The sequence below is a fragment of the Juglans regia genome, chromosome 11 (assembly GCF_001411555.2).
Source record: "Juglans regia cultivar Chandler chromosome 11, Walnut 2.0, whole genome shotgun sequence".
NCBI classification, from domain to species: Eukaryota; Viridiplantae; Streptophyta; class Magnoliopsida; order Fagales; family Juglandaceae; genus Juglans; species Juglans regia.
This window is the reverse complement of record NC_049911.1, coordinates 21095764-21167852: the sequence shown is the minus strand read 5'-3', so window position 1 is coordinate 21167852 and position 72089 is coordinate 21095764. Positions and strand designations below refer to the sequence as shown.

The 72089-nt window shown below is 36.3% G+C and overlaps 5 protein-coding genes across 8 annotated transcripts; 4 read left to right on the top strand and 1 right to left on the bottom strand.

Moving 5' to 3' along the window:
- Window positions 1-17080: 17080 nt before the first annotated feature.
- LOC109018599 (serine/threonine-protein kinase Nek2) lies at window positions 17081-24406 on the top strand. Of its 2 annotated transcripts, none has more exons than XM_019000753.2 (15): window positions 17081-17297; window positions 18651-18785; window positions 18868-18934; window positions 19278-19343; window positions 19753-19799; window positions 19918-19963; window positions 20056-20136; window positions 20230-20272; window positions 20355-20404; window positions 20505-20586; window positions 20687-20736; window positions 21604-21677; window positions 21875-21926; window positions 22508-22969; window positions 23516-24406. In XM_019000753.2, the coding sequence occupies exons 2-15, from the start codon at window positions 18700-18702 to the stop codon at window positions 24149-24151; spliced, it is 1842 nt and encodes a 613-aa protein (XP_018856298.1). In that variant the 5' UTR covers window positions 17081-17297; window positions 18651-18699; the 3' UTR covers window positions 24152-24406. The 2 variants fall into 2 exon arrangements, with proteins under 2 accessions (XP_018856298.1, XP_018856306.1); XM_019000761.2 differs by lacking the exon at window positions 17081-17297 and adding an exon at window positions 17496-17512.
- A 3792-nt stretch (window positions 24407-28198) lies between these two features.
- On the top strand, window positions 28199-31591 carry LOC109018617. 3 transcript variants are annotated; one of them, XM_019000777.2, is made up of 3 exons: window positions 28199-28605; window positions 29990-30479; window positions 30597-31591. In XM_019000777.2, the coding sequence occupies exons 1-3, from the start codon at window positions 28201-28203 to the stop codon at window positions 31079-31081; spliced, it is 1380 nt and encodes a 459-aa protein (XP_018856322.1). In that variant the 5' UTR covers window positions 28199-28200; the 3' UTR covers window positions 31082-31591. The 3 variants fall into 3 exon arrangements, with proteins under 3 accessions (XP_018856322.1, XP_018856317.1, XP_018856311.1); XM_019000772.2 differs by having other exon boundaries at window positions 28200-28605; window positions 29990-30542; window positions 30624-31591; XM_019000766.2 differs by having other exon boundaries at window positions 28200-28605; window positions 29990-31591.
- A 22739-nt stretch (window positions 31592-54330) lies between these two features.
- Window positions 54331-54687, top strand: LOC109017907. Its single transcript, XM_019000085.1, has one exon. It carries the CDS (start codon window positions 54331-54333, stop codon window positions 54685-54687), a length of 357 nt encoding a protein of 118 aa, XP_018855630.1.
- A 9099-nt stretch (window positions 54688-63786) lies between these two features.
- Window positions 63787-64615, bottom strand: LOC109017912. Its single transcript, XM_019000096.1, has 3 exons — window positions 64562-64615; window positions 63937-64444; window positions 63787-63815 (listed from the first exon to the last, which is right to left on the bottom strand). Exons 1-3 carry the CDS (start codon window positions 64613-64615, stop codon window positions 63787-63789), a joined length of 591 nt encoding a protein of 196 aa, XP_018855641.1.
- A 1145-nt stretch (window positions 64616-65760) lies between these two features.
- Window positions 65761-67847, top strand: LOC109018640 (protein LIFEGUARD 2). The gene is made up of 4 exons (XM_019000784.2): window positions 65761-66173; window positions 66298-66411; window positions 67140-67297; window positions 67446-67847. Exons 1-4 carry the CDS (start codon window positions 65921-65923, stop codon window positions 67647-67649), a joined length of 729 nt encoding a protein of 242 aa, XP_018856329.1. The 5' UTR covers window positions 65761-65920; the 3' UTR covers window positions 67650-67847.
- The last annotated feature ends 4242 nt before the right edge of the window (window positions 67848-72089 follow it).

Genomic DNA, 72089 nt, shown 5'->3' with positions numbered 1-72089 from the left:
GGATGCACGAAAGAGGAGGGAGCTCTTGACCTATTTATAGGTCAAGCCACCTTGTCACGGGCAATACAAAGAGGGGCTCAGACTGGTGGGATGTATGGCGGTCAGAAGCGACAGAGGGAGGTTTGTGCGCAAGACGCACGACAACGATTCATGGGGAGAGAGAGAGAGGGCACGAGATGGGGGAGAAATGACGATGACCAGAGGTAGCAGAGGGGAGGCCGAGCATCTTGACGCATGGCTACGAGTTGGTTGCGGCATGGGTGGCGGTGTAGAGCTAATGGGTTGTAGAGGAAGAGAGAGAGCCATGGGGGTGGAGAGAGAGAGAGAGAGAGAGAGAGAGAAGAAGAAGAAGAAGAAGAAGAAGAAGAAGAAGAAGAAGAAGAAGAAGAAGAAGAAAGATTTAAGGTTTTTAACCCTTAGAGTCCAAAACGACGCCGTATAGGGGTAAGGGGTTGGGCTTTTGTTCATGGTTTGGGCTTTTACACGAACCAGGCTCACAATAAAAGAAAACTAGGCTTCACATCCTCCCCCCCTTGAAAAATAATTTTGTCCTCGAAATTACTAAGCTTCATTTATTAAGAACTTAAATATTCCAACTTACAAGATACAGCTTCACACTTGCTTGATACAATTACACAATTACCAATACCCAAACAAGTATGAGTGTTTCTATCTCATATCTACTTCTCTCTCCTAGTTATGATCTTGAGTTCCTGGATCTCCCCACAAAACCTTCACCATAGGCATTGTCTTGGACCCCAATTTTTGTTCCTTCCAATCCAAAATCTGCATCGAAGCTTCCTCATACTTAAGGTTAAGTTGTAGTTGGATGCTACCGGGATCGACTATCTAAGGTTCCTGTTGCCCAAAGTTCTTCCTTAAAGTGGAGACGTGGAACACATCATCCAGTTCTCCCAAATATTTTGGTAATGCAGTCATGTGTGCCAATAGGCCGATCTTTTCCATTATTTGAAAAGGTCCAACATATCTCCAACTGAGCTTTCCTTTCTTTCCAATACTTTGAGGTATACCTAGTCACCTTCTTCAAATGACAAGTTTCTTCTCCTTGTATCAGCATAACTCTTCTGACGGCTTTGAGCTACTACCATTTTGTCTCGTATGACTTCGACCTGCTCTTTCATCACCTGAATTATCTCTGATCCAATGAGCTTGCTTTCAACAACTTCATCCCAATATAGATGTGATCTATACTCCCTTCCATACAAAACCTCATAGGATGCCATCTGAATAGAAGTTTTGAAGCTATCATTGTAGGCAAACTCTATTACCCTTGGACTCCAGAGCGCATGCTCTCAACATATATTCAAGAGTCTGAATAGTTTGCTCCGATTAGTTGTCCGTTTGTGGGTGATACGCATTACTTAACTTTAATATTTTGCCTATCATAACTTGTAAGCTCTTTCAAAAATGTGATGTAAACCTTGGATTTCGGTTTGATACGATGGTTTTGGGTATTTCGTGCAATCTGACTATTTTCTTCACGTATACATGGGTCAACTTTCCCAAAGTGTTCGTATTGGTGACAGTTAGAAAATAGGCACTCTTGGTTAAACGATCAATAATCACCCAAACATAATTTTTTTCACTCGAGGTTCTTGGCAAATCCATTACAAAGTCCATTGCTATGTCATCCCACTTCCATTCAGGGATTGGTAGAGGCTACAGGTTCCCAACAGGTCTCTGCTTCTCTACCTTTACTTGCCGACAGGTAGGGCACCTTTCAATGAGCATCGCTATATCTATCTTCATTCCTTCCCACCAAAAACCTTTATTTAGATCTCGATATATTTTTATATTCCCTGGGTGTACTGTGTAGGGTGCAGCATGGGCCTATGCAATAAGGTACCATTTCTACCTAGATTCTAATGCATGGGCCCTCTCAATCTCCTAACCCTTTGTCGAATATCCAACAGCTTCGGGTCTCTCCTCTTGTGGGTCCAACTCTTTAAAGTCTACGACTCTAGCTTCCTGCATAAAGGCGATGACCTCATCCTATTGTGAACTCTCTATTAATAGTCTCCTCATTCCACAAAGTAAAGAATCTACCTTTGACACTTCAGTTACATTCATGATCTAAGATTTTCAAATCAGTGCATCTGCAACCAAGTTAGCCTTCCCTGGATGATACTTGATCTCACACTAATAGTGGCTAGATAGCTCTAGCCACCTCCTTTGTCTCATGTTGAGATTCTTCTGAGTGAAGAAATGGTTCGGGCTCTTGTGGTCCATATAAATCTCACAAGCTTTTCTAAACAGATAAGGCCACCAGATGTTTAGGGCAAAGAGCACTGCAGCTAGATCCAAATCATGCGTAGGATAATTTCATTCATGATCCTTCAGTTGGCATGATGTGTATGCCAGAACTCGCCTTTCTTGCATCAAGACACACCCCAGACCGGATTTGGACGCATCACTGAAAACTACCATTGGTTTGTGTGGCTCTAGCTGTGCCAATACACGTGGGATGGTCAATTTTCTCTTTAGCTCATGAAAGCTCTTTTCACACCTTTCGGACCAAATGAACTCAGCATTCTTCTTAGTCAAAGCTGTAAGTGCTCCAGAAAGTCTAGAGAAACCTTCCACAAATCTCCTATAATAACATGCAAGTTCGAAAAAGCTTCTGATTTCATGCACTGTTGTGGGACGCAGCCAAGCTATCGTCACTTCAATTTTACTAGGAGGCCCACTCTTTCTTGGGAGATTACATGCTCGAGCAAATTAACTTCACTAAGCCAAAACTCACACTTACTGTGTTTTGCATACAACTAGTGCTCCCATAACTTCCCCAGTCCTAGTCATGGGTGGTTTGCATGGGCTTTCAAATCTTGTGAATAGATCAGAATGTCGTCAATGAAGACTACCACAAAAGAATCCATGAATATCTTATTCATCATGTCCATAAACACTGTAAGTGTGTTGGCCAAACCAAAAGATGTTACTCTAAACTCGTAGTGCCTATATCTCAAACTGAAAGTAGTCTTGGGCACATCATTATCCCTTATTTTTAGCTAGTAATACCCTGATCTCAAGTCAGCCTTGGAAAATAAAGTTGCTCCCTGGAGTTGATCGAACAAGTTATCAATTTTGGGCAAATGGTACTTATTCTTTTATAGTCACATTGTTCAGCTCCCAGTAATCTATACACATTCTAAATGCCTTTTCCTTCTTAACGAACAATACAGGTGCTCCTCATGATGATGAACTTGGTTGAATAAACCCCCTGTTCGCAAGTTCTTCCATTTGTGCCTTCAGCTCCTTCAGTTTTGATGGCGTCATTCGGTAGGGAGCCTTAAGCACAAGAGCTGCTCCCGATTCTATGTCAATCGTGAACTTAGCTTCTTGAACAGGAGGCAGTCCTAGAAGATCATGTACAAAAACATCTGGAAACTCCTCGATGACTAGATCTCCCATCACCAACTTCTTTTCCATTGGCTTCATCACCACTTACACTAGATATGCTTCTGCCCCACTGGCCAAGTCTCTCTTCGCTTGAATTGCTGATATTATAGTGGGCATCACCTTTAATTTACTACCTGTGAACTCCATGTATTCCTTTCCTGGTAGTTGGAAACTGACAACTCAACTTCGACAGTTGGTGCTCGCGTAATGTTGGAGCATCCAATCCCTTCCTAGGATAATGTCAAACCCAAGAAGGTTGAAGTTGAACACTATTAGATCAACTTCCAACACTGTCCCTCCTAAGTCCAAAGGGCAGCCTAAGGCAACCTTCAAACATACTACCACTTCTCTAGTTGAAAGTGCTACTACCACAGACTATTGTAGTGGTTCTGTACTTAGACTATACATCCAAGCGAGAGTATTATATACGAATGACTAAGATGCTCCCGAGTCAAGCAAAGTACAAACGTAATATTCATACAGTTGAACACACCCTGATAAGGTATCAATATCAATCAAGATACTATGCTACATAAATGCATTAACTTATAAAAATTTAAAGCGATTTCATACCTGTAATGACTCCCACATCTTAGGTCTTCGGGGCTTCATCATCCACTTTTCTAGGCGTCAAAGCATAAATATGTGCCTACACTGATTGCCTTTAGCCCAATCTTCCTCCATGCTAGCCTGATCGAAGTCCCTGGGCAGCAGTGGGACATTCTCTAGCGAGGTGCCCCACCTAGCCGCATCTAAAACAATTTACACTGCTCAGGCGACATTCTCCTTCATGAGACCTGTTGCTCCAGCTGCAAACAACTATTCTGCCCCCCATGCAAACACTTGTAGTTACTTGAGGTCGCGCTCTGGTTCTCAATATAAACTTTTGGGGCGACCTCGAACTGCTATTTTCTCCAGTGTAGGTCCTTCTTTTTTTACCAGTTCGAGAGGCCACCCAGCTGCATGCCATGTTTTGCTAGAGAGGCCACTTTTACTAGCCTCTAAAAATCTTGAATATGAAGACAGGAAACCTCTGCATGAATTCACTGTTGTAGCCATTCCTAAAAGCGTTCAGGTCGCATCTCCTTAGTGGCTATGTGATGCATAACGAATCTCCCAAGTTCCATAAACTTCTTGGCATACTGCTCCATGATCATATTACCTTGGACAATACTAGCAAGTTTCCTAGCCTTTTGTCGTTTCCCAATGTTTGGGAAAAAGTGGTCATCAAATTCTTACCTAAACTGCTCCAAGTCACAGCTACTATGGATCCTAGTTCCATTTCAAAAAGCTCCCTCTTTGTCTCCCACCATATTACTACTTCTCCTTGAAACTAATAACCCACGTATATCACTCTCTAATATTCAGTGTAGCCATAGATCTCAAAGCTCCATTCTAGATTTGTGATCCATCTCTCCGCTCTAATTGGCTCTTCATCATAAGAAAATTCTGGAGTCTTATAGGCTAGGAAACGCTCATATGAACATCCTCTTTGCTCGTTTTGCTGGTGTTGCTGAAAATTTTGTTGGAAAAACTCGATCATGCAGTTAAATTCTCTCGCCATGGCATAACTTTCATCGCCACATGGCAATTCATCTTCAGGAGCTTGGTTAAAGGGTTCATCTGGAGGAAATCTTGGTCACACCATTTTGCCTTACCTGCCAAAAACCCAATCTCAATACTCTCGTAAACTTCCTTAATCTCCACGCTTCAAATATTAACACCTCAAGATTGAAGCCTAAAATTCTAGTACTGTACGTAGGTGACTTATGGATTTACCCAGAGCCGTAAAAGCTTTGATACCACCTATGGCACCTTCGACCCCTACTTGTATTTTGGCGGAAGTCGTGATGTTGGGATATTGGCCCCTGCATTGTGATAGCAAGTGTGTGCATGCATGCAATACAAGAGAGTGTGCAGTTAATTCGAAACAGAAAAATAAATAGGGTATTCTCATTAATTCTAACAATACCAGAAAATTAAAATTAAATCACCAAGCTAATGTCCATGAGCCATCAATTTTCCCAACCTAGACAAAAAAAATAATACAGTCATCCATGGATAACAAAGAGCCAAAAATGACCCCTTAAATACATAGAGGAAAAATCCTCGGGATCTTCACTTCTCAAGTGGAGCCGGTCCTCCATACTCCTTCTTATCCTCTGCATCAGAATTTACAGTTCCTTAGAGTGAAACAACAAGTGGGGACACCACAGTAAGATTTCAAAAAGTAACAATAAGTGAAATTAAGCCTACATTCAAAATAACATGCAACAATATACATACATTTAATACTTAAAAAGGGAACAATGATTTATGTGACACAATTTACAAAATTGAACCTTAATAAAAAAAGATCTCGTAGCCATCTCTCACAACCAACCATCTGAAAATGTCTAACCTCCACCAATCAAGAGGCACACACTGGGCTCGAGACATTTATACCATCCGAGTCTGAATATTTTTCTCGGCTCAAGACACTTATATCATTTAAGTCCGAACATTTTACTTGGCCAGAGATATTTATACCCTCTGGACCCATTTCAACACACACATACACCAGACTTGAGACATTCATATCCTTCGAGTCTGAAGATTTAGTTGGCCCGAGACATTTGTACCCTCTAGTTTGGAATCGGATCGGGAGATGTGCCAACATAGATTCTTAGTACAATATTATGAAATTTCGGCAAATAGTTTATGATAAAGAACACAGAACAAGATATTTAATAAACAAACACATGTAAACATCAAAAGAGCACTTCATATGGTATGGTACAACCATACATTTACCTCATCACTTCATAGTGCACACAAACACTTCAAATTTCATCCCGACACTTCGTACTGCATACTATCACATCACAACTACACAGATATTCCAAACACTTCATAGATTACATGCCATAACCACTATAACGCCCCGTACTCGGAGGGGTCGGAGAGTTAGATCCTGTCACCTACAATCAATCTCTCAAACATAAATATAATTTTCAAAGACTCAGAAACACGAAACCATAAATTCATCTACTTCAACTTAAAGCATAAATTTATCCACAAGATCATCAATATGATAAATCCAAGAAACACAAATTAGCGTTTCCACAATCTCTAGTAACCCCAATCATAACATTCAATTAATTACATAAATCTCAATATTTCATAACAAATTTAAAACTCATCTACCAAATAAAACTTCTCTAATCATCAATAGTACTCTTGGGTACTCAATCTTCCTATCTTTAGCTAGTCTTGCTCACAATCACTATTCTTGGTCCCCAGCTGAACCGTCAACATCATCTGAAAATATCGTAGAGATAAGGGGTGAGTTATCAACAACTCAGTAAGTAGAGAACATATATTAGTATGTAAATATAAAGCCTTTTAAGAGAGTTCAGTATGCAGAAATAAAATATTTCAGTTTCAATATGTAGATCTCAAATATGTTTAAGAATATCAGAGCGACACTTTAATCTATTCATATTCAAAAATCAACTGGTCATATTCAAAGACCCTTTGGCATAACATGACTAAATATCTTCATCTTATCATATCATTTCATATTATATCGTATCGTATCGTATCACCATATATCATATACCATGTTTAGCCCCTGTAGTAGGGTTGTGCTATACCAAGTGGCCAAACTAGGCAATATCAGAATGTGAAACTTTCCTTTATTTATTATTGGAGTCCCGAGTGTGAACACAGGAAAGAACACTAAAAAAAAACTATTTTATTTCCAAAGTGGAGGTACTCATATTAGAGATGTTGGTACCAATATATAATAGAATCAAAGTCACCTTATTAGAACCAGAAACGAAATCAGATACAGAATTAGAATATAATCAGAAAGTCATACCAAAAGTTTTTCATATGCATATCATATCAAACAGAGTACTGAACATTTTCATATTACTTTCACATAATCAAAACAGATTCAGAGCATCTTCATATAACATGTACGAAATTCATAGATCTCATATTTAGTCTCTTGCACATTTTAGAGACAGCATGTTAACATATTGCTCATGCCAGAACCAATTATATCAGAAAACACTTTCTCTTTTATTCCGATTTTATGAGTAATGCAGAACACATAACTGAGGTTGTTTTCAAATTTCATTTCAAAACATATCATGTACATTTTTCATAAAATCAATATCGATTCATTTTTTTTATGCAAAATCTAGCATAGGAACCTTGCTTACTTGACTCTTGCAGCGTATTATCTAAGTCTTGAGTCTAACCTCTAATAATCTTGTCCTTTAAATCATAAAATAATCATTAAGTGTTAATAACCAAACAAGCATCACACTAACTTTACCGACAAATCTCAAACAAGAATAAATTTAACTTTTACTAGTGAAAAACCCATAGCCCGAACGACAATTTCAGCATGTAACAATTACTCGCAACATCTAATGAAAGTTTTACCACTTCACGAAGATTTGACCATTCACCTCAAATTTATTTAACCATTTACCACCCACTTAACATTTATTTATAAACACATTATATTTATTTCTAAACTCATTCCGACATATTATACAAGCAGTCCACATACTCAAACAAATTACCCTCGACTTATCAAACAATAACATAACCACATTTAGTCCCCTACATGTCTAATCAATTTGCTCATTTATGTTACAACCACTATTAACTCTTCTCCTTCCATAACACTGCAACCTGAGACTCCCTATGTGCCAACACACCACCCAAACAATTACTCAATCATTCACAAATTTTCACATGTCCAACACAAACAACTAAGGGTATAATCGGTCCGATTTTGGACATATTTTAGAACTGAATCGGTATATACCGGTTTTGAGATTTGAAGATCCGATACCACACCGGTTACATTTCTAAACTGGTACTTCCAGTTTTACTGGTTCTGGTCCAGTTCAGTCCATTTTTTTTCAGTATATTATATAATATATATTATAGTATATAATAATATAGTGATAATATTTTGTAGTATATTATAATATATATTATAATTATATTATAGACTATAGTGATATATTATAATATATAATATATTGATATATTATACTATATTATAATATATAGTGATATAGTATTAGTATAACTGCTAATACAATAGACAATAGTGATAATATATAGTTATTTATATAGGATTTTAAAATTTAGTATTATATTAATTAGTAATTATCATATAATACAAAATTATTTTATATATAATTATATATATTATAAATAAAAATTATATATGATACAAAAAATCATATAAAAATTATTTTATACAATATAAAAAATTAAAATATATATATATGAAACAGTTCGGTCCAATGTTAGAAAAAGAAAAATCGAAACCGGACCAATTTTGACCGGTTTTGAGAAAAATGAAATCGGTACTGGACCGGACTAAACTCAGTGCAGGACCAAACCCACCGATTCCGCTCAGTCCGATCAAGTTTACTGGTTCACTAGTTGTTTTTCACCCCTACAAACAGCCCGCATGCAACATCCCGTGCAACACCACCTCCAACCACATGTTATCCACACTTCAGTTCAACTAAGAAATCACAATTACACAATTCTCAATACACAACAAAGTCAGCAACATCTTCCAATAGGTACCAATATACAGACCACTTTAAATAAAAATACAAAGGCGGTACTAATGCTCTTATTATCTTACCAAAATTTGTGTGTTTAATTTGATAAAATTCAATGACAAGGAGACGCTATCGACCACTTATTTTAGTGCCTGACGCAACGAGGAAAAATCAATGATGGCATTGGACAACGGTGATCTACCACGAGGAAGTAAATGCTCTAAAATGATAAATTGTGAATAAGAATTTGTGAGGCACAAAGAAAGGAAATAGAGAATGAAAGAGAAGTGCACAAAACTTACCTTCGGTGGGTACAACAATTGTGATGTTGGCAGTGGCGATAGGGCTTGCAAACAAAAAGTACCTGAGAATGAGCCAATGGGCTCACAACAACTAACGATGCACGGTGGAGGGGTGGTGGAGATGTTTTGTGAGATCAGAAATCTGTAAGGTGCAAGGTGAAATACAGAACCAAAGAGAATTGGGTGAGTGAGAGAGAGATGGGAAATTCCCTCACCATCGTTTGATGATGCCCCGGTGAGGATGCTCGACTAGGGAGAGAGAGAGAGAGAGAGAGATAGGTGTACCTGCAGGAAGATGAGCACAGAGAGGGAGTAAAAAAAAAAAGAGAGAAGAAATCTGTTGAGGAATTAGTCTTTGAGGGGAGGGGAGAAACCGATTGAAGAAACTAATAGGAGAGTGGGGAGTGTGAATAAGGGAAAAGGGGTAATGGGACGGAAGGAGTTCCGGAAAGAAGAAACTAAAAGGGAGAAAGGGGACTCACCGAGAACAATGTCGTGTGGCCCCATGCTCCTCGTGAGCTGGGCCGGGTCTTGGGCTTGAGCCCTCGGTCTCAGATTTTACAACCACAACTATGAAAATATTCCACAATATCAAATGAATCATTATATACCATAGTACATTGTCCATAATTCATGATTTCGTTGACATTATTTTAAAGTTGGGCCAATGACCACTTACTGTGCGGATAAGAAATTTTAGATGATCAAAGTGCATTAAGCCCTAATCTACTGGTCGTGGTTGTTCCTCTTGGATTGAGAGAGAAACAATGTGTGTGTGTGTACGTGTTGCTGCACATATGAATAGCGTTAGAAAATCAAAACTTGGACGCGAGATAGAAAAATAAAATGGCAACCCGAGAGGTGGAGGAGCTTACTGTAGCAGCGTTTGGAGGCGTGGCTTGGGGAGAAATGACGATGGCCAAAGGTGGTAGAGGGGAGGCCGAGCATCTCGACGTGTGGCTATGAGTTGGTGGCGGCATAGGTGGCAGTGTAGAGATCACATGTTGCAGAGGAATATAGAGAGCCATGAGGGAGGGCTGCAGCGTGCAGGAGAAGAAAGAAGGATGAGAGAGAGAAGAAGAAGAAGAAGAGAAGAAAGAGTTAAGATCTTTAGCCCTCATAGTCCAAAACAACATCATATAGGAGTGATGAGATGGGCTTTTTGGTAATGGTTTGGGCTTCTACACAAGCCCGACTCACAATAATGGGATGAGCTTTTTACTCTTAGGTAGCTTCCCTAGCCAATCTCATCTTCCTTTACATCTACTCCTTTTACAATCCTGATCGTTGCCCAATCTGATTCCCTATTTCTCACGTCATACATGTCAGTGGCAGATTGTTCAAGTGTACCTAGAATTCCTCATAGTCGAAACTCATTTTCTAAGGAGGGGTAAGTCCATCAAATGGCTTCAAGACCAACAACTGATTATTGAATAATCACGGCTTGCCTTCCAATACTCTCTGTCTATCCTTTTGATTCTCAAAAGTTACTAAAAACATATTTGGAATTATGAACATACACGAATGCTACTTAAAATGTAGGAAGATCTTCAATCTTGTTGTTGTACACAAAGAAAGGAGAAAGAGATTCTATTAACCAAAAGTCTATTCGGCTCCCCGTGATTATGAGATGTATATGTGATTCTCATGTTCTCTTAATATCCTTATTAATGAAAAATATATTTATTAACACATTTAGTATATTAACTTATGTAAAAGAAACATCAAAACATTCAAGGAAAAAAAAAAGGATATCGTCTTGTAAATTTGGGTTCTGACTTGGGTCTAACCAGGGCTAACCCGATATGGATTCCATCTCGAGTTTGAAACCCAGATTCCGATCTGGATATACACGGGTTTCCAGGCCGGAACTCGGATGAACCGACATGCGGGAGAGAGAGAGAGAGAGAGAGAGAGAGAGAGAGAGAAGAAGAAGAAGAAGAAGAAGAAGAAAGAGTTCAAAACAACGCCGTATAAGAGTAATGGGATAGGCTTTTTGTTCATGGTTTAGGCTTCTATATAGGCCCAACTCACAGAAAAAGAAAACTGGGCATCGCATCGCCATTCTAAATTTTTACTTGGTTATATTTATATAGAGATACTTTATCATTCACAATCATTTTCACTCATGCGTTACAATTTAAACGACCTTATATAATAAAACTATTTAAAATATATCATATTGGCCGGTATGATTCAAGATGATAATATCCAATATGAAAACCAAAATTATTCTTTTTTTTTTTTTTTTTTTATCAAATTTCGATGATAAGATTCAAGATGATTCACAATCACTTCCAACATGTCTGCTTATTTCTATAAGACATGTTGTATTATTATCAAATTTTGTTTAGGGCAGCTTTAGAAGAATAATTATAGTGATATATGCTGCAGGTAAGTGGATTCTGTTGTTGGGGTCAAGCTAATTAAAAATAAGAACTTTACTATTATATTTTTTCCAGTCCAATTTAATCAATCAGGATTGCAAGTCTCTATTGCTTAGATGGACGTATTAACCAGTTTTACTTTTTCAATAATTGATAACGAGAAGCCAGCAAACAGCTTTGACAAAAGAGGTTTGGTCTGCATGCTTTTCGGACACCATATTTTGTCTCACCTTAAAGTTGCCCTGTGCTTATCATGTGATTTGATGTTTAGGGTATTCATTCTATTTATTTATTTAGTTTTATTTTATTATATATAACATTAGATATCTTCTATATTTTTTATAATTATTAGATAGTACTATTGATATTAATGCATAGAAACATTTTCTTATATGTCATTATTTATTATCTTACACTTCATATTTTATAAAAAAAAATTATAAGTATAAATTATGAAAATGAATAATGATAGATGCATAATATTTCTCTAATGCATCTCATCAGATAATACATTTTATTCTCTTTATAAATATTAAAAAAATTACATTGATTCGACAATATTTTTTATCGTTATTTGAGAGATTTATTATAAAGAAAATAGGACTAATGAGAAAGGATGGCTCGTGTGAAAATATAAATAATGATGTGGAAATATAAATAAATTTAATTATCTAAAAATTAATTATTCTAACACTTGCATAGACCATAGAGTACTAATTTGGACCTAACATGCAAAACTTTCATTGTAAATGGAAAGGTGAAAGGGAATGGTTTTATTTTTTTTCACTGAATATTATTATATAATAATTAATATTCTAACAGTCTTCGGTCGGACCAAAAATTTGTACCCTAAAATATGCAATTTTAACTTTAAACTATAATATAAAATTTGTTAATATAAAGTGGATCCTTGTTTCAATCGTGGCCTTTCTTTTCTAATAAAGGGTGAGATGTTGTCATGTCATCAATCTACCACCAAAATTCTTCCATTATTACCTATACAAAACTTTGAAATAATCATTATTTTTAAAACAAAAATAAAAAAAGAGTAATTTATGCTAACCAACCGACGTTTGAGGACAAATTATTAGACTTTATTTTATCATAATTAAGAAAAGACTCCACAACCACCTTAGGAATGGTTAGAATGCTTTTCTATATTCTTTGAAGCAACCACCAGTTTGTTTTTTTTTGTTTTTTGTTTTTTTTTTTTTGGGAAGAAGGAAGACCGACGGAACTTTCGACATTTATTGAAGCCCTCATTTATGACGGAAGAAAACCGTAATCATAAGGACATTATCAATAAAATAAAATCAACAATTACAAGTAGAAAACAAACCAATCCAACTTATGACTTAAGACACTTTTAAATAAAGAAGATCCATTTTATCCGTTTTAAGTAAACATTTTAAAAAACGTGGAATATCATTATAATTATTCCATGTGCAGATACATCCCTCAACTCCCATGCACGCCAAAAAATCTGCCGGCAAATTACCTTGCCTATAGACATGATAAATATAGTGGTTCAACCCCGACAAAAGATCTAAGATCTCCTCCCAATAGTCTTCAAAGTACCAAAGACCACATCTTGCTTTTTCCACCTACTGAATAATAAGCATAGTGCCCATCTCCAGGTCTACATTAATTGTGCCCAATGTCTTTAATAACCGCAAACCATGTAATAAACTCATTCCTTCAGCAAAGGTATTTGTACCATATCCGATACACACCGCAAAGGCACGAATCAGATCACTATTTGAGCTTCTAATCACCCCCAGCACCTGCTCTCCTTGGTCTTCAACCATTTGACAACCTGCACCTTCATTTGAAGCAACCACCAGTTGCTTGCTGTGAATTTAGATAAAAATCGATTAAGATATTTGAAGAGTTTTTATCTAAAATTTAAACTCTATTTTAGATAATTTTCAATATTCAACAAATGTTCATGATTGACGTCATTATATTGCAAGACTCTCCTACTATCTACATTAAAGTTCATACCAAATAAAAAATATTGATATATGGAAAAAATATAGCTCAAATTCCTACTTGAGTTTGAGTCTCAAGTGGGAGACGAATATACATATGAAGTAAGCTCTACAACATTTTATTGTTATCCATATGAATATTTTGAACTTCATTAAATGATTAATATATGTTGTAACTCTCATTTCATGTATCCATTTCTCCCACATAAGTCTCAAGTTCGGATAAGAATATGATGGAATATTGATCCTAATATATGATTGTTAATCAAACCTTTGTTTAGATGAGATAAATCAAACCTTTGTTTAGTAAGCAATTTATCATAACTTTTTGTGGAAATACAAAGATTTGATCATCTTTAGATCAAATAAATCGTAGCAAACATATCTTTTCTTTCCGGAATAGAAACTAGAGTCTAAAACATGAGAAATATTAAAAGTAGTTATTGTTATTAGAGAAATTATGCATAGGCCATGGATGCCTAACATCACACATCTCTACCTAATCAACGCATTATTTGTCATTTTTGTCAATTTTTTTAATACTTAAATATGTATATATTTAAATAAAAAGACAATTTTTATTTAATTTTTTTTTCTCTTCTTTTTTAAAATCCAATAAAACATATTAATTTAAATCATTTTACTACTATTCATAAATAATTTTACTACTATTAACATATATTCTGAGATATTCTAAATATCCAAACCAGCCCTAAATTTCCTCCAATCTTTCACTTTTTGAACATCTTCACGGAAGTTTCAATTTCACTGAGTCCATATCGAAGACGGTAGGGCTGTCATACCATTCATGCTACTTATGTGCCTTAGAGTAGTTAGGGATGTTTGGCAAACATGAGAAAGTTTTTGAATTTTCAAAACTTCTCATAGTTCAATTCCAAACATCACTCAAATATAAAATATTTTTTAATTTTTTCATCTAATCATTGTCTAATTATTATTTAAACACAAAAATCAATATAATTTTTTCAAACTTTAAAATAAAAATCATATTAAAAAATTATATTTAAACAAATTCTTAACTTTCTAAAATTTTTATTGAACTTTTTATTTCTTCTTTTCTCAAAATCCAATAAAATATATTCACTCATTACTATTTAAAAAAACCTGAGATATTTCAAACATCCAAACATGTCCTTGGAGGTACTGCGGTTGTTTATTTTTAGGTTTTGCTATTTTTATATGGTTTTGTTTTTCTTTTGTTTCTAAGGGTTTGTTTGGAAAAAGTTTACATCTCATCTCATTCCCAAACATCATTTAAATATAAATATTTTCAAACTAATCATTACAACTTTTTCAAACTAATCATTACAATTTTCTCAAACTTTTTAACAAAAAATAAAAAATAATTCAATTTTTTCAAATCCTCAAATAAAAATAATGTTAAAAAACTATATTCTAACAATATTTTAACTTTATAATATTTTTTATTCAACTTTTTCTTTATTCTTTTCCAAAATCCTATGAAACATTATCTCAAACTATTTACAATCTATCTTATTACCATTCATAAAATTTTCATCTCATTTAATTTCACTTCCAAACATGCCCTATATGTTTTTATTTTTTTTATAAATATTTTTGACATACCAGACCACGTCGACATGCACTTCTTTATTTAGAATTTTGAACTGACCAGCGATTAGAGGACTCTTTTTTCTTTTAATTTAAAATTTATAGAGGAAAAAATAATCTATAAAATTAAAGATAATAAAATTGAGGAAGAAAGTAGCCGTACCGGGGGTAGGAGGTGAAGCGATTTGAACGAAGGCCGTGCATTGGAAGAGATTAGGGTTAGTTTGAGTATTAGTAAGGGTATAGAATTGGGCCCCATTTTTTTTTTTCCGTCCGGTTTGAAACACAAAAATCCGGGTGAATCCGGGAGGTTATTCCCCCGGATTAGACTCGAGCGGATAAAAAATTTTTTGTATCCGCCTAGATCTGATTTTTACCCAAATTTTTGTAACTTCTTCTTCTAAAAAACACTACTTTTGTTGCAAATTTGATAATACAAGCTGTTTGATTAGTACTTGTATATAAAATATTTAACAATGTTATTTATTTTGCCTTGTTATCATGTATTAGTCTAAGAGAAATGATAGTTACAGTCGTGAGTGTGCAAGCGTCGCGCAATCACTTTGTAAAAAAGTGAATAAATACAAGATTCACATGAAAAAAATTAATTTTCTAATAGTGGATCCCACTCTTTTTCAAAGCAACTGTACGACGCTTGTACATTTCATGATTGTATATAGCATTACTTTTAGTTTAATTAGTTGTGATATATTATTATTTATTTTGTTCTTTGTAAATTTATGTTTTGCATTGTTATGTAATAATAATATTATCTATTTTACATTTTTATTTTATTATTTTTTTTTTATGAAAATATTTTAAAAAGTGTTTAAATATATCATTTTTTTTAAAAGTGCTATAAAAACACTTTTTTTAAGTTTTAAAGTCTTCTAAAAAGAAAAAAGTATTAAAAACCCGGATATATTCGGGTTTATAGTAAAAAAAAGTGAAAATTTGAAATATCCGGATTGAATCCGGTTATCCACTTATATTATTTTTGGATTAATCCAGATTTTAGCATCCATATCCGGATCCAGTTATCTGGATCTGGTTGCTCACCCCTAAGTATTAGAGTATTATAAAAATATTCTATTATTATTTATTATTTTATTATTATTTTTCACATATTTTTCATTATTATTTAATATTCTATCATTATTTTTTTATTACTTTTTTACTACTATTCACAAAATATATGATATTTTCTTATTAATCTCAACTCATCTTATTTAATTATTACAACTTTTTCAAATTTCAACACAAGATATAATAAATAATTCAACTTTTTCAAATCCTAAAATAATAATAATATTTTATTTAACTTTCAATTTTTATCTCAATTCAATTTAACTTAACTCAATTCAATTTAACATCTAAATAGAGACTAAGATTATATATCTAAATAATGAAGAGATCACTATATTATTATTTAATAATTTATCATTAATTTTTATCTATTTTTTATTTTTAATATCATTTTTTACATTTGTTTTACTATTATTCACGTGTCATGAGATCACTCACTATCTACTGTAGAGAGGAGGTCCGTACCGTACGCAGGTGCAGAGAATCGAATCTTTTTTTTTTTTTTTAATTAAAAACTGCAACCCGTGCAACACCGATCGCTTTCAGTCACTCTCCGGAATCTCTCATAAAATACCAAAATCAAACAAACCTTTTAAATGGCCTTTGACCCACACACACTCTCTCTCTCTCTCTCTCTCGCGCATTTTGAATTGAATTTACAGTCCGAGCAGTAGAGTAGTAGTAGAGTAGTAGTAGCATCACTTTTGCTTTATTTCCAATTCATATTTCTTTTGCCTCTCTCTCTCTCTCTCTCTCTCTCTCTCATAAAATAATGAAAATAGTAAAATAACAAGTAGGTGAAGAGCTTTCCAGTTCCTCTATTTGGTCTTTCAAGTATCTCTGCAAATTCAAATGCTACCGATTGCGTTCCCATTTTCTCTCAGCCAAGAACTTTGGGCTTTGCTTCACCATATCATCTTCGCCTTTCAGGTAGTTACTATTTTTTCGCTTTTATTCTTCACGATTTCTTCTCCATTATCCTTTTCTTTTATTTTCTTCCAGTAAAGTTTTTTGTTTTTAGCTTTTCCTTTGTGGGTTTCTTGTCTTGACCTTCCAGTTAACCTTTCGCACCTTGCAAAAAAAATATTGAATCTGTTTCTTAGTGCTTCTGCTCCCACTTTCTTAGAGAACTTATGCTTCAAAAAGTAAACGCGTTCTCTAGTTTTTAACCATTTTTTTTTTCATTTTGAGTTATGATAGGTGTCGCACCTTCACTCCACTTTCATCGCAGTGTTCACAAATGTTGTCATTATACTTTTTTTTTGGGATTCGGGGGCGTGCAAAAACTTGTTCATTACATGTGGTGGTTTGTGTTGTAGTTATGACTTAGAGGCGTTGGCCCTGCATTAATTCATTCTCGTGAGCTAAAATTACTTCTTGATAACTTTGATTGTTTTTGGTTTGCTTTAATTACATATTTCGTATATTTGTTCAAAATGGTAGCATTAGGGTTTATGTAGTTTGCTCTATTCTGATTACAATTGTCGGCATAAGTAGGTTGTGAATGATGGAGGCACCTGCAGCAGTGTCGACAATTATGAATAGAAATTAGGCCTCCTGCTTTAGATTCAAAGTTTGTATGCCCTTTTTTTCTTACTTTAAGTGTTTCAGAGAGAATAAATGTAAATTTACTCTTTCATTTCCATTTATAGTCAAATTGTCATTATAGAATCTATAGTTGCTGTAGTTTGGTAAAAGTTCAATATGGAGTTGCTCTTTGGCGTTCTTCTTTTACAAGACTAAATTGCTGTCTTATAATTCCTTAGGTTACTTTAATTTTCTTTTGGATGGATAAGGTATTTATTTATTTAGAATAGTAACTATTTATCTTCATAAACATGTAACTATCTATGCCTTTCCTTTATTGTGGTTTATACATGTCCTCAAGCATTCATTTGTCTGGGTTTTACACCTAAATACCATGTACCTCGCCTTGCTAAGGGCATGTGCACCCCGAGATTAGTTGGGACGCTGTTTTTAGACACCCAGTGCCAATAAAAAAAGAGAGTAATTCCAATGGTCTTTGGATTAAATGGCTTCTCCTCCTTCCATAAAACAAGATGAGGGGTAAGGTTATGGGTTCAATACCATCTGGATATGTTAGTTCAGATCACCTTTAAGAAAAGACGGGTTTCAAGTTATGCAGTACTTTCCCGAGAAGACCACAGAGAATATATGATGGGACAGAACATGTATCCATCGAAGAATATAGCAGTTATCTCCCTATTCCTTCTTTCAATGAAGTGTGTCATCCTTCATATTTATTTTTGTAAATCTTTCCAGGACTGAAAGCTCTTTGAGACTAGAAGTACAGAGAGTGGTAACACGTAGAATGGAGCAGTATGAAATTCTAGAGCAGATCGGAAAAGGTTCTTTTGGTTCAGCACTTCTTGTGAGGCATAAACATGAGAAAAAGAAGTGAGGACACTTACTTATATTTTTAAAATTAATTTAAGAGTTGAACCCTGCCTGATGGGAGACTTGTTCTTTCCTATGTAAGGTATGTTCTTAAAAAGATTCGTCTTGCTCGCCAGACTGATAGAATTCGCAGATCTGCCCACCAGGAGGTCAGTGTCATTAACTCTTGTTTACTAAAATATATAGTTCAATTCTCAGTTCATTGTATATCAATATCGAAACAATTAAGATTCCTAATATTTGAGAGGCTATAGCTGCTCATGTATACTTATTGGATACTCTTTTAGGTGCTTTTCTCTAAGGTTTTTAAATTTCAAATTTGCTTGATGTCTAGATCCAGACATGCTTATTCGTAATTATTAAGTTTTTATAAATACCATATTTTAATTTTTATGCTCTCATATGGTTGGTATTTTCCAGAATTATGCCTTTATTGCACCTCTGTATATAATTTTAGCCTGTAAGATGCTCCATTTGTTCTTAATTCTACAGATGGAGCTTATATCTAAAGTACGGAATCCATTTATTGTGGAGTACAAAGATTCCTGGGTGGAAAAGGTCAGTGTTGAATGTGGCGCATGTGTGTTTCCACAGTTAAAATCCTAATAAAGCATTCTATAATTTTTTCCCTGGTCATACATTTTTTGTCTGTAATTATGAGTAATTGACCTTTAGACATCATGCATAGGTGTGGATCTTGTAATGTCCCATGTACTTGGCTTCGCCTATATTTAATAAAAGAGTTCTGCTACATACAGTCATTTTTGCGTACTCTTTACGAACTCCACTGATGTGATTGGCCAAAACAGTTATTTTATATTAAAAAAAGTGTCACAGCCAATTACATTAGTGAAGTGTGTAAAGAGTATGTAAAAGTGACTGCACATAGAGTTTTTGTTAATAAAATTCCTATTTACTGATAAAAAAAAAAAACTGAGTAATTGACATTTTGGCGTTTGACTTCCAGGGTTGCTTTGTTTGCATTGTCATTGGATATTGTGAAGGAGGAGACATGTGAGTAATATTTACTGCTTAACTTGGTTATTTGATTAATGTTTCATTATCTGATTGGAAATGATTAATTATAAGTATTTTTCTGATCTTGACAAAAATGCTAATTCTTGTTATACAGGGCAGAAGCTATTAAAAGGGCCAATGGTGTTCACTTTCCTGAAGAGGTTGTCACTCTTGCTTCCAAGTTTCTACTCTTTTGAAACATAAAAATGTTGCTGCACGTCTGGCTCATACTTGAAATTTTTGGTGAATGCAGAAACTTTGTAAATGGCTAGTTCAACTCCTAATGGCACTCGATTACTTGCACGTCAATCACATTCTTCATCGGGATGTCAAGGTCAGTGTCAGACAAGTAGGCGAAAGCTGGTTTGATTTATTAAATGAATTCCCACATCTAATTTGCACTGATCATATTCCAAAATCGCTTCAGTGCTCAAATATATTTCTGACCAAAGATCAAGACACACGTCTAGGTCAGTGTTCCTTCTTCTTTTGTCCCCTGTTTTAAGTACACTAAGTTTGTGTTGGCATCATCCTATTAGAAATTTGCTGCAGGTGATTTTGGTCTTGCTAAGATGTTGACTTCTGATGATCTTGCTTCCTCGGTATGTTAGCAGGACTGCTGATATTATTATATCTGATATAATGACATCTTTTCTGTCTTCTGCATTGCATGGTTACCATGGATTTCTGCTCCATATGTAGGTTGTGGGAACTCCAAGTTACATGTGTCCTGAGCTTCTTGCGGATATACCTTATGGTTCCAAATCAGACATATGGTCTTTGGGTAAATTACATCTTTGAGTTTTAAATTTAACCCTCTTCGTAATCATTGTTCATCTTTTGCTGGATTCTTATTTGTATATATAATGTATTGCATATTCCAGGATGCTGTATATATGAAATGACTGCTCACAAGCCTGCATTTAAAGCCTTTGTGAGTTTCTGACCTGCAGTTACCATAAGTATAAATTGTTATGTTGTCACTTTGTCATTTTGCTCAATTAGTGACATTGTTAAATAACAAAACAGTTGATATGATTTTATCACTTTCATTTGTTTCTTCAATTAAATGGTCCTCGGGACCCTTTATGATGTCAGAATATCTAATTTTTGGGACTTATGGGCCCGTATACACTGTTCATTATGATTTGATTTGTGCTATCTTGTAGGAAAGCAACAATTCGTTCTGTTGTAGCTATTATCTCACTGTCATATCGAAGTACTCACAGTTCCACGAATTCATTAAGTACCCTTTGGAACTAATCTATAAAAAGGGAAAAAGGGGGAAAGAAAGAAGAAAGGAAAAACAAAAATATAATAAATAAAAAGAAGAAAATGAATCATGTAGAACTCTGAAATGTGTGTGCTGCTTATGATATGAAACTGTATGGGCAATTGGAAACTCGATTCTATAGTTTATACAAAGAAATGATAGTTTAATTCAAACAGTCTGTTCAGTGTGCTTGTGGATGACTCATGGATAGGCATGATACGAGTTTGTTTCCCATGCAATTGAAGAAATGCTTCCCTTAAAATGGGTCCTTACAAAGTAAAATTGCATTTCATATCGTTGGTAATCAATGTCTTTCTCTGAGATCCTAATTATGGTTTTAAACCTTGGATGTTTTCCTATCAGGTGGACTCATTGAAAATTCTATTTAAAGTACAATGAATGATTTCATTTCCCTTGGAATCCCTTCGTTTGGTTATAATGGTTTCTTGCCATTTTGTGTTGAGCACCTTTTCGTTTGGCTTACATTTCTAGAACTGTCATGTGTTTGTCATTTTTTTAACTGAACAGGACATGCAAACTCTTATTAACAAAATAAATAAGTCTATTGTGGCCCCCCTACCGACCATGTACTCTGGTGCATTGTGAGTCCTCTTGCTCTCCATCTTCTTCTGAAATTATTTTCAATCTATATTGTTACATGTAATGTCTTGACATTTTCAATACAAGAGCAAAGTAATGGTTTTTTGTCCTTTCTTAAAAATTTACTTAACAACAATTCCAAATCTTTCACGGAGATGACACTTTTAAATGAATGTGGTCTTTTCTTTTCTTTTTCCAGACGAGGACTCATCAAAAGCATGCTGCGGAAAAATCCAGAACTAAGACCAAGTGTAACTTTATCCGTCCTTTCTTCTTTTAAGAGTTGTTTTATTTTATCAGCACCTGCATTTAGATCTGGAAACGAGGAGACAGCTCTAGAATATCATTATCTGAAACCAGAAATACACCTGGAGTGTATTCTGTTATCTAATTGGCCACACGAGTTGACATTCAAACCAGAGTATATATTGCATATGGGTCTCTGAACTGTTGATGTATTTGTCTGGGTCACTTCCCTGCATGTTGTTTATTATATCAATTTAGTATGGGTTACGGTGCATTGAATTTTTATGATAATTAACCTTATGGTTATGATACTGGGAATTTGTGGTTATGGGAACTTTCTGCTGCTCAAGAAAGCAATATTTAACTAGGAAAGCGGATTGGTGTTCATTAAGATGAACATCGATAACCATAGCTCAAATCTGTAGCTTTGGACTGTTTCCCAAGTTAAGAACCATGCCCATGTCCATGTTATGTCATGTTGGGCTTGGGATTCTTGTTATTGTTTGGCTTCCATAGCTTGTTTTTTTTGTTCAATGTATCTGCTTTCTTTTTCTGTATTCATTCACCTCAATCTTTGTTTTTCCAGGCTGCAGAGTTGCTCACTCATCCACATCTTCAACCTTACATCCTTAAGATTCATCTAAAACTGAATAGCCCTAGACAGAATACTTTCCCAGTCCGATGGTCTGATTCCAACTACGTAAAGAGAACAAGATTTGTGGAGCCAGAAACAATTTCAGTTCATTCAGTGAAAGAGAAGAGGATGTCATTCAGCAATGACAGGACTCTGAATCCTAGTATATCTGAAACTGAACAGGACTCCATGTGTTCTTCTCAAACAGCACAGGAATTCCCAAGCTTGAATAAAAAGTTAGCAGATGTATCGGTTGGCTCTGTCTACGAAGAATATGATATTGACACATCAACAACCACCAAGTTTTCAAGTGTTGCCAAGACCCAAAGATTGACACCAAGAAAGGTTTCTGCTACATCAAAAAGACAGACAACACCAACGAAGATATACCACATTGTTTCAAAAGGTGACCCGGTAAGAGTCTATATTTATATATATATATATATATATATATTTATGGTAAATGCAGCATTTCAAGTTCCTTATTTTTCTTACCAATAAAAAAAGCTCCTTTTTTATTTTTTTCTTGCTAGTGGGGGCCGATGGAATAACATCTTCTTCCTAGACTTTTAATGCTTTATATAACGTTTCTTACGATTTTCCTACCAGAAGAAAATATTGAGTCAGGCACCTTATTTTTTTGTAAAAAACATGGCTTGCAAAAAGAAGGCTAGGACTACATATTAAAAACGCAATTTTCCTTTGGCATGGACATTGCATGGAAATTTGTGTGCTCTCTGATGATTGTGACCTGCAGGAATGTATCCTGTTACTTTATTCTATTACTGTGAAAGACAATATTTGATTCAAATGATTAATATCGATAGGTAATCGCCTTTTATTATTAATGATCATCTACTAGGGCCCTGTCATTTTTGGATCCTGCAACCCCTTGCAGATGTGTGTGCGTGTTTTCCATATCGGTGACTGATTATTTTAGGCAAATGCTTATATTTGCAGCTTCCGATGTCACAAACTCCAGTGAGAAGATCTTCTCAGCCAACACGAAGGGCCTCTCTTCCATTGCCAACAAGAACTGCAGCTTTGGAAAACCCTTATAGAGCCAATGTTGGTCTGTTTCACAGCATGGAGTCTCCAGATGTCTCTGTGAATGCCCCACGTATTGACAAGATTGCTGAATTCCCCTTAGCTTCTTCTGAAGATCCCCTCTTTCCAATCCATCAAAAGTCATCAACATCTGCACAATGCTCTTCTAACTCGCCAAAAAGAGGTGACCGCTCAATCACCAAGGACAAGTGTACAGTCCAAGTTGTGGATAGAACCTTTGCCAGGCCCAGTTTCACTGATGCCAGCCATGGAGCTACAGGAAATGGTAGCGATTGCTCTGAGCATAATCCAACAACTGGCGTTTCAAGTCGTTCATCTTCCGAGTCACAACAGCGTCGGTTTGACACCTCATCGTACCAGCAGCGTGCGGAGGCATTGGAAGGGTTGCTCGAGTTCAGCGCACGGCTCTTACAACAAGAAAGGTTCGAGGAGCTTGGTGTGTTGTTGAAGCCATTTGGGCCCGAGAAAGTTTCTTCCAGGGAAACTGCAATATGGTTGACTAAGAGCTTCAAGGAGGCAGCAGTTTAACTGGAATACTGATGCCATTAGATTTTCGCGAGTGTACATTGTTTTTTATATCTTTGATATTTGAAAATTGGAAGAGTAGCTGAAAAGTCTTCATCTTGAAGGCTGCAAGCGCAGACTGATAACAACTGAGCTCTTCTCTTATTCCCCCCAAAATGAGAGCTGATCAAAAGTGTTTTCCTTCTTTTATTATGAAAAACAGAGGGGTGAGGGCATGGGCATCAACAATCAGTTCCATTAAGTGAATTTTAATTTTAATATTTATTTATTTATTTTATGGGGACAACAATGTTTTTCAAAAGGCTTACACGAGAAGTGCATGCTTTATTAGACTTGTATTTAGGATTACTTGTCCAACTCCATGGGCTAAACAAGATAGATATGGAATAACCATAATTGCTCAATATTTAGCAAGTAAAATGAAATGATAATCATGATGGGGAAGTGGAATGAAATGATAATTGGGCACTAGTGGTATTTATCTAAGATTCCGCCTTATGGCACTATGAAAAAGGACTTCGATGTATGAATTGGAGCTACTCAAAATTTTAGGATTTAATCGAGGAATATGCGTCTGATTCTCTCGTGCTTTGGCAGTTCCTTCTTTGGAGACTCTTCTATATTTGGAAGATAGTCCAACTCAACTCATCTTAAACTAAGAATTGATGGATCCACTACTTTTTTAATTTTATGTAAAAAAAATTAAATCTATCTCAAACTACTTTATACATTTTAATTTAAAAAGTTAAACTTATTTCAACCTAAAAAAGTTAAACTCATCTCAATGAGACCTACAAAATACTACTATTCACAATTAAACTCAACTAATGTCAACATCCAAATGGTTGATGGAGTAATGGTTGACTTATATATATGTATGTGTGTGTGTACATCTAAGTTGGTCAGGATGTTAACGTCGTGTTTCGTATGCCTTTGGACTGGGTTCCAGCAACTTGGGTTTTCGAGTTTTCACCTTTACACTTAAGCAAACATGAAGAATGGGGGGCCTTGGTGGTGGCTAGGGAGTCTCTGATGCCAAAGTCAGTATATTCATGCGCAAGCTTAGAGAGATCAATGAGAGTTCTTCGTACTTAGGGATCAACTTTTATACTAGGTTTTTGGCTAGGGACCTCCCATTCCTGACTTTGAGGAACCTTTGTCCTTTCCACTATTCATTTGTCGAAAATCTTTTAATGCGGCGTGGCTTTTGGGGTGGCTTCATTAATGCAGTGTGGAGTCCAGGCGGTGGTGCCATTAATGCGGTGTGACTTCCTGACTCCCTTTATCCTATGGGCGTTCCCTGTTAAGCCTCTCCATATAGGGGTGGGCTCTGACTTCAACGGAGTCGGAGCTTGGAGTAGAAAATGGGCTCGAGCGAACAATCTGTGTGAGGTTTGCTCGAGCCACACTCAAGTGAAGGCTTGAGTGAACAATCTGTGTGACTTTTGCTCGAGCCATACTCGAGCGAACAATTTGTGTGACTTTCGCTTGAGCCACACTTGGGTGAAGGATCGAGCAAACAATCTTTATGACGTTCGCTAGAGCCACACTCAAGCGCCACTTGAGCAAACGTCACTGGAACAAAAGAAAAAAAAACCCTATTTTTACAAAATAAAGTCAGAGTTTGGAGTCCACATGGGCTTTGACTCCGACTCCGACTACTGGAGTTAGAGTAACTCTGACTTTGACTCCAAATTCTGCAAAGGATGGCTTTATAGCCACTGCTGGGAGCTCTTGCTGGGGCTCCTGCTAGTTCATTTTCCTTGTTTATTTTATTTTATTTTACATGTATTTTTTTAACACTTTTAAATATTTTTTCTTTAAAAATTCAAAACATTATTAAAAAATACTTAATCATTAAGTAAAAATAAAAAAACCCAGCAGTAGACCCAGCAGGAAGATTAGCTTTATTCTTCTGCAAACTTTGACTCCACCGGAGTCGGAGCCTTGTCAGAACTCGGAAGAAGTTTAGAGCTAAAAAATTTTGCTCACCCCTACTCTCCACCCATGCCTATTGTAAGGAGATTGAAGATTCTCTATATTTCCCGTCTACCTGCCTGTGCAGGTATCATCGGGATGGTGTCATTGGGATGGTGTTAGGGCAGTGAGTCTCATCTGTCCCTACCATCCGCTTTCTTTGTGTGTAGATTATTTTGGAGGTAAGTTTTTCTCATGGGTCGAGTATTCTGTAGAGACCCACTGACTTCTTTGGAGGAGGGTTGCAGGTTTCGATTGAGCTTGGCCGAGCTTTCCGACTTACTTCTCTAATGACTACTCGTGAGCTTGCTTCATGGGTAAAACCCCCTTACACATTATGTTAGACAAAAGTGACTTTTACATCTTCCAATTACGCACTACCACCTCGTGATTCTACCATGCTACAATAAACTAAACTATATCGAATTAATTGGTTTTAATCTAAGACCTTAAAATATAAACCCTAAACTTTTAAAAATTCTAATGCTAATTATTTTTTCAAGTTTGTAGACACTACTTTGGAGGTCGTCAAAGTTGGCTGGAATCCAGTGGGCAGTCGCGGGCTACTTATCATTGGAAATCGGCAGTTACCACTAGTTTTTTAACTTTTAAATTAAGAGTTTTAGTTGAATGTGGATGAATATATTTTAAGGAAAAATGATAGGGTTAGTACTCTCTTACTTCTCATTTACTACTCATTTTATATTTGATTTTTTTTAATTTTTATTTTACCTAATAGTTAAGGAAGTGATTATTAGTAAAATTATATATGTATTTTTTAATTTTTTTCTTAATGGTTAAGGATGTTAAAAAAATACTTAAAAGAAAATGATAAAAAAATAAAAAAACTTGAAATGAACTATGAGTAGTAAATATGTAATAATATGGTAGTAACCTTATCACTATCCATATTTTAACTATGATAAAAAAGCTGCAGTGACAGCTTTTGGTTGGAGGGTTGATTATAGATTTTTTCATATAAAATGGATAATAATTATAGGAAGTTAAATATAATTAGAGAGTTAAAAAGTAAGAATAATATATAATTTGGAGATAATATTATATAAACAATAATTTGAGATGTTAAATTGTTAATTCTAATATGTTGAGTCGATGCAAGCCAATTCAATTCTCAATATTAAAAATGGTGGTTGTAATCTAATAATAATAGGGGTAAGAGTTTCCCTCCAACTCAGTTTGACGGAAATTTCCTCCAATCTACTTTAAAAGAGTAATGCTATAAAGCAGTCATTGTAGTTGTGTACACATTGCACACACTACGTGACTGCTTCTAGTCCTTATATATATATTTTTTTGGGTGCAAAACGAACCAGACGGCTTCTCTCTTCCTCTATCTCATCAGTGGCTCTCTCTCTCTCTCATAAGCTTTTTCTCTCTCTCTCATTGTTTCTCTCTCTGATCTTGACTCTCTCTCTCATCAGATTTCTCTCTCATCCCTCATCGACTCTCTCTCTCTCATCGTCTCTCTCTCTCATCTTGAGCTCTCTCACTCATCTCCGTCTCTCTCTCATTGTCACTCTCTCTCTCATCAGCTCTCTCTCATCTCGGTCTCTCTCTCATCGTCACTCTCTCTCTCTCTCATTAGCTCTCTCTCTCTTCTTGGTCTCTCTCTCATCCCCTATCTCTCTCTCAAAAGGAAATGAATTCAAAACGTAAAGGGATCCACGCCAGTCAGTCACTCAACGAAACGCACCGTTTCGGACATGTCAGGTGTGCACCAGATACAACTGCATAGTGGCTGCTCTCAAGATTTATTCATTTTAAAAAAATCAATCCCTTGACCACCACGTGAGAATCACATATCTTTTAATAAAAAGACGCGTGTTGGAGTGTCCAAATATAAGCGTTGCACGATCTATTTAAAAAAAATATATAAATATGAGATTCACATAAAAAGAACTAATTTTTAATAATAGATATCACTTTTTATTAAAAAAATTATGTAATATTTATGCACTATATATCTGTATATATTAGTTATAAAAATTATTATTTTTATAGATGATTTGGAGGAAATTTCCTACAATTCAGTTTGGTCCATATCTCAAGTCCCAATGTCCCAATGTCCTAATGTGACCTCATATTGGGCCTGTAGTCGGTCCAATCCCTTGTTGTCTCCTCGCTCGTCGTCATCGTCTCTGCAAGTCCCGATCAGAGAGAGAGATAGAGCGATGGAAGAAGCAGAGGTGCTAGAACTGTACGAGATCCAATATTCGGATCTTATGCTTCTATCCTCAACAATCTCTTCTTCTTCTTCTTCTTCTTCTTCTTCTTTGTTTGAAGAAACCGATAGGCTGAAATTAATCAGCAGAGGCGTAATGGAAGCACTAGGGCCCCCGGGTCCTGGCCTGCTATCGATCAGCGGGGTCCCCGACGCCTCCACGCTACGTCAAGATCTTCTGCCTCTCGCACGCAGTCTCGCGCTTCTCAACCCCGACGAACGTAAACGCATTCTCAAGGTCATTTTCCGCTTTCTATATTCTTTTTTATTTATCTTTTTTGTATGTGTGTCTCGAATGGTAAATTTCAATACATTATGTATCGGCATTGCCCTACAAGCAGTCACTTTCATGTCAAACCTGACTCGTAATTCTAATTTTTATGAGGTCACTAAGCTAATCCACGGGGGTTTTTTCCTTTAAATTTAGTCTACATGTGTTTTGCTGCTGAGAAATGGCGGAGAAAAAAAGTTGAGTTAAACTTTTAAATTTTTGTTGTTCGTTGCCTATACGGCTAAGTTAATCGAGTGTATCGTTTTGTGGAAGGAAAAACCGCAGAAATTATAGTTTTAGGAAAATAAAGTTTAGTAAAACTCCAGGGATTTAGGGTTGGGAAATGGCGCCGAGAACATTGTTCAGAACTATGCTTGTAAGATTGTTTTTTGAGAAGGTAATCTGAAATGAATACGAGTTTACCTAAAGTCCCATGAGCCAAGAAGCCATTTATGAGTTTCATTTTTGGTGTTCGGAGGAAAATAAAAATTGAACATTTAGTCCATTCGGAACAACCCATCAATTAAATGACTTCCGAGGGCTTTGGTCTATTAATTCTTGCCCTATGTTGGTTCTTAGTTTATACATGTTCTGACAACTTCTTATGAAACTTCAATGCTGATGCACAATGACTATAAAAAAAAAAAAAATGCTGATGCACAATGAAACTATAATGACTAGTAATTGGATGGTGAGAAATGGACCTGGTATGTTGTGTTTGAATGTTCCCAATGCTGGTTCTTAATCCAGCTTTGAAAGAAGTACTTTGTCGGTGAGTAGCTAGTATTGTTTGGGAAGTCAGCAGTGCTCTTCAAATGTTCTAATTTTTGGTTCCCTTGGTTGTTGGCTAAGGTCATTGCTTTGTATCATGCACACCTTGTATAAAGGTAGTTAGGTATTTGTGTGTATATTTTTGATATGATAGGTATATGGATGTCATTAATGGGAAATAAAGGGTGTTTTGAGGATTTTATTCTTTACTTTTGGTTTTGAATAATAAAATTGTGTTTACCAGGCATTCCAAAATTTGTGGATTTATTTAGATGAGGTCAATCATAATCTTCTAGTCCATTAAATTGAGGCTGTAAATTTTGAGTCTAAGCTTAGCAAGATCTTAATTGGCGTGCCACATAGGTTTCAAAACTTTTACAATCAGGAATGAGATTCAGTTTTTGTGAGCTTCTATGGTTCTTTTGGTTGGTTATTTGTCAGAACTAGCACTATATTGTGTTTACCAGGCACATTCTTCCTGGCAACCTTGTCATTTCTCTCAGTAGGAAGATGAAAGTTCTGTTCAAAAGGAATTACTTTATAGAAATAATCTCTCAAAGTCAAATTGTAATTTGGTCAGGAGCATAACTTGGGGAGTGATGTTCCTTTGAAGAACCCAGATAGAAGTGTCTCCTCTTTTGCCATGCAACTGAGATATGCACAATGGCTGGAATCTGTTCAAAGTGAACTGAGCCATGGAGTAGATTCCTTAGTAAATCCGGAACAAGATCATCTAGAAGTTCATATCACAAGAGAAAGTCAGGATATTGAATTTCGAAATCTTGGAAACACTTTCAGAAAGCTTGGATTTATCATGATGGATCTAGGGCTCCGCATTGCACAAATATGTGATAGGGCCATTGGTGAGCAAGAGCTCGAGCAGAGCTTATTGGATTCCTGTGTAGCAAAAGGGCGTCTTATACACTATCACTCAGCTCTAGACAACATTATTTTAAACGAAGCAAGGAGCAAGAAAACAGCAAAAAGACTGGCAAATGGTAGAAGGGATGAAAAAAATTCCATAAGGTATCAACATGGACTATCGGAAGGCCCTAACTTGGATACAAATGGTAATGAAGTAGGATCCTCTGGAATTCATTCCAATCTGTGGCAACAATGGCATTATGACTATGGTATCTTCACTGTTCTGACTGCTCCCTTTTTTATTTCCTCGTCTTTTCCACAAGCAACAGAGCCAAATGATTTATTTTCAGTGTGCTGTGATGAAGAGTGTCCTTCTCCTAGTGGCCACACATACTTGCAAATTTTCTATCCCAACAAAAATAATGTCTGCATGGTGAAGGTCTCTGCTGAAAGTTTTATCATTCAGGTTGGTGAATCGGCTGATATCATATCAAAAGGGAAGCTTCGCTCAGCCCTTCATTCCGTCTCTAGAGCTGCAAAGTTTGAAAGTTTGAGCAGACAAGCCTTTGTTGTGTTCTTGCAGCCTGCATGGAATAAGACTTTCTCCATCTCAGATTATCCTGTGAGGGAAATATTAGAGGAGGAAACAAATCTTTCCATCAAGGAAAGAAACCAAATAAATCAAGAAATTCAAAAAATACTTCCCCCCTTGTCATCGCGGTTAAAGGATGGGATGACATTTGCAGAATTCTCCCGTGAAACCACGAAGCAATACTATGGTGGCAGTGGTTTGCAATCTAATAGATAAGTAGTTCCTTAAATTTCATCCGAATGACACTTTTTATAAGCCCTCTTTCATGCCTATCCTTGAAGCAGATAAATATTTTACCCGAAAATGCTTCTTAATATTGTTAAAAGTCTGAGAAGGTTTTTTTTTTTTTTTAAAGTCGTGATTGCTCATGTTGTTGAAGGTGATGCAGGCGATAGCGACCATGTTGTATCCGCTGGCTCAGGAGCATTTGGTGAATGATTCACTAGGCCAACTGCATACTTTAATCAACATGTCTTTTCAATATGTTTGTTGTTGGTTACACAGTGAGACGGCTGGAATTTTCTTAAGTGCCACTTTAAAATCTTTATATAGAAGATTTTTTTTCCTACAAATTTCTCAGATAATTCGTGTCAAATACTCAATTTTGTAAAGAGAAACTCTTAGAAGAAACTTCAAAGTTGTCTTTTGCAGTTGGTGATTTTCGTTTCATGGAGGTATAGTACTTGTAACTTAGTTAGGTTTGGATAGTGAGATGAGATGAGATGAGTTGAGATGAAAGTTGAAAATTAAATAAAATATTGTTATAATATTATTTTTTAATATTATTATTGTTTTTAGATTTGAAAAAGTTGAATTATTTATTGTATTTTGTGTGAAAATTTGTGAAAATTATAATGATAAATGAGATGAATTGAGAGCTATTATAAACTTGAATAGTGTTCTAGACATGCTTCAAAGCATGTTTGGAAAAACGGTTTGGTTAGTAATTCAGCCCATTAAATTGGTTAGAAACTGAATTGATTTTAGTTTTTTTTTTTTCAATTGCTTACCGAATCATTCTAATCAGATTTTGATCAATTTTAGTCGATTTTCAAACTGATTTGAGTCTATTTAAATCGATTCAAAACTGTATTTATTTATTTTATTGTGTTTGAGAAATGACTACTTTTTTATATCATAAGAGAAATGAGTACTTTTTGTATGAAAATATGATAAAACTAAATATATATTAACTTTCTAATCATTTATATAATAAGAAAGGTATGATTTTTAATTATTTTTAGTAGTTTGAAAGGTATACAAATTGAGCCATATAACATAGACTTCTTTATCTTATTTAGTCGGGCAAAACAATTAGAAGAGAAATAAGTATTTCGTATTAAATTTGTGACTGTATACAAAATGAGACAACATCCATGTGTTTTTAACTTAATATTGTTTATCTTTTTCATAGACCAAAATTTTTATTTAAGAAAAAGAGGACAATAAGTCTCGTTTGGATTGAGAAGTGATTTCAACTCATTTTATCATTACAATTTTCTTAAATTCTCACATAAAATATAATTAACAATTCAATTTTTTCAAATTCTAAAACAATAATAATATTAAAAAATAATATTCTATCAATATTTTATTCAACTTATCTAAAACTATCTCATTTCATCTTAACTTACTATCTAAATGGCACCTAAGGTCAAATATCTAAATTATATGTTATGTTAGGGCACCTAAGGTCAAATATCTAAATTATATGTTTATTGAAAATATTTAAATTTATATCATATTCTTATTTAATCTAGTCAATGAATTTATACTAATCTCTTATATAAGATTTTAAAGGTTGAACTTGTAGTGTGTGTATATATATTTGAGGGGACATTTAGACCCCTGGGCTTTGAGCCCATCTCTAAGGCCAAGCCCATCCATAAGTCGGAAAAGACTTATTGGAAGCTTGAAGCTAGGAGCCCCACCGATAGAGGGCTTGTAACCACAATCACAAGATAAGATAATCCTGAAGAACTAGGGATGAGGCCCATAGTTGGACATAAATATCCTGAGTAAGATAACTCTTACAAAATATGAGGTATTTTCTCCGGTTAATAAGGAATCATGAAGGATAAGCACATAAGATTGGTGACCAGAGTTAGTCGCCATCACGCCACATCCTTCTATAAAGAACTTGCTAGAGATAACAAACATCATCATCTACATTTTTCATGCACTTATCCTTATATTGTTATTGACTTAAGCATCAGAGTTTACACAAGGCAACAAGCGCCATCTCTTCATTACTGCAGAGTCATCCGTACTGTTAGTGGTGTGAAATACGTCCTTTACAGTGGCACCGTTTGTAGGATTGTTACAGACTTCAACATGATTTTTACATGCCAACTGTCACGTGATCGCAAGTCGATCGAGATCCAGGACCGAGTATGATGGAGGCGGAAGTGAGGTTAGTAGAAATGGAGGAAGGCTGAAATAAGTAATGGCAGTTGTTGAACAATTGCAGAAAGAGAATGAGCAAGTAAAGCGACAAAGAGACAATCCTCCAGCCCAGAATGGGCAGCCTGAAGGAGATACACACAGTGCAAAGGTTAATAGTGAAGAGATAGAGAAGAAAAAAATGCATGATGAATTACGTAGTCTTATGGATAAATACGAGGAGATGACGAAGACGATGGGTGGTTCCTCTTCCGTGGAGCAACTCCTCGCACGTACGGACCTCCCTTACAACGAGGAAGTCATGGCGGTCCCTCTACCATCTAAATTCAAGGTACCACAGATCGATCTATACGATGGATCCAAAGATCCTATTGATCATCTCGAGAATTTCAAAGCGCACATGACTCTCCACGGCTTTCTCGGAGAGGTGGCTTGCCGCGCCTTCCCATTGACACTGAAAGGAATAGCATGGGGGTGGTTTGGTAATTATGTTCCATAGCATCTCACATTGAGGGATCATGCATAATTATGTTGCTGATGATTTTGGAAAGATGTAGGCGGCTGATGGAGAGGCACTAGATGTAGTGGGAGTGGGTGATGTGCGCATCACACTTCCAAACATGGGTGTGTGGACTTTACAGCAAGTTAGACATGTTCCAGATCTGAAGAAAAACCTGATCTCTGTGGGACAGCTTGATGACAGCGGTTATTCAGTAGTGTTCTCTGGAGGAGCTTGAAACATCACTAAGGGTGCGCTAATCTTGGCGCATGGTAAGAGATCTAACTCATTGTATTTAACATCAGGGTCCAATGATGTGCAAAAAGGCAGGACTTGATTGTGTGAAACAGTTGAGGAAGCAAAAGGGAATCAGCTTTTTCATTCCTCATGTAAGCTTGGGGAAGTTGGCAAATGTTGCAATGATCAGTTCAAGACCGGATACTTCTAGTGCTGTGGAAGTTGTGAGTCGTTCAGTGGATGTGCTGACTAAGGGCGATGTATGTGGGACATTGAAGTCAGACTCGATTTTAGTGCGTCTTTAGGTTTCAAGATGGGAGTAGTGAGCTGCAGAGATGATAGGGCTTGGCTGGAAACAATGGCTGGCATGTGGAGACTCAATCTCCAAGTGGGAGATTGTTGGGTTGCATATGGACACTGGTCTTTGAGCAGGAAATCGAGAAACAGAGAGTTCGCTCAACTGTCGCTTGACTTAGTGCTCGAGCGAACCTCAACCTGTGAGTTCGCTCGAGGTGCGTTCGATAGTGGGCTCAAGCGAAGCTCAACCTGTGAGTTCGCTCGAGTCTAGCATGACAGTGGACTAGCGAGACACAAACCCTAGTGTTCACTTGAGCTGCGTTCGACACATAGCTTGAGCTACTGTTCATTGGTTGTTCGCTCAAGGCACGCTTGATACGCTGCTCGAGCAAGTGATGTATTTTTGCCATATTAGGGTTTCTAGAATCGTTTACTATAAATATGTAATATTTGACTTATTGTGGACGATTTTTTCAATATAATTATCTGAGTGAACAATAGTTAAGTTAGTGTATATTGTGTGAGAGAGCAAAAATCCTAGAGATAGTGAGTTGAGATTCAGGGATTGTAATATCTTCTGAATTAATAATATTTCTGCAGCTTAGTAGACGTAGGCAAGTTGCTGAACTACGTAAATTGTGTTTCGTGTGATTGCTTTGATCGTTGTTTGCTTTTATTTGTTTGCCATCGTTGGTACGTGTTTTGCACAGCAAAACATAATCAACATCATTTTAGATTATTGAAAGTTCATTTCCGAAAGTTTCAAATAAGATGTTAACACTTCCATTAACCATGCAGCTCCGTAAAAGTGAATAAATTGTAACAATCACCTAGATAGTCTCGAGACCAACTTCAAAGAAACCAACCAACCTAACTTATTTTGTTTGAGCTCACAATAAAGAGATAAGATCGGTACAGCGCCAGTGGTCTAGTCTTTAACAAGCTAATTGATATGAACCCGTGGGAATGAATTCCCTTGAACCCACAATCAATTTGAAAACTCCCCAAGAAAGCCAAAATCAAGTCAAGGATGGAGAATCTAGACCCGATGAGAACTCGTTTCAAGAACCTAGATTATATTAAAATCTAGACCCGTTGAAGAACCCGTCTCAAGAACCCAGATTACAAAGGAGGAACGCCACAAAGGTTGTGATTTACCTTTGATAAGTTCAAGAGTTCAATCAAGAACAAGAGGAGAAAACTCAACTCACAAATAAAATTCAATATTGTCTAAATCTCAAATGAGGCTACAAAGAGTTTTTAAAGCCAAACCTAATCAAAACCCTAGCCAAAATAATGCCCCTTTTACCCAAAATTACCCTTGATGAACAGTAGCAGCTACAGTACGCGCGGCTACAGTAACCCCAACAGTAAATTGATGAAACCCTAGTTCCTAAAATGTAATTTTCCAAATAAGCCCTTGGCCAAAATACAAGGCCTTCCCAAAAACATAGTTCAAAAGAAATAAGACATGTGAGTCAAGCATCTTCAAGCCCACTTATTCTAAACTAATAAAATAAATCATTTAACCAAATTGGAAGCCTCCAATAACAATAGGCCGTATCTTTAAGTCATGTCTTCCACAGCTTGAATAAAGTGGATCAAAACTGGTTCTTCTTCTTTCAGACCCATCTTCAATGTTGGGCTCTTGCTGGCTTCATCCCAGTGGATTGCACCAATCCTTGCATTGCTTCCTTGATCTTCTTGGCCCTTGATCTTGTAATTGGCCCATCTGGAACTTGCAAAGGATCTTTAAGAGTAGGCCCACCTTGGTTCCTATCATTCCCCTCTCCTCAAAAGGATTCGACCTCGAATCTTCACCTACATCAAAAGGAGAAAGATCAGAAACATTGAAAGTTGCAGAAACTTTATACTCACCTGGAAGATCCACTTTATATGCATTGTCATTAATTTTCTCAAGAATTTGGAAAGGTCCATCTCCTCGAGGATGCAACTTAGTCCTTCTATGGGCTGGGAATCTTTCTTTGCGCATGTGAACCCAAACCCAATCTCCTGGTTCAAAGATGACACGCCTTCGTCCTTTATTGGCTTGGGAAGCAACCCTTTCATTCTTTTGGGCAATTTGAAGCCGTACCCTCTCATGAAGTGACTTCACCAACTCCGCCTTCTTTTGTCCATCCAAACTACTCCTGTCATCAACAGGTAAAGGTATCAAATCCAAAGGAGTAAGTGGATTAAATCCATAAACAATTTCAAAAGGAGAGTATGAAGTAGTAGTATGCATCGTCCTATTATATGCAAATTCTATAAATGGCAAACAATCCTCCCAAGTTTTTAAATTCTTATGAACAACAGTGCGTAAAAGCTGAGTTAAAGTCCTATTAACTACTTCAGTCTGACCATCAGTCTGTGGATGACAAGTAGTGGAAAATAAGAGCTTAGTACCCAATTTCCCCCACAACACCTTCCAAAAGTAGCTAAGGAATTTAACATCCCTATCAGAAACAATACTCCTAGGTACACCATGGAGTCGCACTATCTCCCTGAAAAACAAGTTAGCTATATTTGTTGCATCATCTATTTTATGGCATAGAATGAAATGTGCCATCTTACTGAATCTATCCACAACAACAAAAATAAAATCTCTACCCCTTTTGGTCCTAGGCAGCCCCAAAACAAAGTCCATAGATATGTTTACCCATGGCTCACTAGGAACGGGTAAGGGTGTATACAACCCATGTGGCAAAACCTTAGATTTGGCCTTTCTACATATAATGCACCTTCTACAAATACGGTTAACATCTCTCTTCATCTTAGGCCAAAAGAAATGTTCATGCAAAATGTCTAAAGTTTTCTTGACACCAAAGTGTCCCATTAATCCCCCACCATGTGCCTCACGCACCAATAATTCACGCATAGAACAATTTGGCAGACAAAGTTTGCTTTCTTTAAACAAATAACCATCATGCTTGTAAAACTTACCAAATGCCGCCTTATCACATGCCACATACACATTTGAAAAATCAGCATCATCGGCATACATGTCTTTCACGTATTCAAACCCAAGCATTTTGGCACTCATAGAAGTAAGAAGTACATACCTCCGAGATAGAGCATCAGCAACAATGTTCTCCTTACCTTGCTTGTAATGGATGACATAGGGAAATGTCTCAATGTATTCCATCCATCTAGCATGCCTTTTATTCAACTTACCTTGACCCTTGAGATGCTTCAATGATTCATGATCGGTGTGGATCACAAATTCCCTTGGCCATAGGTAGTGCTGCCAAGTCTCTAATGCACGAACAAAAGCATAAAGCTCTTTGTCATAAGTAGGGTACTTCAGGGATGCCCCACTTAACTTTTCACTGAAGAAGGCTATGGGCCACCTATCCTGCATCAAAACGGCTCCAATCCCTATTCCTGAGGCATCACATTCAATCTCAAAAGCTTTGTTAAAATCAGGTAATGCTAACACAGGTGCAGAGCACAACCTTTCTTTAATAGTGGCAAAAGCATTCTCTTGATTAGCGCCCCAATGAAACCCAACATTCTTTTTAATTACTTCAGTGAGTGGTGCAGCAATGGTGCTAAAGTCTTTAACAAAACGCCGATAAAAGCTAGCTAACCCATGAAAGCTTCTTACCTCAGTGATGCTTTTTGGCGTTGGCCACTCCTTGATGGCCTTGACTTTCTCTTCATCCACCTCAATACCTTTTGTACTAACAACGTAACCAAGAAAAACAACTTTTTCCATGCAAAAGGCACATTTCTTGAAATTAGCATACAACTTTTCACATCTCAACACATCAAACACATATCTCAAATGCTCAATATGTTCATTTAAGTTCTTGCTGTACACTAAGATATCATCAAAGTACACAACCACAAACTTGCCTATGAATGCACGTAGGACATGGTTCATTAATCTCATGAAAGTACTGGGCGCATTTGTAAGTCCAAATGGCATAACCAACCATTCATAAAGCCCATACTTAGTCTTAAAAGCAGTTTTCCATTCATCACCCTCTTTCATTCTAATTTGATGGTTCCCACTTTTAAGATCAATTTTACTGAAAATACATGAACCATGCAATTCATCAAGCATATCATCCAATCTAGGAATGAGATGGCGATACTTTACTGTGATATTGTTGACCGCCCTGCAATCAATGCACATCCTCCACGTACCATCCTTCTTTGGCACTAGTAGCACTGGTACTGCACAAGGGCTCATGCTCTCCCTCACGTACCCCTTGCTCATCAAATCCTCAACTTGCCTCTGAAGCTCCTTTGTCTCCTCTGGATTACTCCTATAGGCTGGTCGGTTTGGAATAGCAGCCCCGGGCACAAAATCAATCTGGTGCTCAATGCCTCTAATGGGTGGCAACTCATTTGGCATCTCCTCCGGGAATACATCCTCAAACTCCTGCAACAAAGAAACAGCCAAACTAGGAAGAGACTGGTTAGTTTCATCAAGAGTAAGATAAGACTCTTTATAGACAAGAAAAATCATAGGGCGATCTGCGAAGAAAGCCCTCTTAACCTCACTCTCTCTTGCATAGAAACTCACTTTTGCCTTTCCTTTTCTCTCAGAAGACTCTCTTTCTTTTTTCTCTCGTGGCTCCACTATTTTTTCTTTACTCTCAGCCACCTCTCTACTTTCTTTCTCACTCTTTCTTTTATGCTCATATTCACTCTCACTCTTTCTTTTTTGCTCAATCTCTTTTTCACTCTTCCTTTTTTGATCACTCTCATTTTCACTCTTTCTCTTCTGATCACTCTCATTTTCACTCTTACTTTTTTGAGCAACCTCACTTTTCAATTTCAATTGGTCTTCATAGACCTGGCTTGTAGTTAAAGGAGCAAGTTTAATTGTTTTGCCCTCCTTTTCAAAGCTGTACATGTTCTTGAACCCATCATGTGTCACTCTCCTATCATACTGCCACGGCCTCCCCAACAAAATATGGCCCGCATGCATAGGCACAACATCACAAAGCACCTCATCTTGATACTTCCCAATAGAAAAAGTAACTAACACTTGTTTATCCACCCTAACCTCTCCACAATCATTCAACCACTGCAATTTGTATGGTCTAGAGTGTTTTAAGGTTGGTAAATTCAATTTCTCAACCAAAGTAGTGCTAGCCACATTAGTACAACTCCCTCCATCAATGATCATACTACATACCTTATTGTTGACATGGCATCTAGTATGGAAAATGTTCTCTCTCTGTTGCTCTGCATCATCCACCTTAATGTGTGCATTAAGAGCACGCCTGGCAACAAGAGACTCACCTGTCACAGGGTATACCACTCCATCATCATCACTAGCATCATCCAACTCGGGCACCTCATCACTATCATCCTCACTCTCAGTCATCACCTCCCCATTGTCACGCATAATCATCACCCTCCTATTTGGACATTGAGAAGCAATGTGCCCTGAACCCAAACACTTAAAACATTTGATATCTCTATTCCGTGAAGGTTGGGATTCTATCTTGGGTTTGTTGCTAGTTCCCTCATCTTTTCCCTTAGGTGGTTCGGTCTTTCTCTTTGCTTCAGCTGGATCATTCCTATCCCATTTTGATTTCCAAGTAGTGCTAGAAACCGTAGTGTACCTTGCTGTCCCTTTTCTCTTTAATTGCCTCTCCACCTTCATAGCCATGTGCACCATGTCCTCTATCTCCACATAATGCTGCAATTCAATTACATTGGCTATGTCCCTATTCAACCCACTCAAAAATCTAGCCATGGTGGCCTCTCGGTCCTCCTCTACATTAGCCGAATCATCGCCACCTCCATCTCCTTATGGTAATCCTCCACACTCCTAGACCCCTGTGTAAGATTTTGTAATTTCTGAAAAAGGTCTCTATAGTAATGGCTAGGAACAAATCTCCGCCTCATGAGAGCTTTCAACTCTCCCCATGTCTCTATAGGCCTCTCATAATTCCTTCTCCTATTGGTCACTAATTGATCCCACCAAATAATAGCATAATCAGTGAACTCAATTACCGCCAACTTCACTTTCTTCTCCTCAGAGTAATTATGGCAATCAAACACCAACTCTATTTTTTTCTCCCACTCTAGATAAACCTCAGGGTCAGTTCTACCTTGGAAAGATGGTATTTTCATTTTGATGCTACCAAGGTCCCTATCTACACCATCCCGACCCCTTAGATTCCCCTCAAGTCCTCTTTCATGCCTAACTCCTCTATTTCTACCCGACCCAACGTCAGATGCTATATCTTCCTCTTCCTCACCATCTCCTTCATTCTCATACTGATTTTCAACTCTATGCTCACGTCGCCTCCTATCCCTCCTATCTTGTAGATTTCTAATCGCTGCTTCTTGATGATCCATCCTATCCCTCACTTCACCCAACACCATGTTCAACCGCTCAAACTGTTGTTGCATGGCTTGCAACACAAAGGATGAGTTATCTGCTCTCCCCCTTGGTGATGCGCTACTCCGATGAGACATTATCAGGCGCTACACAAGAGAAAGTTAGTGGCAAAAAAAAAAGTAAACCTCACACACTCCCTCACGTGTTTACACTCGAATAATGACACTCCACTCGTGTTTCACTCTTAATTGGCTTTTTTTCGATAATAGTCTCACACTCTCTTTGCCTTTTACCTCAAGAGTTTTCCCACTCAAGTTCTTTAAGAACTAATTGACTCAATCAAGACAAAGCAACCTTGTTTTATCCCAACTAGTAATTAAGTCCAAGAAACAAGAACAAGAGAAACACGGAAGGAATGAAAAAAAAAATGGCACGTGAATCAAGGAAATTATACGAATGAAACAGTAGCAATAAGACAAGATATCAACTAGAATCACCCCCTTTGATGATAAGGATCAAGAAAAAAAAATCTCGAATTTTTTTTTTTTTCACGATTTTTTTTTTCTTTTCTTTTCTTTTCTTTCCTTTCACCAACTGATTTGATCACAATCAAGAATAAGCAGTTGAGAAAAACCCTAACAATAACTCAAAAACCCTTGGGCAAGTGATATACGGCAGCCCCTAGAACAAGAGATTTCAGCCAACACAAACCCTAGAACAATGAATTTCAGCAACCCTACTAACCACCACTATTTTTTTTTTTGTAATCAATCCTAGAACAATGACGCCCTAGAATTAAATATGCAAGAAATAAAAGATAGAATAAGACCTGATTGGAAACCTTGCTCTGAATACCAAATGATATGAACCCGTGGGAATGAATTCCCTTGAACCCACAATCAATTTGAAAACTCCCCAAGAAAGCCAAAAATCAAGTCAAGGATGGAGAATCTAGACCCGATGAGAACCCGTTTCAAGAACCTAGATTATATTAAAATCTAGACCCGTTGAAGAACCCGTCTCAAGAACCCAGATTACAAAGGAGGAACGCCACAAAGGTTGTGATTTACCTTTGATAAGTTCAAGAGTTCAATCAAGAACAAGAGGAGAAAACTCAACTCACAAATAAAATTCAATATTGTCTAACTCTCAAATGAGGCTACAAAGAGTTTTTAAAACCAAACCTAATCAAAACCCTAGCCAAAATAATGCCCCTTTTACCCAAAATTACCCTTGATGAACAGTACCGGCTACAGTACGCGCGGCTACAGTAACCCCAACAGTAAATTGATGAAACCCTAGTTCCTAAAATGTAATTTTCCAAATAAGCCCTTGGCCAAAATACAAGGCCTTCCCAAAAACATAGTTCAAAAGAAATAAGACATGTGAGTCAAGCATCTTCAAGCTCACTTATTCTAAACTAATAAAATAAATCATTTAACCAAATTGGAAGCCTCCAATAACAATAGGCCGTATCTTTAAGTCATGTCTTCCACAGCTTGAATAAAGTGGATCAAAACTGGTTCTTCTTCTTTCAAACCCATCTTCAATGTTGGGCTCTTGCTGGCTTCATCCCAGGTGGATTGCACCAATCCTTGCATTGCTTCCTTGATCTTCTTGGCCCTTGATCTTGTAATTGGCCTATCTGAAACTTGCAAAGGATCTTTAAGAGTAGGCCCACCTTGGTTCCTATCATTAATGATACATACCCAAACCAAACAACCAATAAGAACCAGATTTCATGTTAAGAAGTCTCAAACTTCCCACAGATTTAAGCGCAAATAAATGCTGCCTAACCATCACTCTCATATTAAAAACAGGCTATGCCTATAGAGAAATCCATTTCGGGGAATATCCAACTGAAGATACAAAGGGCTTCCAATGACTGCATGGATCAGGTAGCAATACCAGTGCGGTTGGGGCAGAATCAAACGGCTAAAAAATGGATGAAAATTGGTCTGGAATTTGCTAAGCGCATTCCAGGAATGGAGACTTACATGGCATTCGTGGAGGATTTTGTCGATGGTTTTAAAAAGAAATTTCCATGTGCAGAATGATAGAGAAAGCAGGACTCAGCTAGTACTATGATGTGTACATCTTTGTTGTACAGGTACCAAAAATAATCAATGCATCTAATAACCAAACGAGTTGTGTCCCCTACCAACTTCCAACTTTCTCACCATACTTCGTAGGGGTGTACAAAATCCGTTCAAACCGGTTGAGACCGACACGGACCAGCCGTTGGAGGACGGAATTGACTGAAATTGGCAGAGAACCGAAATCGGTGGTAGAAATAAGTTGAAACTGACATCGATCAGTTCTGTTTCGATTTGAACTTGGTTCAAATTGCTGAACCGGACGATTATATATATATATTTATATATATTTTAGATAAAACGAAGTCGTTGTTTAGGAAAAAAATTTAGAATGAAATGACGCCGTTTGGTTTAATACATTAAATGGCGTTATTTCAATTTAGGGTTTAATACCCCCTTTTCCCTTCTTCTTCTTCTTCTTCTCTCTCTCTCTCTCTCTCTCTCTCTCTCTCTCTCTCTCTCTCTCTCCCCCATGTAGTGGCGTATCTCTCTCTCTCTCTTCGCCGTCTGCTGCGCATCTCTCTCTCTCATTGCGACGTCGAGCCATCTCTCTCTCATCTCACAGTGGTGACTCGCACCTCCATTTTTTAGTTTCGAACCATTCGAGACGCTGAAGGGACACCGACGACCAACCAAAATCATGTTGAAACCGACGTCACCGGTTTTCTCCCCCTTTACCAACTGGTTTCAGCCGGTTTATCCATGTATAGGAGTTGTTGGTTCGGTTTTCACCCCTAATACTTCATGAGATCTAAGACCATATTTAGTGTTATCAATTGACATGTAGCATTTTTAAGTAACCTCCCATGTCAACCATTAACTAAAAAATTACTTAAAATGTATCACATTTGTTGGTGTAACTGAGTATGACAAATTCAAAATGAGTTGTATAATTTCTCTTAGTATAATATACATGGTTTAAATTTTAAATGGTGAAGATGACATTACAAATCTAAATGACAGTTGCTAAAAAGATCCATCTGCATGTAAAGACAAAGTTCTTATATTTTGAGATCTACCAGAGGGCACAACATAACTGTCTCAAACTTTTATTTATCAATGAGTTCATGAGTGGTTGATGCATTTTTAGTGCAAGGGATTTCCAAGTAAAAGCAAGCCCAAACCCAACATTTATATAAGAAACTGCAAACTTTTCTTTTAGAGCACTTTCATTGAATCAGCTAAAAGTTAAATCTATTGAGTATTTAGCTATTAGAGAATAAAATATACTCACAATGGATTAGCTAAATTCCAAATATTTGGCTAGAATGACGTTCAAAAGTTTTTCCAAATTTGAAGATTACTGTACATATATCAAATATATATTTTATTAATTATTTCTCTCTCCATTTCTTTCTATCACATATTTTATCACAATTGATATATTAATTTGAGTTAGTGATATATTAATTTAATAAGAATATAATTATTAATTAATATATAATAGGTAGAATATTAAAATATGATAAAATAAAATAAATTAATAACTAAAAAAATTAAATATTTTTGAAATTATTAATTATTCATTCCTATATAATGAATAAATGTATAATCTAATGTGGAGATTTGATGGGAATAACCAAAACCAAATTCATCTTATATTATTTTATTGTTATATAATGAAAAAATAACTATTCCAATGTGGAGATTTATATGAATGAAATAGTCAAAAGTCAAATTTCTCTTACATTCATAAAAAATGTCATTTAACTTTACCTAATCCAATAAGAGTGATCTTAACAAGGTGGCGCCATTCATAATTTCAAAAGAGTAAGTAGCAATTAACATAAATAAATCTTGTGGTCCTACTTCTGCACTTGTTTTTAATAGGGGTGTAAATTTAAACCGAAAAATTAAAAAATCAGTCTGGACGGGTTGGACCGGTCCGGTTCGGAATCAGTTCTTGAATTATGCAAACCAGCCGAAACCAGTCCGGTTCTGGTTCTACGATTTTCGAGACTGGACTGGTTGGAGGAAAAAAATATAAAAATTAATATTTTATATATAAGTTTTATATATAATATATAATTATATGTGAAATTTTTATATATAATATATATAATTATATATCATATATGAAATAATTTCATATTATAGTTTATAAATTATGACATAAAATGTTAATATTAAATATGAACATTTGTAATTTGTTTGATCATATGTTATTAATATAATTATATATAAGATAATGTTATTATAATTTATAAAATAAACTTTTAATCTTAAAGATGAGAATTTAATTGATCATATGCTTTAAACATAAAATATATATATTAAATTATATTATATATAGTCTAATATATTATATAGCTATACTAATATATAAGTTTATAACTAATACTAATATATAACTATTCTAATAGTATAATATTAATACTATTATATAGTCTAATATATTATATAGCTACACTAATATATAAGTTTATGACTAATACTAATATATAACTATACTAATAGTATAATATTAATACTATTATATAGTCTAATATATTATATAGCTACACTAATATATAAGTTTATAACTAATACTAATTTTTTTACTAAAACAGATTTTTTTACTAAAATAGATTTTTATAGTAGTACAGATTTTGTAATAGGAACAGATTTTTAGAACATATTTTTTTATTAATATATTTTTATTTTTTAATGGCAAACTTACATTTTAAAAAATCGAAAAACCAAACCGGACTGGACCGGAAACCTGTAAAATCGAATATACCGGTTTAGGAAGGTAACCGGTACGTAATCGGTTTTGAAAAATACAAAACCGGTACTGGTTTGGTCCTAAATTTTGTCCAAAACCGGACCGGACCGGACCGGTTACACCCATAGTTTTTATTAATAAACACATCATCTTTCGCCAACATATAAAAAAATATAAGAACGTATTAAAGAAAAAGTGTAAGAAAGCGGCCTGGATTTAAAACACTACATTAATCCAACTTTATCAAGAAAAACTGATAATATTCGAGGTTTCAGATATCCAGAGTTAATTACAATATTTCAGCCTTGGATAAAGGTATTGGGAGATCAACCTTAAAAAGAGCTCAACCGGAGCTGAGGACTGAACTGTTTCTGTTTCTCATGGGGTCCAGTTTATTGTTTATGTAATCATCACTGCATCACGGTGACATGGTCCAAAAAATTTAGTTATACCATTTGTTATTAACAAAATTATGGGGACAATTAGATTATGTTGTACAATATATACACAGATTGACAAAAAGTGAAGTACCCCTCCCCCAATCACATACAGGAATTACACCCGATTCTCTCATCCAAAAACTACAGATTAAAAAGCTAACACGTTGCATCTAGGTACAAATAATCAAAATAATCACAAATCCACAGTGTAAACTTAATCCACCTAAGTTTTTCCAATCCAAAATCAGAGAGAGAGAGAGAAAGAGAGAGAGTGAGTAAACTTAGGGCTTGCTACGGGGGAATGGAGAAGGTGTCATGGTTGGCTACGGAAGATAAACTTGGGGCTTTGGCTAGGGTTCATAGATTGGAGAAGAGAAGAGAAGGGGAGGGTCTTTTGGCTATGGAAGATAGAGATTTGGCGTCGTAGCTTTGGCTATGAGGGCTTCCTACGGGGGATCTGGCTACGGGGGCTTGCTATAGGGGCTTTGGCTCAGGGGGTTCAGAGATTGGAGAACTTCGGACTTGCTACGGGGAAATGGAGAAGGCATCTTTGGCTAGATTTAGGGTTTAGAGATTGGAGAAGAGAAGAGAAAGGGGATGCTACGGGGGAATGCCAGGAGGAGAACGTTTTGGAGTGCGCAAAAATGATTGCCTTTAGACTTTTTCATGTTTTTATTCAGTTTTTCTCTCTCATTTACATATTAACTCAAAGAATTTTATTACTATTTATAAAATATTATTTTATTATTATTCATAAATATTCTGAGATATTCTAAGTGTTCAAACGAGTCATAAAAGTGAGAAACATATTAAATATAGTGAGTGCATTAATTACAATACTAGCTCTTTTATTGACCAGATTTTTTCATGTTTTATTTATTTATTTTAAGAAAGTATATATGGGCCTTCAATTTTTTTTTAAGCAAAGCACATAGTTAAGCTATTGTCCTTTGGAAAATGGACACACCCCTAGAAAGAAAAGGCCATTTGACATTTTGTGTTTGGCTTGCAGAGTATGTAAGTAGTCACGAAGTTCCCCAGATTTGAACACTAAAATTTAACCACTTTTTTTTCTTTTTACAAAGAACTATAATTTCACTTTAAAAAGGTAAAGGAAGAATATCTAATAACTACTTTTAAAGAGAGCCCAATATTAGTTTTATAATACGTCATAAACTATTATGACGGAGTATTATCCTGTTAGACAAATGAACACACCCCTCAAAACCAAAGTTCATTCGACATTTTGTGTGTGGCTTGCCGAGTACGCATTAGTCTCGATGTTCCCATATTTTAACACAATAATTTAGGGCTAGTTTAGACACTTGAGTATTTCAAAATTCTGTGAATAAAAGTAAAATAATTTTTGAATAATTGTGAAATAATTTGAGTTAAAATATTTTATTGGATTTTGAAAAGTGAGAACAAAAGTTAAATACAAATATAATAAAGTTAAAAAACTGTTTGAATATAATTTTTATTTTGGAACTTGAAAAAGTTGTATTGATTTTTATATTTTGTCTTAAAGTTTGTAGAAGTTATAATGATTAGATAATGATTAGGGGTGTAACCGATCTGATTCGGTTCGGTTTCGGACATATCTTAGAACTGAATAGGTATATACTGATTTTGAGATTTGAATAATCGATATCGCACTAGTTACATCCCTAAACCAGTACTTTCAGTTTTATCAGTTCTAGTCCGGTTCGGTCTGAATTTTTCATTATATTATATAGTATATAGATATATATATATATTATAGTATAGAATAATATAATGATAATATATTGTAGTATATTATAATATATAGTGATATAATATTGGTATAAGAGTGCTTTGGAGTAATAGTCAAGACTCCTCCACCCAAACTCTCTTTCTTCCTTAATCAAGAGTGTTTTGGAGTAATAGTAGAGAGCATAGTCTCCTCTAAGCTTGCTCTAAGAGAAAGCTGGGATAGAGGAAAGTCTCGACTTACTCGTAGGAGTGAGGGAGAGTAATGATGAGAACCAAGGTGGGCCTAATATCAAAGATATGTTGCAAGTTCCAGATGAGTCAATTACAAGTTCATGGGCTTGAATGATGAAGATTTAACTTTGATTCATTTGATAAGCTATGGAAAGGGCAACAACATGACTTGAAAGCTTTGGGCACTTGAAGACTTACAACTTATTTAATTCATTTAAAGAACCTATTTTATTAGTTTAGAATAATTGAGTTTATTATGGGAAGCACTTAAGGGGGCCTTTGCAATGGCAAGTTGGGAAATTTATTATTTTATTGAACTAGGGTTAGGGTTACTGTAGCCGAGTTACTATAGCGATGTATAGTAGCCACGGCACTGTTCACTTAGGGGTATTTTTGGAAGATGGGGCATTATTTTGGCTAGAGTTTTAATTAAGTTTTAGTTTAAATACACTTTGTTGCCTCATGTTAAGAAATTTATGAAATTTGATAAATTTATTCATTGTGAGTTGAGTTTTACTCCTCTTGTTCTTAATTGAACTTTTGAACTTATCAAAGGTAAATCACAACTTTTGTGGTGTTCCTCCTTTGTAACCTGGGTTCTTGAGATGGGTTCTTCAACAGGTCTAGATTTTAATATAATCTAGGTTTTTGGAACAAGTTCTCATCGGGTCTAGGTTCTCCATCCATTTGACTTGAGGAGTTTTCAAATTGACTGCGGGTTCAATGGAATTCATTCCCTCGGGTTCATATCATTTGGTATCAGAGCAAGGTTTCCTATCAGGTCAGATTCTATCTTTTAATTTCTTGCATTTTTAAATTTAATTCTAGAGTTTCATTGTTCTAAGGTTGCCAAAAAAGAAAAAAAAATTGAAACAAAAAGTAAGCTGCCAAAATTCTTAGGGTTTTTGGTTTGATTGAAATTTGCATCTCCTAAACTTTCAAAATTCTAAGATTTCTTACATCTCTAAGTTTGTCCATTGCTTGGAGTGTCGTTCCATTGATTCTCTTTTACTTCATTGTCAATTGTGTGCTTGAATTTCATAATTGAGTATTGCTGTTTGTGATTGATTTAGAGAAAAGAAAAGAAAAAAAAAAAATTCGAAAAAAAAAATGAAGAAGAAGAAGAAGAAGAAGATAAGAAAATGTAACATATTCAAAGGTTGCTACATACTTACAACAAAGAGAAGAAAAGTATTTGTTGATTGAATTTTTATCATCATAGGAGCTAAATACATCTTTCTAGTTGGTATATTGTTTTATAATACTCTTTCGCTCGTATAAATTCATTGAGTCTCATGTCATTTTATTCCTTCATTATTTCTTGGATCTATATTACTGGTTGGAATACTACAAGGTTGTATTGTCTTGATTTAGTTCAACTAGTTCTTAAAGAGCTTGAGCGAGAAAACTATTGAGGTAAAATGCAAGAGAGTGTGAGACTATTATCGAGAAAAAGTCAATTAAGAGTGAAACATGAGTGAAGTGCCATTATTCGAGTGTAAACACGTAAGAGAGTGTGTGAGGTTTTCCACTAACATTCTTTTTGTGCAGCACATTATGATGTCTCATAGGTGTGACTCATTACCAAAGGAGATGGTAGATAACTCATCCTTTCTATTACAAGTCATGCAACAACAATTTGAGAAGTTGAACTTGGTGTTGGGTGAAGTGAGGGATAGGATGGATCATCAAAATGCAGTAATTAGAAATCTTCATGGCAGGAGAGATTGGAGGCGTCCTGAGTTTAGTGTTGAAAATGAGTATGAGAATGAAGAGTATGGTGATTCTCTTGTTACCAGGCATGCACTCAATACAAAAATTAAGATGGATGATATAGAGCAGCAGAGTGAGAACATTTTTCATACTACATGCCACATCAATAACAAGGTATGTAGTATGATCATTGATTTGAGGAGTTGTATTAATTTAGCTAGCACTACTTTAGTTGAGAAATTGAATTTACATACCTTAAAACACCCTAGACCATATGTGTTGCAGTGATTGAGTGATTGTGGGGAGGTTAGGGTAAATAAGCAAGTACTAGTTTCTTTTTCAATTGGAAAATACTAAGATATGGTCCTTTGTGATGTAGTGCCTATGTATGCTGGTCATATTTTGTTGGGGAAGCCATGGCAGTATGATAAGAAGGTGATCCATGATGGGTTAAGAAACATGTATAGTTTTGAAAAGGATGGAAAAATAATCAAACTTGCTCCTTTAACTCCAACACAAGTCCATGGGGACCAATTGAAATTGAAAAATGAGGTTGCTCAAAAAAGAAAGAGTGAAAATGAGAGTAATCAAAAAAGAAAGAGTAAGAGTGAGAGTTATCAAAAAGGAAAAAGTGCAAAGGAGATTGAGCTAAAAAGTAAGAGTAAAAGTGAGATTGAGCTGAAAAGCAAGAGTGAATGTGAGATTGAGTTGAAAAGCAAGAGTGAATGTGATATTGAGAAAAAAAGAAATAGTGAGGCCGAAATGGAGGAAGAGAGAAAAATGAGAGAGAAAAGAAGAGAGTGAGACTAGGATCTCAAGAAAAAGAGAGAATGAGTTGAAAAATAATTGTGAAGTTGAGAGTACAAAAAAAGATGAAGAAAAAGAGAGTGAAAAGGAAAAAGAGTGTGAAAGGGAAAAAGAGAGTGAAAAAGAAAAAGAGAGTGGAAAGAAAAGTGAGTGTGAAAAAAGTGAGAGAAAAACAAAGAGAAAAGTGAGTTTTTATGCTAAGGCGAGTCTTAATCCTAACGAACTTGACGTATGTTTGCCTAGTATTGTTGTCTCTTTGTTGCAGGGATATGAGGTTGCGTTTCCTAGTTGTGTATTTAGTGGATTGCCACCTATTAGGGAGATAGAGCACTACATTGATTTTGTGCCAGGTGCGACAATTCCTAAACGACATTTCTTGGAAGAATATGAATCCTCGACACACTTAAAGGGACAAGGTAAGTTGTTGACTAGAATGCGTGCTAAGCGGGTGGATTGTATTGAGACTTTTTCTCATGTATTCAAATACACACAAGGTATGAAAAATTTTGTGGTTGATGCTTTAGCAAGAATGTATGTCATTGTCTTCATTTTAGATACAAAATTGTTGAGAGTTGAATATGATAAGGAATTGTATGCTAATGATGATGATGACTTTGCTAGTGTGTATGAAACATGTGAGAAAGCATCATTTTGTAAGTTCTATAAATTAGATTGGTACTTGTTTAGAAAGAATAGATTTTGTGTGTCTACTAGTTTTATGAGTAAGTTACTTGTGTGTGATGGACATGCTAGTTTGTTGGGTAACCTTGGTGTAATGAAGACTTTTATTGTGTTGCATGAACGTTTGTGGGAATATCATTTACCTTTCAATGACGTGTTGCATGAACGTTTGTGGAAGTATCAATTGTCATTTATTGATGTGTTGCATGAATGTTTGTGAGAGTATCTTTTGCCATTCATTGAAGTGTTGCATGAACGTTTATGGAAGTATCATTTGTCATTCATTAACATGTTGTATGAACGTTTGTGGGAGTATTGCTTGTCATTCATTGTGTTTGCATATAATTGGAGTGGTCATTTTGGTGTAAGGAAAGATTTAGGTTTGTTTCATGAAAGTTTGTGAGAGTATCATTTGCCATACATTGACTTGTTGCATGAACGTTTGCAGAACTATCATTTGCCCTTTATTGAGTTTGCATATAATTAGAATAGTCATTCTGGCATCAAGAAAACTTTAGACATTTTGCATGAACATTTATGTTGGTCTAAGATGAAGAGAGATGCCAATCGTATTTGTGAGAGGTGCATTACATGCAGAAAGACCAAATTTAAGCTTTTGCCACATGAGTTGTATACACCCTTACCTGTTCCTAGTGAGTCATGGGTAGACACATCTATGAACTTTGTTTTGGGACTGCCTAGGAAAGAAAGAAGTAGAGATTCTATTTTTGTGGATGTGGATACATTTATAGAGTTTGCATATAATAGGACCATGCATACTACCACTTTATATTTTCCTTTTGAAATTTTTTATAGACTCGATTCATTCACTTATTTAGATTTAATGCCTTTACCTGTTGACGACAGGAATAACTTGGATAGATTTTTTTAAATTATTGAACAAATTATTGATAATGCATAGGAAATTAATGATAATATTACTAACATTTTTCTCTTTGATCCAGGTGGAGATTCGAGATCGAATCCTTTTGAGGAGAGGGAGAATGATGGGAACCAAGGTGAGCCTAGTCTCAAAGATATGTTGCAAGTTCCAGATGAGTCAATTACAAGTTCATGGGCTTGAATGATGAAGATTTAGCTTTGATTCATTTGATAAGCTATGGAAAGGGCAACAACATGACTTGAAGGCTTTGGGCACTTGAAGGCTTACAACTTATTTAATTCATTTAAAGAACCTATTTTATTAGTTTAGAATAATTGAGTTTATTATGGGAAGCATTTAAGGGAGCCTTTGCAAGGGCAAGTTGAGAAATTTATTATTTTATTGAATTAGGGTTAGGGTTACTGTAGCCGAGTTACTATAGCGACGTATAGTAGCCGCTGCACTGTTCACTCATGGGTATTTTTGGAAGATGGAGCATTATTTTGGCTAGGGTTTTAATTAAGTTTTAGTTTAAATACACTTTGTTGCCTCATGTTAAGAAGTTTATGAAATTTGATAAATTTATTCATTGTGAGTTGAGTTTTACTCCTCTTGTTCTTAATTGAACTTTTGAACTTATCAAAAATAAATCACAACCTTTATAGCGTTCCTCCTTTGTAATCTGGGTTCTTGAGACGGGTTCTTCAACGGGTCTAGATTTTAATATAATCTAGGTTCTTGAAACAAGTTCTCATTGGGTCTAGGTTCTCCATACATTTGACTTGATTTTGACTTTCTTGGGGAGTTTTCAAATTGACTGTGGGTTCAATGGAATTTATTCCTGCGGGTTCATGTCAGTGAGTCTAGTGTATGACTAGTAGTGGGGAAAGATGGAGGATTAGGAGGGATGGGATTTTCTTAAGCTCACAGAAGATGAAAACGATGCAATCAAAATTGGTGTAGAAGAATTGGCCAATGTCTCGGTTGAGGGGAAAAGAAGCTTAATGGGCAAACTGCGCTCTGTACGTAGAGTGAACAAAGACATTATAAGATCTACTCTGGTGAAGGTCTAGAGGCTGAATGGATCCTTTGCATGAACCTGTTTGTGATTTTCTTGAAACCCAAAGGGACAAGCGGAGAGTACTCGATAGTAAGTCATGTCTATTTGACAACCATTTGCTAATCCATTTGATCGCCTAAAAACAAAAGATGAATTTCGATCGTGAATCCTTTTGGGCACGTATGAACAACCTGCCTGTAGCATGTATGACCCGTGAGGTAGGTAATTAGATTGGAGCGTCGATGGGGAATGTCAAGGAGGTGGATGAGTGGAGATGACATTGGTTGGGGAACTTACCTGGGGGTGAAAATTGAACTGGTTCTAAGAAAGGCATTTTCTAGAGGAAGAACTGCTAACTTGCTAGGAAGTAAGATCTTGGTGCCATTAACCTACGAGAAGCTCCAGAAACTCTGCTTCAAATGTGGAAAAATCAAACATGGAGCTGAAAGATGTGAGGGTCTGGAAGGGATGGGCGACAAAATGCAGTATGGTAGCTGGCTTCGTGCTCAGTCTAGCTCACGAGGGAGAGGATTGGAGAATAACGAGGTGTCTAATAGAGAGAGGGATGTATGGGAGGGAGCCTTAAAAGAGTAGTGTTACTCTAAATCTGGATGGTGGGATATTTGAGAAGAGAAGCAGAGAGGTTTTTGATGGCCTGTTGGTAGCACAGAGTGAGAGGGTGGAAAGAGAGATGGCTTAGGGTGAACTTAAAGAGATTGAACTCTATGTGCTTGATAAAAGTCCTCAATGTAGTGAGACCAGAGAAGAGGGTGGGGTTGAACCTGAGGAAGAGAAGTTAGTAGAGGTGCATGTAAGGGAATTGGTGGAGAACACTATTGTACTGGAGACGGAGCCTGAGGTTGTTGAGGATGCATGGAGTGCACAACAACTGCCCAATTTAGAACTAATCATTGCTGAGAAGAATGATGAGGTAGAGATGAGGCATTGGAAGAGTAGGGCAAGATACGTAGAGAAAAAGAATAATGCCTTGGTGTTTTTTGCTGGCAAAAGGAAACTGGAAGAGGGAGAGGACCATTTGTATGGAAAGGGCCTATTCAAGAAAGTTTTCTATTGAGTCAAGAGGAAGAAAGGGGGGGTTGGCTCTCTTATGGAGTAGAGAGGTAGAGTTGGAGATAATGAATTTATCTCATTATCACATTAGTGCATTAATCAGAAGTGAGGAAAGAAATGTATCATGGCTATTCACTAGCTTTTATGGCCATCCCGAGGCTTGCAAAAGAAGAGATTCATAAAGGCCGCTGTCTATGCTAAATCCTTCTATAGAAGTCCCATGGTGTATCATGGGTGATTTCAATGAGATTGCTTATCAAGAAGAAAGAGTGGGAGGGAAACCAAGACCTGAAGCATAGATGGAGGATTTCAGGCAGGCCATAGAAAGTAACAACATCTATGATATGGGTTGGAAGGAGAGCGTGTTCACATGGAGCAACAAATACTCTGACTGTACATTTACTAAAGAGAGACTTCACAGAGTAGTGGCCAACATGAAATGGGCTGATTTGTTTCGAGAAAGAGTGGTTGAGGCATTTCTTGCTAACCAATCTGACCACAAGGATATATTGCTGGACTTAATCATGACGTTAGAAAGAAGAAGAGGATTTTTTAGATTTAAAGCAAAGTGGATCTTGGATGAGGAAGACAGACCAGTGGTAGAAGAAGCATGGGGTAGAAGTGGAAGGAATTCAGATTCTTTAAAGAGGATCTAAGATAAATTGATTGATTACAAGAAGGGCCTAGTCAATTGGAGTTATTCTAAAGAGAAGGATTCTAAGGTAGTTATGAGGTAGAAACTCAACCTGTTAAAACAAGAGCAAGAGAATGAAGTCTACCACAATGTGGAACTGATTAAGCAGCTACAAAGTGAGGTGGGTATGTTGCTAGAACAAGAGGACATGAAGTGGAGGTAGAGAGCAAAAAGAAATTGGTACCAATTGGGTAATAAAAACACAGTTTTTTCACTCTTGTGCTAGTCAGAGGAAGAAAAGAATCAGATCAAAGAGTTAACTGACTCGTTGGGTAGAAATGTGACAGATCAAGAAGGAATTGAGTAAGTTTTCCATGGTTTCTTTAGCAGCATTTTTAGCTCCTCCCACCCATCAATGGAAGCCATTGAGGTATGTCTTAATGATCTTGAACCGAGAGTCAATAATGAGATGAATATGGACTTAGGAAGGGAGTTCACTAGAGATGAGGTTGAGGTAGCCTTAAAATAGATGGCTCCTCTGAAATCCCTTGGGCCTAATAGCTATGGAGTCTGTTTCTACAAAGCTTAATGGGGTACTGTGGGGGAGGATGTTTCTAATGCCACCTTAAAATTTCTAAATGGCAATGGTGATCTGGATAGTAGTGTTAACAGTACCTTTATAGCCCTTATTCCCAAGGATTCTAACCCTTCAGCAACCAACAAGTTTAGACCTATCAGTTTTTATAATGTCCTTTACAAACTGATCTCAAAAGTTCTTACCAATAGGCTGAAAAAAGTGCTCCCGATCATAGTTTCCCATAACCAGAGTGCCTTTATTTTTGGAAGGCTTATCATTGATAATATGATGGTAGTCTATGAAACATTACACACAATGAAAACAAGATAGAAATAAAAGATGGGGAGTATGACCCTTAAGCTGGATATGTCCAAGGCCTATGATAGGATAGAATGGAACTATTTGGAGGTTGTGATGAGAAGGTTGGGGTTTGGTCTTAGATATATTTCCTTGATTATGAAATATGTGTCATCTGTTACTTATTCAGCTCTAGCTAATGGTGAAGCTGGTAGATTGATTAGGCCTGAAAGAGGGATAAGGCAAGGGGATCCCTTCTCCCCATACCTTTTTATCCTCTCTGCAGAAGGCCTCTCCTCTTTGATTAATGCTGCTGATAAAAGATGGGTAATTAGAGGAGCTGTTGTGTCAAGAGGGGGTTCAAGGATTAGCCATTTTCTATTTGTTGATGATTGCTTGATTTTTGGGAGAGCAATGATGTCTGCATGGTAGCAAATTCAAGGCCTGTTGAAGATATATGAAGATGCCTCGGGTCAGTGCCTGAATCTCCAGAACAAAACCATGTTTTTCAGCTCAAACACCAATATGCTAACTAGACTTTTGGTAAAAAAAAAAATGTTGCTGGGATGTTTGTGTGTGGAAACTGTGAGAATTATCTTGGCTTGCCAACTATGGTGGGTGGGTCAAGATACAACAGTTTCAAAAATTTAAAAGAGAGGGTTTGGTCCAAGATTTGTAGCTGGAAAAACACATTTCTATCTCAGGTAGGCAAAGAAGTCCTCATTAAGGCAATTGTAGAAGCCATTCCTACATTTGCAATGAGTGTCTTTAGGCTGCCAAGAAGATTATGTTATGAAATCACCTCCCTCATGGCTCGTTTCTGGTGGGGCCACAAATAAGATGATAGGAAAACCCAATGGAGAAGTTGGTACAAAATTAGTGAAAGAAAAAGAAGTGGTGGGCTGAGATTTCGATATCTCGAGTGCTTCAACACTACAATGCTTGCTAAACAGTGTTGGAGTATTCTAAATAATCAATCTTCCCTTATGTGGCTACCATCATGAAAGAGAAATATTTCAAGAGTGTTGGGTTGTTGGAAGCTAAGCTGGGTTGAGCCCCTTCATACACTTGGAGAAGTCTTTGGTCTACTATAGACTTAGTAAGGGATGGAATGGTTTGGAGGGTGGGGAATAGTAGAAAGGTATATATATGGAAGGACAAGTGGCTGCCAAGACAAGTATGTCGTCGAATAACTTCTCCTATTAACAAGCTGCCCAGTGACACTAAAGTTAGCCAATTGATTAATGGTGATGATGGTACATGGAAGAGAGGCCTTCCTATTTAACTTTTTTTAAGAAGAGGAAGTGGAATTAATTAACAATATTCCTATTAGCCGATGGGGTGTTGAGGATAAAATTGTGTGGGGCCGCTCCAGTGATGGTAAATTCTCTGTTAAAAATGCATACCACCTGGAGCACAAAATAATAAGAAGAATAAAGGGAGAAACCTCAAATGGTGATTGTGAAGATTCTGTGTGGAAATGTATAAGTGGCCTTATGGTGCAGCATGTCTCGATTTGCTACCTACAATAGAGAACTTGGTGAAGAAACAAGTTGTGAACTAGCTTATGCCCAATTTGTGAATTAGAAATTGAGACAATAATGCATGTTCTGTGGGGTTGTCTTGCTGCCTCGGATGTGTGGGCTGAACCTGATAGCCCTATCCAGAAATGGAATAATAATGAGTCTAACTTTATGGAGCTTTGTAGAAGACTTAATATGCAGTTAGGGAAGGAAGAAGTAGAGTTGGTAGCCTGCACACTGAGAAAGATTTGGCTGAGAAGAAACTTATGGCTCTTTAAAAGGAAGTTTACAGATTCAAGGAGTGTTATGAAGTCAACAAAAGAGGGTCTCAATGAGTTCATTATTGGACAAGATTACCAGCAACAGTTTCAGATGCCAGGGGTCAGCAATGGTAGGGAGGACGGATGGAAGAAGCCAGTTGAGTCTTGGGTTAAAGTAAACTGAGATGCAACAATGTATGTGTGTCTCAAAAAAGTGGGGCTTGGTGGTTTTATTAGAGACTCATGTGGAGAATTATTGGTTTGTCTATGCTCTGTGGTGGACTATGTGCAAAAGCCTATTGTTGCTGAAGCATTGGCCCTCAGGAGAGCAGGGTACCTGTGTGCAGAATTAGGCTTCACAAAAGTGATTTTGGAAGATGACTCACAACTAATAGTGAAGGCAACCAACAGGTCGGAGGAGTTATGGACAGATTATGGCAACATTGTTGATGATGTTAGACTACTGCTAGTGGACAAAATGGACTGGGAGGTCAAATTTGTGTATAGTGAAGCTAATAACATAGCTCATAAACTTACAAAATTATTTTATATATAATTAAATATATTATATATAAAAATTATATATAATATAAAAAAATCATATAAAAATATTTAATATAATATAAAAAATTATATATATATATATGAACGGATCCGGTCCAGTGTTAAAAAAAAGAAAATCAGAATCAAACTGATTTCGATCAGTTTTGAGAAAAATGGAACGGATACCGGATTGGACCAAACCCACTAGTCTAGTTTACCGGTTCATTGTTTTTTTCACCCCTAATAATAATTATATAAAAAAGTTGAAAATAAAAAATAAAAAAATATTTTATTCTTGAGTGATGTTAAAAAAAAAATATTATTGAAAGTTCTGAAAATTGCTTGGCCCCTGTCATTTACCAAACACACCTTAGGGCAGGTTTGGGACACAAGACAAAATACAAAATTATCATCTCATCTCATCTCATCATTACACCTTTTTCAAATCCACATACAAAATATAATAAACAATTCAACTTTTTCAAATTCCAATACACATTTTTCAAATTCTAAAATAATAATAATATTAAAACATAATATTTTAAATTTCAAAACAAAATATAAAATTCTCATCTCACCCCCTAAACCTGTCTTAATCTTTTTGATTTTTGAACAAAAGAATAATTTCACTTTAAAAAGAGAAAGAAAAGAAATCTAATAATTCTTTTGAAACAGAACACTTATTAACTTTATAATATTAAAGCAAAAGTGGTTTAATTTGTTCTTTAAATTACTATTCGCTTCTTATTCATTACTTCTTTTTTTTTTAATTATTGAGAAATGTCGCTTCTCATACTGACACACTCAATTTTATAATACCTATTCCTCTAATGCAATATAGTCTATATAGTCAGAGATTAGAAAGAGTCTGCTACGTTCACCGAGGATTCTCCTCACCGAACATGTAATTTTTTTTTTCAATACATTTTTTTAAACTCTTTAAATATTAATGTATTAAAAATATTCTTTAATCAATAAATAAAAATAAAAATATATTTTTTTTTGTATAAATAATATTTTCCTTTTAGAAAAAGCAAGAAGAGTGCTGTTTGAATAATAAACGAAATGATATAATTTTAGATAAAAATTAAAAGTTGAATACAATATTATTAAAATATTATTTTTTAATATTATTATTTTTTTAAAATTTAAAAAGTTGAATTATTTATTATATTTTATGTAAAAATTTAAAAAAATTATAATAATGAGATAAAATATTTTCACTATCTAAATGGGGCTTAATCACTTTTTTAATATTTTTCTTTTTATATTTATTCTGCACTAGGCATTTAAGATTGCATTTTTGGAGTGAGATATGATGAGAATTTTATAAATAGTAGTATGAATAAAGTTTGTGAATAGTAGTGAGATAATTTAAGTTAAATATTTTTTAAATTTTGGAAATGAGAAAAAAAAAAGTTGAATAAAAAATAATATAAAGTTAAAATATTATAATAATATAATTTTATAATATTATTTTTGTTTGAGAATTTGAAAAAGTTAGAATTGTTTTTTATTTTTTATTTGAGAGTTTGATAAAATTTTAATGATTAATTTGAAAAAATTGTGATGATTAGTTTGAAAATTTTATATTTAAATTATGTTTAAAAATAAGATAAAATGAGAATAAATAAGAAGTTTGCATTTCAACCCCAAACCTGCCATAAATGAGTAATAAATTAGAAATGTCCGCGCTTCTGTCGCTTTTTTATAGGCCTAAGTCACATCCTGTAGCTTGGTCCTCGCTTCTCCGAGGGAAGATGGAGACACTATTCTTCACTGTGCCATTGCTGGAGCTGTTTTGACGAGTAAAATAGTCTTCAGCAATGGCACAACGAAGAGTAGCATCACCATCCTCGCTTCCTCTGGGAATATTCATTGCCATTCTCGGTGCCACTGATTTCGTGAAGACGAAGGACGGCTTCCTTTCTACAATGGAGCGCTGCCAATAAAAAGAAAAGGATCTCACAGCCCTGATCATTACGAGCTCCCACCAACTATGAATCAACTTCCGCAATGCATCGACACATTTCACATTATTGATGAAACATGATCGAGAGCTTCTTTGCCTAGCTGTTTGATCGGAATTAAATTAATTGCGCCAGGACTTCGAGATCTTTCTTCTTTGCAAGTGGAGACAGCCATGCGTAGTAAAGCTGTGTCTCCCGAGTTGTTGATCATCTTGAACTCCTGAGGCTGCAGTTCCTGAACAACTTTTTCAAGTAGATATCATAGCTAGATCTCTAGATTCGCTCTGTGGTGGATGCCATTTTGTTTCCTCATGATCCTCCCATCGTTGGAACGAGGAAGGCCAGACAAAATGGATAGATAGGATCAGGTGGTGATACAGGGATTTATAGATATAGATTGATCTATATATAGTAGAAAGGAGTCCTGCACTACCGCACCAACACATAAGAACAGAGACAAGCGCAAGCACGTACACCCATCAAAAGAAAAGCATATTCCACGTCATCTATTTGTTGCTTGCAGAGTAAGAGATACTTGTCTTCAAGCTCAAACCATTGTACCAAAAACGCATCTCCAATCCCAATGCAGACATCATATAAAGAAAAAGGGCAAAAGAATACAGCTCAGTACTTTGCTTGTTCCCACAAGACTTGTGATTTGGGCCAAGTATTTTCTCATTTCCATGCTTTTCACCTAGTTTAAACACACAGAGAACGTAGAATATTGGATCTACTTTAAAGTTGGATGGTAATCGTATCTTTTATTTTCTGTTGTTTCGTCGGCTCTATTGCTTAACCACTCGGGTGGGTCCTTACTGTTCATTTCCTGGTCGGTTCGTGGCTGAAAATTACAAATCTAAAAAGCATTAGTTCTTGAAAAAAAGTATTATGTCGTCAGTTTTGTTCCAGAAATCCACTCAAAAGGAGTTGGGAAATCCCGAACGAAATTTCAAGGAAAAGAGAAATAAAGAAGATTGATTGTCGCCTTTATTCAACATTTTGTTTTTGCTTAGTTTTTGGGTTTTACGCAGATTTTACTTTAGAAATGTTTAGTTTACAAATATATTTCGTAAAAGTAAATTAATAAACTGTTGTGATACATTAAATTTTAAAACTTTTTTATTATGTAAAATAGATCTAATATCTCACATTTAAGCAAGTCAGTTTGTGAATGTTAAGGATAAAGAATCCTCATGGAATCAGTCTGCCATACAAGAGGAGAGAATAGCAGCAGAATGGCAATATGCAGCAGGACCACAACAGTGTCAGAAGACTATAGAAGCACACAGTAGAGCACTAGAGAATATTCGAGTAACAAGAAATGCAATCTAGAAGGACAGATGACAAGTGATCCGAAATTCATGGAATAAAATTGTTGTAACTTCTTCTATATAATCAGATTGTAAAGTCATTTACAATGTGTGGAGAGGAAAATTGGCAGGAATATGGTTTGGAGGTATTTATTTCAGACTTGTGACAAACAACTTGTGTGCATGATCTTCCATAATTCAATATGGTATCAGAGCCCCATAAGACTCGAGTCTACATTTTTTTTTTTTACTTATTCCTTCCAACCTGCATCTTCAATGGGACCCAGACTCCTCTGAATTTCATCATCAACTACCCATCCCACCACTGTCAATCCTAACATACTCAACTCGGCAAACCGTTTCATCACCATCAAATTACCCATAGACAATTACCTGCTATGGAAGGCTCAAATGCATGCCTTCTTTGAAAGGTCACCAACTCTTTCACCATGTGGATGGCTCGACTAAAATGCCTCCCCCCATGGTTGATGGAGCTGAAAATCCTGCTCATGCAAAATGGGTTCTGGTAGACCAACTTATTATCTCTGCATTAAATTGTTCTTTATCTGAGCAAGTCCTCGCATAGGTCCTTGATTGCTCAACCTCTCGTGAGGTCTGGTCCCTTCTTCAAAGTCTCTTTGCAGCACAATCTAGTGCTCATATAATGCAAATTTAATATCAACTTGCCACATTAAAGAAAGGCCCTGAATCCATTACGAATTACTTTCACAAAGCCAAAGCGTTGGCTGCTTCTATGGGAGCTGCTGGACAACCCCTATCTCCCTCTGAGTTTTCAGTATACCTCCTTGCGGGTCTTGGCATAGATTATGACTCCCTTGTGACCTCTCTTACAACCAAAGCTGACCCTCTCTCTCCTCACCAAATATACAGCTTCCTCTTCAATCATGAGTCATGCCTAGCTCACCAAACACACACTCTTCTCAGTGGTAACCCATTATCAGCAAACCTCACCACCACTATAAACTCTACTTCCTCTTCTTCTCCTTCGTAACAAATAACTCATCGTGGCAGAGGTGCACGCAACTTTCAGGGTCGACGTGGCCGTGGTCCGTCTCATTCATTCTCTAACAGATCAGACCAACGCCCCTTGTGTCAAGTATGCAATAAACCTGGGCATTCAGCTCTTAATTGTAATCACCGATTCAACCATAGTTACCAAGCATCTCCCCCTTATCCTTTTCAGCCAACCTGACCACCACTGCCCCTTCCTCACCTCACCTTCATTCGTGGTTTCCTGACACAGCGACAACTACCCATTTTACACCTGATCTCAATAATCTCAACTTGGATTCTATATCTTTTCAGGGCTCTGATCAAGTAAGCATTGGAGATGGCTCCACCATGCCGATTCAGCACACGAGATTTGCCCACCTTCATACCTCCTCTGGCAACTTCTTACTCTCTCTACTTTTGCATGTTCCTTCTCTTACTAGAAATTTACTCTCAGTCCGCCACTTCTGTGAAGATAGTCATGTATATTTTGAATTTCATTCCACTTCTTTTTTTGTGAAGGATTATCACACTCGGGTGGTTCTAGAGACGGATTGTATGTCTTGGCTGCTGATTCCACAAGCTCCACCTCTAACTCCGGTTCTCTTCAAGCATATATTGGTGAGCGCACCTCACTGATCACTGGCACCAACCATCTACCACCATTACCAACCTCATCCTTAGGCGTTTTCAGCTTCCAGTGAACAATAAACCTGTCCAGCCGTGTTCTGCATACTTTCAATCTAAATTACATGCTCTTCTGCACCCTTCTTCACCCTCTAAGTCAGCAAGCATTTGAGTTAATTTTCCTAGATGTATGGGTTCCAACCCCAATGTTATCTTCAAATGGTTGTAAATTTTACTTCTCTATTATAGATGATCACACAAAATATATCTGGTTGTTTCCAATTCAGTCCAAATCTGATGTGTCTTCCTTTTTTCTTACTTTTATTCAGTTTATTCACAACTATTTTTCATCTAAAATCAAAGCTGTCAAATCTAACTTTGGTTGAATTTAGACCTCTTCAAAAAATTCTTCATGCTCATGGGATTATTCACCACATTACTTGTCCATATTCATATGCTTAAAATGAGACAATTGAGCGAAGTCATAAGCACATAATTGAAACAGGTCTTTCACTGCTTGCTCATTCTTCCATGCATTTCAAATATTGGTTAGAGGCTTTTCAAACCTCGATTTTTTTTTTTTTATCAATAGAATGTCTACTCAAGTTTTACAAAACATATCCCCTTTTTAAACTTTATTTCAAAAATTTACAGATTACAAATTTTTTTGTGTTTTTGGAACTGTATGTTAGCCCAATTTATGTCCATTTAATAAACATAAAATAGACATTCGATCCAATTTTTGTGTCTTCATGAGCTATAGCCCAAATCATAAGGGATATATTTGTCTTCATCCATTCTTGGGCCAGACCTTCTTTTTTTTTTTAAAAAAAAAAAGACGGAACCTCAATTTTATTGATTGTCTTCACTTGTGGCAGAGGAAAATCATGGTTACAAACACGACACCTAGGAGGTACATAAAAGCTAAATCTAGGAAAAGAGAACCCAGACATCAAAACCAGTATAACCATATAGAGTACACAGCCTTAAGAAGATACATAACCTACATCCGAACAAGCCAAAGAGGGGAACCTGCAAAAAGCCAAGTACACAAGAACAAAGAGACGCAAATAACGAGAGAGCAATGAGAGACAAGCAAATAACGCAAAACAAACCTGACACGAAGCTTATGATATCCTTAGGTAGGGCATACCCAATTTGTCCTTGCGGAGAAGACTCCTCAACAGGCTAGGCAGCATGTGAATATCAGACCAATCAGAGTTCAAACCTTCAGCCCCACACTTAGCTAGAAAGTCAGCCACAATATTACCTTCACGAAAAATGTGATTCACTGTATACTCCAGGCTATTAAGATGTTCTTGTAACTCCACCCAGAAGTCTTCTAAATACCAAATGGGACTCTTATTTTTTACAATCCAGTTGACCACCAGTTGAGAGTCATTCTCTATTTGAACACGATAAAATCCAAGCGCATAACATCTGCGAATACCTTCCACTAAGCTGTTGAGTTCTGTAAAATTATTGGTATCCAAACCCAAGGGAACAGAGTAAGCCAGAAGTAATCTACCATCCTCATCCCGAATAACACCCCTAGCACCAGATGTACCAGGGTTCCTGAAACTACTACTATCGGTATTGAGTTTTACCCAGCCCTGAAGGGGCCGGTGCCATTTTACCACTCGGACCCTCTTGGGCCGGACCTATATTTACATATTCAACATAAATAACATATTTAATAGTTTGATTATCACGTCTGAGTACAAGATAACTGAGCAACATCAAATCTGAGTGCCACCACAGCTGCATTTGTTAATTACTCCATTCATGTCTGGCCAGATGATGAGCATCAGCATTAGAAAGTCATTCACCATGCTGTATCTTGCAATTCCTAAAGTCTTGTATTAATAGTTTGATTTCAGCAATAACAGTTCTCATAACTGTAAAAAGAATATGCTTCATAATTAACTTGCTCAACCAAATGTTTGCAATCACTTTTAATCATCTATTAAAGTGTTTACATGATATAATTTAATTTAAAAAATCAATTTTAAAATTTAAATGTTATAAATTAAATCTTATCATTTAAAATATGTAAATGGATAATGATAGCTAAAATTACACAAGATAAATAAAATTGAATTAATACTAAATCACAAATCAGAAGAGAATAAAAACATATTATTATTTAAATTACTGTCATGAGGACCGATCCATTTTTTCTCTATCATCTCTCTCCCCAGGAAGAAGCCAGATGTCCCGCTACATATCTAATCTACCCAAAATTGGGGTGGAGGGTCAGCTCCTCTGTCTTCCCATCCCAGAGAAAAGATGCATTTAACTCTTGTATTGCTCCTAGAATATTCTCCGAATGGTCGTTTTTGAAATTGGAATGGAATAGTTTTTTTTTTTTCTATTACTATCTCAAGAAAGATTAAAGGTTGTGTTTGTATAGAAAAAATTTAATTGTAAGCAATTTTACATATTAATATATACATTCATTCAATATAATTAGTCAGAAAATAAATTTTATTAAAAATAATACTAATTTAAATTTAAAATATAAATATAACAATATTAATATACAGATTGATATATAAATTTATTTATACATTATCAAATTCGTTTAAATAAATAATTCAAATGAAATCAGATATTTTGTATATCCAAACCTACCAAAAATTTAGTCATTTTATATATTGCAAATATCTTATTAAAAAACTTAGTAAAAGGTCCCGAAAGAAGTTGGGGGTGGAAAGGAATATATATTTATATATATATATATATATATATATATATATATATATAAATATATATAATCTCTTGCAAGGAGAGCATCGGCAAATGTAACGTCATCCTTCCCCTCCCGTAAAAGGCTTCTTGCAAAGACGGCTCTGGAACTTTTGGGTTCCTTCGCTTCTCATCCCAAATCACAGTCCACGTGTCACTCTCTCCTCGTACCCCCACGTGGGTGCGAGATTCATCGTTAATTTTCTTATTTTCCTCAAAAAAAAAAAGAAACCCCCGCTCTTTATAATCCCCTTCCGCCCCACCTACCCTTCTCCAATTCTTGAGACCCGACGTTCCGGAGAATCTCACACGGGAAAGCACTCGATTTGATTTTGAATTCTGGTGTTCTTTTGTTTCCTGGGAAATTGTTGATTTGTTAAGCGAAGAAGATGTGGGGCCTGCCTTACCGGAAGACTGATGACTTGGAGGCCGGAGCGAGGCCTCTCTACCCAGTGATGCTGGAGAGTCCGGAGCTCCGGTGGGCCTTCATCCGCAAAATTTACTCGATCATCACCATCCAACTGCTCGCCACCATCGCCGTCGCCGCCGTGGTCGTTTCGATTCATCCGATCGCATACTTCTTCGTCAGCACTGGGGCCGGTCTCGCTCTCTACATCGTTGTCATCATCTTGCCCTTCCTCGGTATGTTATTACTTATGCTTTCCAAGATTACTCTCCTTTTTTTTTCTGTAAGTAATTGATTGTGTTCTGCTATCGTAAATTTTGTTGTTTTGATATCGTTTGTGATTGTGGGGGAATGTGGCAGTATTGTGTCCGTTGTTCTACTACCACCAGAAGCATCCGCTGAATTACCTCCTCCTCGGAATTTTCACCGTTTCTCTTGCTTTTGTGGTTGGATTGACTTGTGCATTTACGAGTGGTAAGAGATTCAATCTCATTTTCCAAGTTGACAGTGCTATAATTTGTTTAGGAATCGTAAAAACCTTGCTTTCGGATATGGGCTTTCTTTGTTTACGTTATGCTTCTTATCCATTTAGATTTCTGGGTAGTTACTGACATAGGGTCTGCCACATTAACTTGCTAATACTGGCTTAGGATCCTTCGCTTGTATTTGGGTCTTTAAAACGAACTTTTGGGTTGGAATTCTAATCAAGTAAAAGAGGAATGTCCTATGGTTTAGAAAGGCAGGAAGGGCACCTTTGCAAACACAGAAAGCGATAAATTACGGAGAAACTTCTTAGTTGGTTTTTGAGTAGTTGCTTTATTTTTTTTATTTTTCATGGTTGTTGTTAGCATACGTGCATGTATAAGCTGCAATACTCGTGTTAGAGATTAGTATAAAGTAGATGAGGCTCTTCAATATGAGCGATTGCTGCATGTTATGACATATTCCCTGTAAGGAATTTTCCTCCTGTAAGATTGGCATCTAGCTTAGCGTATGGGGTATGAGTTCTTTTACCTTACTTTTAGGTCAGTGTTTAAGTACACTGTTTACTGATTCTAGTCTTAAAAAATTCAAAACACAAATATTTCTTTATGTTAGTTGATGCACTACCACATCCGTAGTACAGGTTTGCAAATAGATTTTTTCTATGCAGCATTTTTTTTTTCTGAGCTTGTGATGTTTGTTTCTTCCACCGGGAACAGGGAAGGTTATTTTGGAATCCGTCATTCTGACGGCTGTTGTAGTTGTGAGTCTCACTCTCTACACATTCTGGGCGGCAAGGAGGGGCCATGATTTCAACTTTCTTGGCCCCTTCTTGTTTGGTGCTGTGCTTGTTCTCATGGTGTACGCAATGATTCAGGTATGCTGAATCGCTTATTTTGATCATTTACAACTGCAGGTCGAACTTGTATTTGTTGCTTTAATAAAAATAGAAAAAAGAAAACTTTGTATTTGTTGCAGATTTGGGTTTGCTAACTGTGGATTGACATTTCTATATATGGTTGCAGATTTTTTTTCCGCTTGGTAGGATTTCCGTGACGATATATGGATGCTTAGCATCGCTCATATTTTGTGGTTACATAATTTACGACACTGATAATTTGATCAAACGGTTCTCCTATGATGATTACATCTGGGCTGCAGTCTCCTTGTATTTGGATATCATCAACCTCTTCCTCTCGATTCTAACTATTTTCAGGGCTACCGATTGATGGAAGAGGATCTTTGCTGGATCTCTGTATTCTTCTGCTTATATTTTTTAGGATCAAAGAACAAAATTCTTGTTAGAATGTTTTATTTTTCTCCTTTTCATCTGCATGACCGAGTGTCATCAATGCTGTAACTGTAAGCTTCACTCATTCTGTAATTATGCTGATAAATAGGTGATTTATAGTTTGGTTCTGTTCCCTTAAACTGTTCTTGAGAATACGTCAACATTATTTTGGATTCGAGTCCAGATGATTAGACAGAACCAAGGGAAACGATGCCAGTGGCCCCGGCTGGTTTTTTATTTTGAATATTTTCTAACTAAATTATTTTTTTATGGAACTATTATATATAATTGAAAAAATGGCCCCATCAATATTATTAATTATAATTCATCTTCATATAGTTGGTAAAATGCTAAAAATATTCAACACATTTAATCTTCAATATATTGTATGAAAAATAATTAGAATTGGTCTAGCGTATGTTAAGAAACAATTTTCCTTAATTACTTTTCTTAAAAAAATTCTCAAATTACTAGTTTTGTTTTGGTTTTACTGATGGGAAATCTTTAGGACTGGTCGGGCTGGTATTAGGAAAATAATAGCTTGCCAATCACATAGAGATATGTAAGCCTTCCACCACAATTATCCTAAAGCAACACTACACTAGAAAAGGGCAAGCTCTTCTATATGATTTTAGCCCCTTACCCCTTGCACCCGAAGGCACCCCCAACTGATTTCAACCCAAAGGAATCGCACCCGAAGGAACCCCCAACTATGTCGGCGGAACTCTCAACGAATCGCACCCCCTTGGTTGAAGCTCAACCCAAAGGAACTCCCCCACAAATCGCACGTGAAAGCTCAACCCATTGACATCAGTGTCGGCCCCCTTCAGAACCCCCTTTTGTCGAAGCTCAACCCCCCCTTTGCAGTAGTAATAACCATTTCTAGTAGGCCCTTTGACCAACTCTAAATTCAATTTTGCTTGGAATGTAAATTACTCGTGTAAACTGCTTGGAATGTAAACTGTTTGGACTCTTTGGGATCAATAGATCATTAGGACTTACTTGGTCTATTGGCAAATTGATTGTGGCTGTAATATTAATTATTGGTTGCATTTTATGGTGTAAGAAATGTTGTTTTTGCATCTCTCCTCATCTATTCAGAAACACTTCATAAAAGTTATGCAAGAGAGGGGCAGCGAGGAAGAGAGAGGCAGAGAGGGGCAGTGCGAGAAAGAGAGGAGCAGTGCGAGAAAGAGAGGAGCGGTGCGAGGAAGAGAGCGTCGGACTGAGATGCTCGCAGTGGCATTGGACTGAGGGCGGTGCAAAGGGATGCAGTGAGGAAGAGAGGGGCAGAGAGGGGCGGGCGGTGCAAATGAGAAGGCAAATAGCATACGTACGACCGTGATTCTCTGTGGTGGAGCGTATTTGTCTTGCAGTGTATTTTCTTACGTGGAGTTAACTGAATAGAAGGCTGCTTTTGTGGGTTTTCCAGCCCAACCGCTGGGAAGCGTTTCCCTTTACTGATTGTTGCTTAATGTAGTTAGATTAGGTTGGTTTGGATAGTAGATTAGGCTGGTTTGGATGGTAAAGTGATCTCACATATTCTATGAATAATAGTAAAAAAGTAATGATAAAATATTAAATAATAGTGAATAGTAATAGTAAAAAATAGGTAAAAAGTAATGATAAAAAATATGAATAGTAGTGGAAACTCTACTACTTTTTTTTTTTTTTTTTTAATTTTTTTATAAGATAAGAACACTTTTATTCATCAATCCAAACATTACAAAGATAAATCAACCCAAATAGCTTGGGATATACAATTTGGAATAGAATCCCACCAAAGTGCTACATCATCAAAATGCCATGCAAATTTAGCCAAAGCATGTGTTACACCATTTGTTTCACGACTTCTATGTTTAATAGACCAATTAAAGTGACTATTGAGTAGAGTCTTGATTTCTTGAACAATGCTACCCCACAGAGTTGATGAACATCCATCCTTGGTCAGTTCTTCTACAACAAGCAGTGCATCACTTTTAATTTGTAACTCAACAAGGCCTAAGGAAATGCACAATTGCAACCCTCTCAAAATAGCAAGTAACTCAATCTCCATTGGATCAACATGAGCATTTTCTAGTTTACTAGCAACAAAAATCACTTGGCCTTTATCATCTCTTAAGACCACACCAATACCAGATCTACATTGATCATTAAATGTTGCTCCATCCACATTAAACTTTAAAACACCTACGGGAGGTGGTTGCCAACAACATCTATACTTTTGTCTTTGCTTTTTTGCCTTTGCCAGTTCATTATGTTCCTAATATAAAGACAAAGCATACTCTATGAATTGATCTAGTGACAAGATTCTCTCATCAAACATCTTTTGATTACGCCTATACCATAGTCCCCATGCCATCAGAAATAGTTTCTCTAACTACCTTGCAGTTTTTCTTCTGATTACAATGTGAACTAATTGTAAGAAGTCCAACCTGTGAGTTAAGTCTTTGAGAGAAGGAAAAGCACTAGGTCCAACTATCTCTAATTAGAGAGCAGTAAACCAATACATGGTTTAAGTCCTCTTCTTTTTGACACCAATGACAGCTTGCATCAGCAAGAACCTTTCCAGCCTTAAGCTTTTGAAGTGTAGGGAGAATATTTTTGCATGCCCTAGCAAAAACTCTTACTCGATGAGGTATATGTAGTTTCCATAGCTTCTTCCATAACAATTTCTGTTTTGCAGCACTTGAACTCTCAGCCATCTGTCTATTTTGTTCCACAGAAAGGAAAAAATTATAAGCACTTTTAACATTATACTTCCCACTTTTCTCATGGTCCCAAACAAGTGTATCAGGTATATTCTCAAAGGGTAATTTGATACTAAGCACCTCATTTGCCTCCCTCACTGGTAACAAACTCCTCACCTTTTCAATATCTCAACATCTGATATTATCCTTCATTAGAGAAGCCGTTATATTCTCCATCTCAGAATCTGTATCATTAGCAATTGCAGTAGGAACAAGAACAACTTGGAAGCCAGAAATCAGTCCAAATGTTAATAGACATGCCATTCCTTACACGCTACCTGCAACCATTAAGTAAACTGTTTTTAGCTTCCTAGATTCCTCTCCAAACATAGGAAGGGGCACTACCTAATTTAGAATCTTGAAAACTAGATATAGGGAAGTATCTAGCCTTAAAGATCTTATGAAGTAGAGTGGTTTCATCTTTCTTAATCCTCCAACCCTGCTTTGCTAAAAGGGCCATATTGAAAATCTGCAAGTTCTTGAAGCCCATACGACCACTTTGCTTTGACTCAAACATTTTCTTCCAGCAAACCCAACACATCTTCCTTTGTTCTCTTTTCTGTCCCCACCAAAAATTAGCCATCAAATCCTCCAATTTAGAACACAAGGACTTTGGAACAGCTCATAGTATAGGTGGGTATTGAGAGTACCACTGCTTTTAACAAAACTTATTTCCCTCATTGAGATAGTATACTTGTCCTTAGTGAGGAGTTCCAAGAAGATTTTGCATGGAAAAAGGAAAAGACACATAAGAAAAGGAATAGACACATGGGAAAAGGGAAAGGAGCATGGGGAACACGCACCCACATCCTACACGCCACTTTCCACTTGGCAAGCATGCACAAGTCTACAAGGCTCAAACCTAGAGTTAGGATTTATCAAATGAAAATTTTGCCCTAGAGATTCATTGAATCTGGACCATATGGGGAAGCATGCCCAATGAGCCTCTTAGAATTTCGAATTTTGACAAGATACCACGACACTTGTCACTCATGCAGAGGATCTTTTGGATTTCTCAAAGAGAGACAATGGAGGGGTTTTGACACATGGCACCAATGCAAGAATATTCTTAGATTTCCTAAGAAAGTGAAGAGGATTTTGAATTTCCAAGAAGCCACGCCACTTGGCAAGATTATTCTTTTGAAGAATATTTTTGTGTTCCTTATAGCTTAGCCTAGTGTGCCACTTCTTCTACTTGCATTAGGAAATGTGCCACTTGTCCCACATGCATCAGAAAAGGCCATCCACTTGGCAATAGTTGAAGCAAGAAGAAAGAGAGTTTGGGCTATTTTTAGTATAAAAACACCCATTTATCTTCTGATTTGAGGGTTTACATGAAATTCTCGCACTATTCTCTTTTTTTCCTCTCTATTCACGTACACACCCAAAGCTCTAGCTACACCGCATTTGAATCAACAGCTTAACACACTACAATGGTAAAAACCGAGAGTTGTTGGTTAGAACAGTGCAAACCGAGCCTCTTCTTCAAGATTTTCCACTTGGTGAGTAATCTTTCTCTGTATATTTTCTTAATAGATGTTAGAAGGTTGTGTTAGTGTTCTAGTGAAAGCTTTTTCTAAATAGAAAGAAGTCATTTTATGGTGTCTTTGGTGACCATGGGTCTCGGA

Excerpts from the sequence above, each read along its gene's own strand:
- LOC109018617 (XM_019000766.2), top strand. The coding sequence starts at position 28,201 with ATGTCCCAATGTCCTAATGTGACCTCATATTGGGCCTGTAGTCGGTCC. Across the intron at positions 28,606-29,989 it reads AACGTAAACGCATTCTCAAG|GAGCATAACTTGGGGAGTGA; the intron begins GTCATTTTCCGC and ends TAATTTGGTCAG.
- LOC109018599 (XM_019000753.2), top strand. The coding sequence starts at position 18,700 with ATGGAGCAGTATGAAATTCTAGAGCAGATCGGAAAAGGTTCTTTTGGT. Across the intron at positions 20,405-20,504 it reads CTGATGATCTTGCTTCCTCG|GTTGTGGGAACTCCAAGTTA; the intron begins GTATGTTAGCAG and ends CTCCATATGTAG. Across the intron at positions 20,587-20,686 it reads ATCAGACATATGGTCTTTGG|GATGCTGTATATATGAAATG; the intron begins GTAAATTACATC and ends TGCATATTCCAG.
- LOC109017912 (XM_019000096.1), bottom strand. The coding sequence starts at position 64,615 with ATGGTGAATGACTTTCTAATGCTGATGCTCATCATCTGGCCAGACATG. Across the intron at positions 64,445-64,561 it reads TCTGGCCAGACATGAATGGA|GTCCGGCCCAAGAGGGTCCG; the intron begins GTAATTAACAAA and ends ATGTAAATATAG. Across the intron at positions 63,816-63,936 it reads TCTCCGCAAGGACAAATTGG|GTTCCCCTCTTTGGCTTGTT; the intron begins GTATGCCCTACC and ends GGCTTTTTGCAG.
- LOC109018640 (XM_019000784.2), top strand. The coding sequence starts at position 65,921 with ATGTGGGGCCTGCCTTACCGGAAGACTGATGACTTGGAGGCCGGAGCG. Across the intron at positions 66,174-66,297 it reads CATCATCTTGCCCTTCCTCG|TATTGTGTCCGTTGTTCTAC; the intron begins GTATGTTATTAC and ends GGAATGTGGCAG. Across the intron at positions 66,412-67,139 it reads GACTTGTGCATTTACGAGTG|GGAAGGTTATTTTGGAATCC; the intron begins GTAAGAGATTCA and ends CACCGGGAACAG.
- LOC109017907 (XM_019000085.1), top strand. The coding sequence starts at position 54,331 with ATGGAGGATTTCAGGCAGGCCATAGAAAGTAACAACATCTATGATATG.